A 72,089-nucleotide genomic window follows, 5' to 3' on the forward strand; every position below is an offset into this window, starting at 1 on the left:
ATCAGATCTATAAAAGCACAGCTATCCTCTATAGTGATAGTTCTCCTAGCCAAGGTTGAAACAGCTCATTCTACCTTAGGAACAGTTTGCCAAACCTCTAACTGAGTCAGCTATAGGAAACATCTTCTTGAAAATAGGAGAGAAAGGAATACCAGGTCTCTCCCATTCTCTATTAATAATTTCAGAGGCCTTCTTAGGAACTGGAAAACCATCTGTAAAGGAAAATACCTCACGAAATAAGTCTAATTTGCTAGACTTTGGGGGGACAACCATCACTGTGGAGTCACTATCATCTAGGGTAATTAAAACCTCTAAGTAAGAGACGAAGATGTTCCAGTTTAAACGTGAAAGATACCACTTGAGTCGGTCAAAGGCAACACCTCCTCCGAATCTGAGATTTCTCCTTTAGATGCCAGAGCAGGAACCTCTTCCTCAGATCTGTGAGAAGAGACTTCTGAGATAGCTACCACAGCATCAGAAACCTCGCTAACTGCAGAAATGGACTCTCTTGCGATGGCCCTGCAACATTGGAAAGGCAGACAGAGCATCATAGAAAGTAGTAGACATGAGAAGCTATGTCCTGTAGTAATTCCATAAGGAACTACAGCAAACGTGCAGGGCACTGCTGGTGAGGGCAATCATTTTTGGGACACTTGGGGAGAAAGTTGCTGCAGAAATTGACCCTCATTAAAGGACTCTTGGACAAAATCTGTCCGAGAGGAGATTGAATTTTAGGGATAAAATTTTTGCTGAGCCACAGTCCTTTCAATACATGTAGGACAGAAAGGGATTGGTGGTTCCACATTTGAATCAAGACATAAAGCACATGTAACAGCTTGAACCTCATCTTGGTTCATTGTTTTACATAAAATAGTTATTGAGCAGAAAGAAAAAAAAAATACTGGGAATAACAAAATAACTCCAGCCCCAGTGCCTGCACATAATCACTGCCCAAGTAAGACTTTTCTGAAACTGTCCCCACATAAGGAAGGTTTACCATTAACCCGTTATATACTGTAGCGCTAATGAAACAAAACACTGAGACTCCTAAGATCCCAGAAAAAGGCATCACTTACCTCAAACACTGCCTGGCAGTAGGGCAGTTCCCAAGCTTGAGAGGTCTTCTCCCTCACATTGGCCTGAGAGATAAGCAATGCTGAGTCAGTAATAATCTCAGGCTGAAGGATATGGGGCAGCTGAAAATGGGAGGCACAGTGAGAATTAGGTCACACAAGTTCCAATAGCTCTAAAGCCACCAGAGCTCTACTGTAGAGACTGATATGGACTAGGCTACACCCCAGAACAAAGTAGCACTCTCTGGCACTACTCATAAAACAAAAAAACTTGATTGAAGAATCTAAACACACCTCACTTTACCTGCTTCCTATCACTAACGTAGGCAAAGAGAATGACTGGGGTGGGAGGGAAGTGAGGAGCTATTTAACAGCTCTGCTGTGGTGCTCTTTGCCTCTTCTTGCTGATCAGGAAGTGAATATCCCATAAGTAATGAAGATGATCCGTGGACTCATTGTGTCTAAGAACAAACAACATTTATGCTTACCCAATTAATTTCCTTGACATGATGAGTCCACAGATCATCTAATTACTATTGGGAATATCACTCCTGCCCAGCAGGAGACATCAAGAGCACCACAGCAAGGTGCAGGTGTCTGAAGTTTATAACATAACCACAGCCTGTCTAAAGAACAGGGCGGGCCATAGACTCATTGTGTCAAGAAAAATATATCAGGTAAGCATAAATTATTTTCTTTCTAATGACACGAGTCCACGGACCATGTAATTACTAATGGGAATCAATACCCAAGCTAGAGTACACAGATAACGGATGGACAAGACAGGGAACCTAAGTGGAAGGCACCACTGCTTGAAGAACCTTTCTCCCAAAAGCAGCCTCAGCCGAGTCAAAAGTGTCAAATTTGTAGAATTTTGAAAAAGTGTGAAGAGGACCAAGTTGCAGCCTTGCAAATCTGGATCTACGTAAGCTTCATTTTTGAATGCCCATGAGGAAGAAACAGCCCTAGTGGAATGAGCCGTAACCCTCTCTGGAGGCTGCTGTCCAGCAGTTCCATAGGCAAAACATAATACTCTTCAGCCAAAAGGAAAGAAGTAGCCGTAGCTTTCTGTCCCTTACGTTTTCCCAAGAAAACCACAAACAAGGTGGGAGACTGACAAATAGTTAGTCGCCTGTAAGTAAAGTTTTAGGGCACGTACCACGTCTAAATTGTGCAGAAGTTGTTCTTTCTGAGAAGAAGTATTAGGACACAATGGAGGATCCCTGATTAATGTTCCGGTCAGAAACTACTTTAGGAAGAAAGCCTAACTTTGTATGTAAAACTACTTTATCCGAAAGAAAAAAAGGTAAGGCAACTCATACTGCAATGCTGAGAGCTCTGACACTCTACAAGCAGATGAAATAGCCACAAGAAACAAAACTTTCCAAGATAACTTAATATCTAAGGAATGCATGGGCTTAAACAAAGCCCCTTGAAGAACTTTAAGAACTAAATTAAGACTACAGGGAGGAGTAACTGGTTTGAACACAGGCCTGATCCTGACCAAATGATTGCACGTCTGGAACTTCTGCCAGACGTTTATGTAACAAAATAGACAAGGCAGATATTTGATCCTTTAAGGAACTAGAAAATAAGCCTTTCTCCAAACCTCCTTGGAGAAATGACAGAATTCTAGTAATCCTAACTCTACTCCAAGAGTAGCCCTTGGATTCACACCAATAGAAAGATTTAACACAATAATGGCGTAAATATCTATAGTCACAGGCTTACGAGCCTGAAACATGGTCTTAATTTTATCCAAGCGGTTATTTTCAGATTCGGTCATTAAGTGTTCAATCTCCACGCAGTCTGCTTCAGAGAAACTAGATTTGGATGAATGAAGGGCCCTTTAAGTAGAAGGTCCTTCCTCAACGGAAGTGTCCCAAGATTTAAGAGTTGAACTTTCCACCAGGTCTGCATACCAAATCCTGCAAGGCAAAGCTGGTGCAATGAGGATCACCAACGCCCTCTCCTGCTTGATCCGAGCAATGACCTAAGGAAGAAGAGCGAACAGGGTAAATAAGTATGCAAGACTGAAATTCTAAAAGGTACCGCCAGGGCGTCTATCAATATCGCCTGAGGGTCCCTTGACCTCAATCCGTACCTCAGAAGCTTGACATTCCGTAGAGATGCCATGAGATCCAACGCCAGAGATCCCAGAACCTTTGAGAAAATTCTGGGAGCTGTGGCTAGACCGAAAGGAAGAGCCGCAAATTGGAAGTGTATGTCTAGAAAAGCAAACCTTAGAAACTTGCGATGATCCCTGTGAATGGGAACATGCAGGTATGCGTCCTTTAAATACACCGTTGTCATAAATTGACCCTCTTGGACCAAAGGAAGAATAGAACGAATAGTTTCCATCTTGAAGGACAGTACTCTGAGGAATTTGTTTAGACTCTTGAGATCTAAAAATGGCCTGAAGGTTCCCTCCTTTTTGGGAACCACAGATTGGAATAAAAACCCAGACCCTGTTCCTGCATCGGAACAGGAACTATCACTCCAAGGTCGGAGAGGTCCCGTACACAGTGTAAGAACGCCTCTTTGTCTGGTCTACAGATAATCTTGAAAGCAGAAGCCTGCCTCTGGGACGAAAACTTTAACTCTAGTTTGTATCCCTGGGACAGTATGTCCACTGCCCAGGGATCCTGAACATATCGAACCCAAGCGTGAGCAAAGGAAAGCCTGACCCCTACAAGATTCGGTCCCAGATCGGGGGGCAGGCCCTTCATGCAGTCTTTGATTCAATATCAAGCTTCTTGGATTGTTTTCCCTTGTTCCAAGACTGATTGGGTCTCCAGGAAGATTTAGACTGTTCTTGCTTGGAAGAGGAAGAATTTCCCTTGAAATTTCAAAAGGAACGAGAATTACTCTGATGTCCCTTTTGCTCGTTTCTCTTATCCTGAGGGAGAAGATGAAAGTTTCCTCCCAAAATATCAGATTATTTCCGTCAGACCTGGTCCAAACAAGGTCATCCCTTTGTATAGAATCGCTAAAAGTTTAGACTTAGCCGACACATCCGCAGACCAAGGTTTTAAACCGTAAGGCTCTGCGGGATAGAACAGCAATCCCTGAAATCTTTGCCCCAGTTTGATAACCTGTAGGGAAGCATCAGTAATAAAGGAATTGGCCAACTTAAGGGCTTTTATCCTATCCTGGATCTCAAGGGGGGGGTCTCTGTCCTAAAAGCATCAGACAACGCATTAAACCAATATGCCAGTAGCAATGCACACAGCAGGTTGCCATTGTAAACCTTTGTGTACATACATCTTGAGTAACCCCTCTAAAGATCTTATGGACAAAAAAAATTAAGGCACCTCTCTATGGAAATAGTAGTTCTCTTGGCCAGAGTGGAAACAGCTCCTTCCACCTTGGGAACCGTTTGTCAAGCCTCCTTGATAGAGTCTGCTATGGGAAACATCTTTAAATATAGGAGATGGAGAAAAAGGGATACCCGGTCTCTACCACTCCTTAACAATGATCTCAGAAGCTCGGTCTGGTACAAGAAAAACCTCTACAGAGGAAGGCACCTCAAAATATTTGTTTAGCTTACTGGATTTCTTCAGATTAACTACGACCATAGTGTCGCTGTCATCCAATGTAGCTAAAACCTTAGACGGAAGTGTTCAAGCTTAAACCTGAATGATACAACTTCAGTATCAGCAGGAGGAATTATACTGTCTGAGCCAGATCTCACCCTCAGATGCTACCGAAAGATCTTCCTCCTCAGGCTTCTGGGAGGGGGCATCCAAAATAGCAACAACTGCGTCAGTAACCTCATACTGAATGTCTACTCTTTCTCTTGCGCTCTCCCTGCAGCAAGAGAAAGGCAGATAATGCATCAGAAACCACAGAGGACATGAGAAGCGATGTTCTGCAATGTAACTCCAGGAGGAGTTAAGAGGAAGTGCAGGGCACTCCATGTGTGGGCAATACAAGTTGGGACACTTGAGAAAGCTGCGGCATATATTGTACATTGTCATTAGACTCCTGAACAGCATCCTCGGAAAATGTTGGCTCAGAAAAGTCTATCCCTGTAATTTAAAGTTCTCTCAATACACGAGGAACAGAAAGGGATTGGTGGTTCCACATTAGCATTAAAACAAGTGACATCTTGCAAAGCATCTTGGTCCATCCCGATTCACAATGGATCAAATTATAACCTTGAATTTTTAATTAAATTAAAATAGCAAAAGTTACTGTCTCTCTAAATTTAAACTGTAACCTTTTTTACTTAGGCTGCAGAAGTGAAAAAGTATTTGAATGATAATAAAAACACCTCAACTTCTTTGCTGAGGTGCCTACCTGACCTGCTACACCGGAGCTTGATATCCTTCTAGGTAAATGATCCGGAACCCAGCAGCAGAAATTGGTTTTCCGGTCCTAGAAACACCCACTTTTAGTAAAATCAAGAGTTTCTAGCCGGACCCAGAAAATCTATTCCTCCACACCCGGAAGAGAAGTAAAAGTGGCATGCAACTCAGATTGCCGCCTCACGTAGCTCTGCCCATCTTAAACCAAAATCGTCATTTTAGCTTATAAAGTTTAACCGCCAGGAGAAGTGGAACCGTCGTAGCCTAAATTCTCCTTAGCCCCAGTGCCTGCTAAAAAGGCTCTCAATCCTCTCCAAAATAGGAGTGTTTAAGTGTCCCTTCCAGATAAAGTGCCTTTATTTAAATTGGCCCCTTTGTCATATTTGTGTTTGAAATGAAGTGCCCACTTTTTCTGAGTGTCTCCTTCCCAGAAATAATGAAGGCAACACACCAGGTTTGAGAGGTCCTCTCCCTCACATAACCATTTGTAAAGGAAAAAAGATGGAGTAATTTTACTCAGGCTTACAGTTAGGGCAGCATAAATGACATGGGAGGCGCAGTGAAAATTATCTCCCACAAGTTCCCATTGCTCTAAAGCCACCACTGCCTTACTGAAGAGACTGATGTGGACTACGGCTACACCCTAGTACAGAGTAGCATAATCTTGCACTACTTTGAAAAAGATTCTTCAAGCAAGATTTTATTACTTTTTAACACCTAACTTTGACTACGTTAGAGCAAGGAAGTGGTAAAGAGAATGAATGGGGTGGGAGAGAAGGCAGGTGAAATTTAACAGCTTTGCTGTGGTGCTCTTTGCCACCTCCTGCTGGGCAGGAGTGATAGTCTCAATAGTAATTAGATGATCTGTGGACTCATCGTGTCATTAGAAAGAAATTACACTCTGAATCAGGAAAGTTTTTTGGACTTGACTGTCCCTTTAATATTCTTAGTCATAACTTTACTCATTTACAACTTAGACATTTATAATTGATTTGATTGTGTCTGACAGTTGGGAAAGTCACATCTGATTAACTAACAATTCATATACTGTACTGGAGAACTGGTATGTTGAGGTTAATGGAAGTTGCTATAGATGCAGTTTCCCCTAAAGCAGATATCCTCCATTGTTTTTGGTATTACACCAAAATTGCTCCATTTTGTGGCTACATATTAAAGAATAGTGTCCCTTGAACAAATACCTATTTTCTCTAGAGCCTCAGCCCCAGTTAGAAAACGCTAGATTAATAATGCAATTTTAAATTGCATGTAACTTTTTTTTTTTAAATTAAAACACTTAAATTCATCAATGCTAGGAGAATATTTGGATTTTAAGGCACATTAATAGCCAAATTATCGAACATGAATTTCAGCCCTATATCAAAAAGAAATTTTTAAACTTTGTCTAAATGGTTTGAAGTCAATAAATCCCTGCCCAGTTTAAAAATTCAGAAGGCTAAAACTTTTCTAGATTTTTTTAACTATGCAGGATGCCAAGATAAATCCAGATTTTATTTTTAAAAATGGAGACTATAACTTTATTCACATTACTTTAGTATATTGTTTTAGCCATTAAAGGGACATTAGTCAATGTAAATGCATAGATAAATTATCTTGGAATACAACCATTAACAATATACATATTTTGGCAAAAATGCTGCTAGCAAAAGTAATAACTATTGTGTTATTAGTGCTGCATGCACAGTATAGCTCAATATACTCAGGGCAACAGCCTTTTAAATACTGCAGCTGCTCTGAGTACCAGTGGTCTTTTATTAGGTCAGCAAGGTCATTGCCAGATGGTACAAGCACCTTAGGCTCTGAGCACTGTTTAAAATACTTGCATATGGCGCATACTTTGATATACTTTTGAAACCGCTATAGCTCACTAGAAGCATTTTTTGCCAATACATGTATATTCCAAAATGCTTCTAAATACATTCCAGCCAAAATTAGAATCCAGATGATGCATTGCAGTTTGAATAGCAGTGTCTTGGTTTATACTGATATTTTTGGTACAGCGAATATGTTTAAGGTTGCTCTTAAACTTTGGATATAATCAGTTGCTTATGACTGTTTATGCTTTTAAAGGATGAGTCAATTTTACTATAGAAATAAAATTGAAATGTATCCAAACCACAAAGTTCCTTTTGAAGAAAAAAATAAATACTAAATTGCATTTTACTGAACTTTTAATCCCAGACACGTATATAAAGCAAATGTGCACGATACCATACAAAAAAAAAAAATGGCAACTAGTGTAAAGCATGAAAATTCCTGGCATTTAGACACATTTTATAACAAGTATAAACCAGGATAAAAATACATTAATTGCAGCAATGCATTTTAAGTTTGCAAAATATGAAAAGTGATCAAGGGGAAAAAAAAACAAAAAAACAGATGAAGTAGTAAATATTTTTATTTAACAAATTTTACAGTCAAATAGTCAAATTGGCAAACGGAGGACTACCACACAGTGGGGGGGGGGGGAGAGAACAAGGCTAACCTATTTTTTTTTTTTTAAATACATTTACAGAATAGGGCATCACAATGAAACTAAGCCTATATTGCACAATTGCTAATTTAGGGGCTGATCACAAACTTCAAGACGCTTATCTATTTGATCTATAAAAATCCAGATAAACTTTGTATCTAATCTGTTCTCTAGAAAATGTTGAAATTTTATGGGGAAACCCTTGTGCTAACTGGGAATGGAGGGGGGCACATCTTAGTTCTTAAACCATCCTACTGGCGTTTACTATTAGGATCTGTGTAGACAAAATATAGAAAATAGCGCAAGTTTTAGGTCCCGTCTCACTACTAACCTAAGTTAAAAATTTACGACTGCAGTTTTCCATTTCTCAGTTTAAGCAGGTACTTTTAAAAGACTAACAAATGGATAGATTGCTATATCTCCTTCCAAATGCTATCACTAGGGCATGTAATGAGAAAGTTGACTAAACACTGAAAAAAACTGACAAAAAAAAAAAAAATATATATAAAATAGATGTTCGCATTCTGCAGCTTTGTTAGTTGTAGAAAACAGCTGCCACTCATAGCCTTAGGCTCTTTTCAGAGTTTTATTCTGGTGAAAGTGCAACATACTAAGATCTGTGAAAAAACAGATCCTAGCGTGTAACTTTCACAAGAATAAATCTGGCTCCAAAAAGTGTAAGGCTGCGAGCAACTGCCACCTTCCACAGAAAACGAAGTTGCCAAATTGACATGTCTATCAAACAGTCCTAATCCTCTTGCTTTCTTTTCTTCAGACATTACTATTCTGCTGTATAATTGTATTTTCCCATGCTTTGTGATACAAGGCAATGAATATTCAATTTAGCATTGATTTTATTTAGCTTTATCCAGGAGTAATTAAGCAAAAATTTAGCTAAAAAAAAATTAAGTGATTTTAAGAATCATCCGGCAGGTTTTCCTAGCCATCAGCAAGCATGCAGCACTATTCTTATTGTCTGCTGTGGGGAGTACAACCAATTAGCTTACTAGACATGGCATTCATTTGCACTGTGCTAACTGCAGAGTTGGAGCTTGTGCACAGCCACATATCTACACGACACTGCAAATAAGCATTAATGTAGCAGTTTCAGCTATGTATAGAAATCCCACAAACCGGAAACTGGGCTACAAAATTGCACATGGTCTAACTAAAATTTTAAAGAAACAATTTGCAGCTGAAAATGGAGGTGATATGAGAAGGGACAATAAGATTTTTAACAGTACAAAGGATTATTTTAGGTTAGCGAGCAGCAAGTTAAAGGGTAATTTGTAGAAGCACCTTCCTGAAAGGGCAGTTCATGGAATAAGCACTGTGTGGACTTAAAGGGACAGTCAAGGCCAAAAAAAAAAAACCCTTAAATTTCTAATAGGACATGTAATTTTAAACAACTTTCCAATTTACTTTTATCAACAATTTTGCTTTGTTCTCTTGGTATTCTAGTTGAGAGCAAACCTAGGAAGGCTCATATGATAATTTCTAAGCCCTTGAAGGCCGCCTCTAATCACATGCTTTTGTATTTGCTTTTCACAACAGGGGAGAGTAGTTCAGGTAAACCATATAGATAACATTGTAATCATGCCTGTGGGTTGTGGCAGACACTGCACTAATTGGCTAAACTGCAAGCCAATAGATAATAACTAAAAGTCATGTGATTAGGGGCGGTCAGAAGGTGCTTAGATACAAGATAGTCACAACAGTAAAAAGTGTATTAATATAACAGTGTTGGTTATGCAAAACTGGGGAATGGGTAATAAAGGGATTATCTATCTTTTTTTAAAAAAAAAAAATTCTGGTGTTGACTGTCCCTTTAACTAATGCCAAACTAATCTTACAAATCTATAGAAAATAGGAGTTCACTTCAAGGTCCTATACGGTTCTTATCTACTGTCAAAAGGTAATTTTGCAACCTTTAAATATTAGTGGTAATGAAAAGTATAATCGCTGTGATTAGTATAGGTTGTTTGGTTAGGAGGGAAGCTTATTTTGAATTATTTTTTGCTTAAAAGGGATGTGTTTCCAATTACTTTTTTTTACCAGCTTCCGAGTATAAAATGAATGAGATTTGCTTTTTTTTTTTTTAAGGCTTAGTGTATATGAATTAGCTGATTGTGTTTTGAAGCCACAACCTAATAAAATGGGTTAAGCTTGTAGTTATAATCAGATCTCATTACTTTATCATATTGTGTACCTATACCTGCTTCTTTATCTTATATCTAGCCATAAACCAATCATCAATACTTGGGAGAGAACAATGAAAAAAAACCAATTACCTTATCTCTTCTGCTGGGTGTGTTTACACAGCTTAGCCTTGAGGCCAAAAACTCAGGATGGGTGGGGATACCACAGGCTAAATAAACTATTTCAAATGCCAATATAAGGGTAATGGAAATACTTGTAAATAATGTAATACACTCCAGCAGTAAAGTGGATCATTGGGACCAAATTAAAGGGGAGAACATTTGAGTAAAATGTCCCTTTAAGCTTTCACCACAGGAAGCTTACAAGGCCTTAATATCCTACAACCCTTACCTCATCTTCATTCTCTCTCATTTGATAAAACAAAAAACTTTTCTTAATCTTAAAGGGACTAGTGTGTTTAAAATAAAAAATAAGCAAAACTATATATATATTTTTTTAAATACCATTACTCCGATTTTCAGACTCTTAAACCCGGAATGTTTTAGGATAAAACATTTATACCTACTCCAGCTTGTTTGTGTAAAGAGAATTCTCATATGCAAAGGAAGGAGGGGGGGGGGGGAAGAGTATCTGCTTTTCCCCCACTTGCAGTGGGTGTTCCAGCTACATTTCCAACATAGCTAAACTGGGAGCTTAAGTTTCTAAGCTGCTTTATACTGGATTTTTAAATTAGTATATGTGCATACTCTTTATAGTAGAGTCTATTGCATGCAGTTATATGAAAATTGGTGTATACGGTCACTAACTACATAAAATATACAAGGTACTTACATTTTAATCTGTGCCCAATGACCACAGCCTAACCGTATTTCCAGGTACATGTTTTTTTCTTGTGCAGGCAAAAATGTTTAAAGCTATCATTTTGAAATTGCTGCCTGATCCCTCCTACATGTGACAACTATTTCCCTGGGTTTATGCAAGTGACTGGGGGCTGAGAGTCACATGCACATCATTGTGTATGCACAGTGCTCTAAGTGATTTTGCAGACATTAAAGGAAGGAAAGGACAAGTTAAAGAACGCCGAAAAGAGGGGAAGCAACAAGGAATCGATGTGCAGCATTTAAAGTATAACGTAGCTTTAAAAAAAAAAAAAAAATTCTTATACAATGCACACACAGTTTAACCTCAAAGAGTATGAGGTATATTAAAAGCATTTAAAAAAAAAAAAAAGCTAACCCAAGTCCGTTGTGGATAGCAATAGCGGGTACTGTCACACAGGGTAATGGAGTCAGAATCTGCTGCTACTTATCTTCTCGTCGCTGTCCGCTTTCTTGAGCTGCCGCCTCAGATAAGATACTGGACCGACACTAAGCCACACAAAGTCAGAGTCTGTAAAACCAGCAACTCCCACACCGGTTTACAGATATTCCGACTTTGTGTGGCTGACAATATCTTAACATTTCGGAGACGGCAGCTCCGAGAAGGAAAGTAGCAGCAGACTTAACTCCATTACATTGTGTGACTGTACCCGCTATTGCTATCCACAACGGACTCAGTTTACATTTATGCTTTTAATACTCTAATAGGTTAAACTGAGTTTCCTACTTTACAGTGTAGTGTGCATACCAGTGATTGCGATCTTTAGGGGAACAGCTGCAGAAAGAAATATTCACCTGCATTAGGGTGTGTTCAAACACTTATCCCACATTGAGGATTCAAACATTTTTAGATCCTTTTATTTGGTACGCTAACAGCACTTGACAATTTATCTATAGAGTATTACTACATTTAAACCTCCACTGAATATTTGTATAAAACTGCCTTCAGGTGTTAGAGCTCTATATTATACTTTTGTGACTCAATCTTTTGCATCACATTTAGAATATGCTCTTTTGAATTGACAAGTTAAAGACACTGACTTAATTTTATATTTTCTGAGAGTGGAAGTAGCTTCCTAGTTGTCTCAGAATGGCATTAATTGCAGACACGTTTCAACCTTGTAAGTTGTCTGATGTTACTAATAAGACCACAACCAAGTAGCTGCTGCCATTCAAAATATAAATTCAAAATACTTGGGAAGTATCCTTGCAAACCATAAGTTTTATAACTTTCTCCTTACTTGTAGTGACTCACAGCCCCCAGTCACACAAACCCAGGGAATTAATGGCATTAAATGTGGAAGGGATCAAAAAGTCATCTGGGAATACAGTTAGACTGTGGTCACTGGGCAATGACTCTATTAATCCTGGCTCAGAAGTGTCTCCTTTCAATATTGAAGTATATATGGATTCAACAATCTGCAATAAAAATTACCACCTGTGATGTTATACTTTCCTTTTTTTTTTTTTTTTTACAAAAAAAACTGGCTCCGAAATCCACAATCCAATTCGGACAGTAACCTATAAAAGAGAGGGTTGTTATTCACATTTGAGACAAATATTTAATGTAGTTTGTGTCAAGCTATCCCTGTACATTAGGAATCTAAACTGATAAAGCAAAACATTTAGCAGTTTGTTCAACCAAGGGAAGAGGAATTTTTCAATAGCTATATCCCACCCACTTATATGGAAGAGACCCTCTAGGCTCAAAGAGATCGTAAACTTTGCATTAAAATCATGTCTGGAACCAAGCATATTTTAGACTGACTAATAAAGATGCACTATAATATGGTTTTGAAGTGTGCAGCAGGAAGGTGGGGTATTATAATGGCACTATATTTAAAAAAAAAAAAAAAAAACAAACCTTAGAGCTTGTTCATTAGAAGGGATTAACAAATATGTAAAATATTGCTTAGATTTCAAACCTGGTTTTAAAAAATGCTATTTTAAAAAGCCCATAAGGAAAATTTATCAAATAGAAAAGCCTCAGTGTACCAATCTAAAAAAAAAATGTCAGAGAGCATGCCATTTTAAGCAATTTTCTAATTTACTCTATTTTTTTCTCTTGATATCTTAGAAACATAGATATTGACGGCAGATAAGAGCCATAGGCCCAGCAAGTCTGCCCCACCTTACCTAACAGTATAAACTTATCTAGTTCGTAGGATAGCCCTATGCTTGTCCCATGCATTTTTAAAGTCCCCCACAGTGTTTGTTGCTACTACCTCTTGAGGAAGTTTATTCCATAAATCAATCACTCTTTCTGTAAAAAAGTGCTTCCTCAAATTACTCCTGAATCTACTACCCTTTAGCTTGAGCTCATGACCCCTTGTTCTTGAATTTTCCATTTTATGTAAAATACCCACAGCCTCAGTTTTACTAAACCCTTTAATGTACTTGAAAGTTGCTATCATATCACCTCTTTCCCTTCTCTCCTCTAAGCTATACATATTTAGGTCATTGAGCCTATCCTGGTAAGTTTTATTTTTTAGACCATGTACCATTTTGGTAGCCCTCCTTTGCACAGATTCAAGTTTGTTAATATCCTTCTGAAGATATGGCCTCCAGAACTGCACACAATACTCAAGATGAGGCCTAACTAATGATCTATAAAGTGGCATAAGAACCTTACTATTTCTGCTGCAAATACCTCTACCAATACATCCAAGCATTCTGCTAGCCTTACTCGCTGCCTTACTACATTGTTTACTAAGTTTTAAATCATCTGAAATAATAATTCCCAAGTCCTGTTCCTCGTCTGTAACAGTCAGTAAAGTGTCATTGAGTCTGTAATTAACATTTGGATTTTTCTTCCCTAAATGCATTATTTTACACTTTGCTGTGTTAAACTTCAGATCCCAGTCGTTTGTCCAATCCTCCAATTGTTGTATATCACTTCTCATTTTGTCTACCCCCCCTGGAACATCCACTCTGTTGCAAATTTTTGTATCATCTGCAAAGAGACATACTTTCCCCTGTAGCCCTTTGCTGATATCGCAGATAAATATGTTAAACAAAACAGGCCCCAGAACTGACCCCTGAGGGCCTTTATTTGAAAAGCAAGAATGTAAGCTTAAAAAGCAAGGCAATTTTTAGTTCAGCACCTGGTAGTGCTTGATTGGTGGCCAAATGTAGCCACCAATCAAGCAAGCTCTATCCAGGGCGCTGAAACAAAAATTAGCCGGCTAGCTTAAATTCATACTTTTGCAAATTATAGTGAAAAGAAAAAAGTAAAATAGAAAGTTGCTTAAAATTGCATTCTTTATCTGAATCATGAAAGAAAAAAAAAAAATTTGATTTAGTATCCCAGTGATTAGTAGTCTAAATTTGAAAAGAACCCCCCCCCCAAAAAAAAGTTTAGGCGTCATATTAAACACTCCTTACCATGTGCTATGTTAGGCAGCACAGAATCGAAAAACAGCAATCCTAAGACTGTACAGGAGGAAACTTCAACCTGTAACAAAGATCAGTAATGAAAAAGTGCACACCATGCAAGGATGTGAATCTTGAGATTTGTTTTTCATTACAATAGTACTGGATTGGAAAGGAACATTGGGATGACTTATGGCATTTAGCTTCCATTGTACATTGTCATTTTTAGATTTGGTTATCTGAAGGTCTTCATTCTAATATTGAAGTTTGAGTTGATACATCACATGTGCGTGGCAACAAGCTGCTTTTTATAAAATAAAAAAATACTTATCACGTGCGCTTTGGTTTGCTACACCCCGAGTATCAAGGACACTATGCCATTAAATGCACATTTCACCTAACCATTGGTATCAAATTTCTGCTTTATCAATTGCAGATATCCACAACTTTCCAAAACTAACTGGTGGGATGTTTGTTTGTTTTTTTAAATCCAAGTATAATGTTTGTAGGGTATTTGTTATCCAGCAGTGCCTTTCCATGTTTTCAATAAATTCCACTATGCATAGCAATTCTGTACCATGAAGGACATAGCACAAGTGATTTAGACTGAAAAAATAAACTAGTTGTCTTTGCTTACCCTCATTGCAGTTTCTCAGGCATTTGATGTTTATAGTAGATTCACTTGTTTTAGGTTTTCATGGTCTTTGAGAACGAGGCATCTTAGAATTTGGTTCTTCAGCCTTTAGAATAATTCCTTTAAAAGTGACACTAAGATTTGCAAACACATTGAAACAGTAACATCAATTATGGTTGTCTTGTTAAAATGGGACTGAACCTTTAAGTGCAGGTGACTACAGGTGTTATTTTTTCATGGGATTGGGCAAAAGTTTGCTTTTGTTTCATTGCAATTGTAGATAACATTGTGAGCATGATCCATATTTTTCAGGTTTAGTGAACTTATGTTAGCATCCTTTACACACCATTTGAATAATTACATAATGATAATTCAGGTGTTTTCAGAAGTGTTGTAAATTGCACACCTATATCTTTAAATGATAGTTATATTGGGCTTCCTTTGTAACTCAGATGTAAAGATGGTTTGGTTAAACGCTATGAAATAAAAAGTTGAGTGGCGTTTCAGAGAAACTTTACTTTTGGAAAATACAATACACAGCTCATACTATACATTTAACATATCAAAGAAAATGCTAACAAAAGTTGAAGATTTAAGCATTAACTTCCTCATGAGCCTAAAATCATGGAGAATGAAAAACCAAAAAAATAATAAAACAACTTACAGTAAAAAATTAAAGAAATAAAAAACAAACTTCTTTTATAGTAGTCCGCTGGTGTCAAGGGCAGAACAAGCGCCTTTATATCCTTTGAATTGTTTGTGATAAGAAGTCTTTGGTCCACAATTAATATCTTAATATCTGCTTCTGCCACCTCCTCTATCAGATCTGCTTCCACCGCGGCCGCCTCCTCTAGGGGCACCACGGCTTGAACTGCTGTATGAATCACGTGGAGGAGCATAGCCCCTATCCATTGGAGGTGGGAGACGTTCTTGTCTGCCAACACGATCTCGCCCACTTGAGTAGATGTCATTTCTGCTGCTTGAGTAACTTTCTCGACCGCCATATCCATCCCGACCACTGTCGTAATCATCATATCGACTGCTTCCACCATATGATGGAGGGGGGCCTCTTGAAGGTGGAGCACTACGTGAGTTACCTGCAGGGTCAATGGTCAGGTAATAGGGCAATACTATAAATTACATATCACATTGAAATTTGATATTTGCAGCTTATTTACTTTTTCTTGCATTCAGTAGATTTTTGTAAGGTATGCCATGTCTGGCTAAATCTAGTAGAGGGGTTTGCATTTTACTACTACAAATTAATTTGTTGAAAGTAACTGAGGCACACTTGTTATTTCATTGGTAATGCGCTCCAGCAGCTTTTTATAGTAGACATTTTGCCACATATCCATTGAGTTGCATTTTGCTTCATTTGGGTATTTTGTTCTTGTTGTAGTGCAACATTTAAATTCCTTTTATAGGAGAACAAAAACTGCATGAACCCCATTTATATCTAGCAATGGTGCATTTTCCCTTTAACTGAGTGGAACATAGGTACCCTGAAAAAAAATAAAAAATGGACACGTTTTTTAAAAATAACACCTTACCGTAGCCGTCATATGAATCTCTATAAGAGCCTCCACTTGGATGATCTGAATAGTCCCTCTCTCGTCCACCATACCCATCACGATCACTGCAGAAGAAAAATGTATTATTCAATGTAATTATACAATCCGAATCCTACAAAATTAAGAAAAAACGAACAAAGTACCTGTAACTTTTGGAAACATAGTCATCACGTGAACTGGAGTGTCCATAGTCCCTAAAAGCGTAATCCCTTGGAGGAGGCGCATAATCTCTTGAATCTCTGGTACTTCCATAGTCTCGACTTGAGTAACTTAAGAACAAACGAAGGCTTATAGGCACTGTTTACACAACCAAAAACTACTAAATGCTTAAATTGCAGTATTTTCTTACCTGTCATACCTATCCCTTGAGCTATAGTCCTCTCTTGGCGACATGTATACATCTCTACGGGATGGCATAGGCTCTCTTCTGGGAGGCCCTCCATATCCATCTCTCTCCCGAGACATGGGAGCTGCAGAAAACAAAAACAAAAAACACAACAAACACTACATTAAAACCCCTAAACAGATTAATAGGCAGTTCATAGTTTATACTGAGGTTACTTAGAATTAGTATTTAAAAAAAATAAAGTGAAAACCTATGATTTGTCAAGTTACATTTCATGAACCTTTCAAAATTGAACTTATATCCATGAACAATCCTAAAGCTCTTGGCCAAGCAAGTCCGTGAAGTGTGAAAACAAAATGTATGCATACCTGATAAATTTATTTCTTAGACACAATGAGTCCACGGATCATCTAAATACTACTGGGAATTTTACTCCTGCCCAGCAGGAGGCAGCAAAGAGCACCACAGCAAAGCTTTTATATATCACCTCCCTTCCCTCCAACCCCAGTCATTCGACCGAAGCAAAGGAGAGAAAGGAAGCAACAAGGTGCAGAGGTGTCTGAAGTTAACATACCCACAAACAACTGTCTTAAGAAAAACAGGGCGGCCGTGGACTCAAGTGTCAGAAAAGAAATTTATCATCAGGTAAGCATAAATTTTGTTTTCTTTCTAATGACACGAGTCCACGGATCTAATTACTATTGGGATTCAATACCCAAATTGTAGAATGAGCCATAACTCTCAGGATGCTGCTGTCCAGCAGTTTCATAGGCAAAGCGAATGATACTCTTCAGTCACAAAGAGAAGTACCCGTAGCTTTTCTGCTCCTAACGCTTCTGAGAAAACCACAAAGAGCAGAAGACTGACGAAAATCTTTAGTCGCCTGTAAATAGAATTTCAATGCCAGCACTACGTCTAGATTGTGTAACAGACGTTCCTTCTGAGAAGGTTTAGGACACAAGGAGGGAACAACAATCTCCTGATTAATGTTCCGATCTGAAATCACTTTGGAGAAAAACCCTAACTTAGTACGCAAAACTACCTTATAAGCATGTAAAATAAGGTAAGGAGACTCATACTGTAATGCCAAGAGCACTTAAACTATTCGAGCAGATGAAATGGCAACAAGTAACAAAACATTCCAAGACAACTTAATATCTAAGGAATGCATCGGCTCAAACAGCCTGTTGAAGAACTTTAAGAACTAGGTTAAGACTCCAGGGAGGAGTAACCGGCTTAAAACACAGGCCTGATTCTGACCAAGGCCTGGCAAACTATTGCACGTCTGGGATATCCGCCAGACGTTTATGTAACAAAATAGACAAGGCAGATATTTGACCGTTTGAGGAACTTGCCGATAAACCCTTCTCCAAACCCTCTTGGAGAAAAGACAAAATTATAGGAATCCAAACTACTCCAAGAGTAGGCCTTGGATTCACACCAATACAGATGATATTTACGCCATCTCTTAAAACAGTCAGCTTCAGAGAAACCAGATTTGGATAAAGGGACCTTGAAGTAGAAAGTCCTCTCAACGGAAGTCTCCAAGGTAGAAGAGATGACATATCCACCAGGTCTGCATACCAAAGCCTGCAAGCCCAGCACACGCCGGTGCAATGATCACCGACGCCCTCTTCTTGATTCGAGCAATGACCCGAGATAGAAAAGCAAACGGGGCAAAAAAAAAAAAAAAAAAAAAAAAGTGTATGCGAGACTGAAATTCCAGGGTACCGCAAGAGCGTCTATCAGAACAGCCTGAGGGTCCCTTGACCTGTACCTCTGGAGTTTGGCATTCTGTCGAGATGCCATGAGGTCCAATTCCAGCTTTCCCCATTTGAGAATCAGGCTGGAAAACACTTCCGGGTGGAGTTCCCACTCCACCGGCTGAAAATGCCGTCTGCTCAGAAAATCCCCCTCCCAGGATGTGGATCGCCGAGAGGCAGCAGTTTTTGGTCTCCACCCACTGAATTATCTTGGCTACCTCTGCATGGCCAAGGAACTCAAGAGTTCCCCCCTAATGGTTGATATAAGCCACTGAAGTTATACTGGAACCTGATAAACCGAGCCAAGGCTGAGGCCAGGCTAGAAGAGCATTGAAGATTGCCGTCAGCTCCAAAATGTTTATGGGTAGAACAGACTCCGACTGAGACCATGTTGCCTGAGCCTTTAGAGAGCCCCAAGACTGCTCCCCATCCCAGTAGGCTGGCATCTGTTTTCACGATCACCCAAGAGGGTCTGCAGAAGCAGGTTCCCTGGGAGAGGTGATCCCGAGACGACCACCAAAGAGAATCCCTCGTCTCCTATTCCAGCTGTAATCGCAGAGACAGATCTGCATAATCTCCGTTCCACTGTCTGAGAAAGCTTAACTGCAGAGGTCTGAGGTAGAAACTGGATGATGCCCATTGCCGCTACCATCAGACCAATTACCTACATGCACTGAGCCACTGATGGCCGAGGAGAGGACTGAAGCACTAGGCAAGAATCGAAAATCTTTGATTTCCTGACTTCTGCCAGAAAAATTTTCATCGATAAGGAATCTATTATGGTTCCCAAGAAAACTACCCTTGTAGTTGGAATTAAGGAACTATTTTCCAAATTCACCTTCCATCCATAAAATTGCAGGAATGATAACATTTCCGTGTGGGAATTTTGCTTGTTGAAAGGATGTCGTCCAGATAAGGCGCCACTGCAACGCCCTGCAATCGGAGAACCGCCAACAGGGATCCTAATATCTATGAAAACATTCTGGGAGCTGTGGCTAGGCAGAATGGGAGACAAACTGGAAGTGTTTGTATAGAAATGCGAACCCCAGAAACTTGTGATGGTCCCTGTCGACGGGAACATGCAGGTACGCGTCCTTTAAATCTACCGTTCTCATAAATTGACCCTCTTGAACCAAGGGGAGAATGGAACGAATAGTTTCCATCTTGAAGGACGGTACTTTGAGGAATTTATTTAGACTTGAGATCCAAAAATGGTCTGAAGGTTACCTCTTTTTGGGAACCACAAACAGATTGGAGTAGAACCCCAGACCCTGTATGGGGACAGGAACTATCACTCCCAAGTCAGAAAGGTCCTGAACACAGCGTACAAACTCCTCTTTATCTGGTCTACACATAATCTTGAAAGCAGAAACCTGCCCCTGGGAGGAAAGGCTTTGAACTCTAGTTTGTATCCCTGGGACACTATTTCCACTGCCCAGGGATCCTGCACATCCCGTACCCAAGCTTGAGTGAAGAAAGAAAGTCTGCCCCCTACAAGATCCGGTCCCAGATCGGGGGCAGGCCCTTCATGCTGTTTTTATTCAATAGGCTTTTTGGATTGTCTTCACTTGTTCCAAGACTGGTTAGGCCTCCAGGAAGGCTTTGACTGTTCCTGCTTGGAAGAGGGAGCGGAAGGAAGGTTTTTCCCTTGAAATTTCGAAAGGAACAAAAATTACTCTGACGCCTTCTCTTATCCTGAGGGAGGAAATGGCCCTTCCCTCCCGTAATATCAGAAATAAATTTCCGTCAAACCGGGCCCAAATAAGTTCTTTCCCTTGTAAGGTATCACCTAAAGTTTATACTTAGATGACACATCCGCAGACAAAGACTTTAACCATAAATCTCTGTGGGCCAGAACGGCAAAACCAGAAATATTTGCTCTGTTTAATAACCTGTAGGGAAGCATATGTGATAAGAGTTGGTCAACTTAAGGGCCTTGATCCTAATCCTGGATTCCATTGAGGGAAGTGTGTCCAAATAGAATCGGACAACACATCAAACCAGAATGCTGCCGCACTAGTGACAGTAGTAATACAAACCGCAGGTTTCCATTGGAAACCCTGGTGTACATACATTTTCTTGAGTAACCCCTCAAACTTCTTATCCATAAGATCCTTAAAGGAACAACTATCTATGGGAATAGTTCTCTTGGCTAGCGTGGAAATTGTCCCTTCCACCTTGGGTACCGTCTGCCAAGACTCCTTGATAGAGTATGCTATAGGAAACATCTTAAATATAGGAGGATGGAGAAAAGGGGATGTTCCTTAGCAATCTCATAGCCCTATCTGGTACAGGAAATACCTCCACCACGAAAGGCACGTCAAAATACTTGTTTAGTTTACTAGACTTCTTAGGATTGACTACGACGATAGTGTCAGAGTCATCCAGGGTGGCTAAAACCTCCTTAAGCAACAAACGGAGGTGTTCGATCTTAAACCTGAAACAACTTCAGTATCAGCTAAAGATATTACACGGTCTGAGATTTCCCCCCCCCCAGATGCTACTGAAGTATCCTCTTCAGGTTTCTGTGAAGGAACATTCGGAATAGCCACTACTGTGTCAGCAACCTTATTCACTGATTGATTACATTTACTCTTGCGGTTTCCCTGCAGCATGGGAAAAGCAGACAACGGATCAGATACCGCTGATGACATTAGGGAAGCAATGTCTTGCAAGGTAACTCCAGTTGGAGTAAGAGAGGAAATGCAGGGCACTGGCTGTATGGACACTAAATTTTGAGACGCTTGAAGAGAAAGCTGCGGCATATCTTGAACATTGTCAGAAGACTCCTGAACAGCATTCACCTTCGACAATGTTGGCTCAGGAAAGTCTCTCAATACATGAGGAACAGAAAGGGATTGGTGGCTCTACATTAGCATCAAAACATGTAACATCTTGCAGGGTTTCTTGGTCCATCTTTATTCACCAACAGGAAAACTGATATTTTATTTCTCTTTAAATTTTAAACAAATATATATACTTCAATTTTCTGTTATTTAATAAAACAAAGTGGCCCCCTAAAAACTCCATACAACTCTACACCTCCACTTTTGCTTTGCCTACAGTGTACTACTACTAAAAAAAAAAAATGCACATTTAGATAATGGACGTGAAATTTAAAGTTGTGCTATATGTGAACTGAGTTTAAAAAGTATTACAGTAAACAAGCTACACAATTCATTCAAAGCAAAGATTAGCCTTAGAATATGTAGCTACATTTTTTACGGTTAGTTGAAATACTGATTATGTAAGTGTAAAAGTTTAGTTTATAAAGATTATGAAGTAATCAGTGCTGCCATGTTTGAAATAGTTTTCTATTTATCCATCTAAAAAATTAGGGAAAGATAAATAAACCAGGCAAAGTAGATTATGTGTAAAGAAGGCTGTGTGGAATCACCCCTTAATGGAAAATGGTTTTCACTTTATTTTCCAATAACTTGCTATGCCAGCAGCAGTAATATATACATACACACACAGTGAGTGTGTGTATACACACATACAAGTCTCAAAGATTAAACCATATCAGATGTATTTTCATAAGGGGTGTATGTTGTCAATGTTGCTTATTGTGAATCTGCATAGAACTAGAGTAAACTGTAACACTACCTCTTCCTCCCATTCCACTGCTGCGAATAGGACCTGATGGAGCAGATCTTTTTGGAGGAGGACCACCACTCCGTGGCGGGGGGCCTCGTTTCAAAGGCATTTGCCCTCTTGAAGAACCTCCTAGAAGTAACAAAAGACATGTAATTATGATCTTGATCATATAGCAGTTGCAATATCTATATTTGATACTGAGCACAATTAACCATCAGTTGTGTTTCTACACTAGCATTACCTAGATCATATATGGTTTTTACCCATTACCAAAATAATCTAGTCTGCATCCGACAGGAAACCTTAGTGGACCAGGATTTTTGCAAATTTTCCAAGCAAGCTAATGCACAATTAAGAAATACTTTACAATAAACTATCTGAAACCCAAAAAATTCTCATGATTCAGACAGAACACAATTTTAAACAACTTTCCAATTTAATTTGCATCCTTCTCTTGTTATCCTTTGCTGAAAGGTTTAGCTAGGTAAGCTCAAGGAGCAGCAAAGTACCTAGGTTCTAGCTGCTGGTTGGTGAAGATACATACCCACCAATTGTGACTGGCTCACCCTTGTTTTAAGTTAGAAACTAGTAGTGCATTGCTGCTCCTCCAACAAATGAAACAAATTTAATAAGTAAACTGGAAAGTGGTTTCAAATGGAATGTTCTACCTAAATCTTTTTTTTATTTTCATGTCCCTATAAGGATTTAAGTTAACTGCTACAACATGACCTATAATTACTGGAAATTTACAGTACAACCAAATTGTAGACATGCAGGACTGCTTTTTAGAAAGGAAAATACCTCTGGATCCTCTGAGACCTCTTGGAGCACCACGACTTCTGGGGGGAGGAGGAGGCCCACGTCTACTTGCAGGTTTTGTTGCCTGTTCAACTTTTATTTGCTTACCATCCAAAGCCTGAAAGGGGGAGGGGGTAAAAGAATAAGTCACATGACCTAACATACAGAATTTCAAATAATCATAACCCAAGTGGTTATAAAATTGGCACAAGATGCAAACATGAACTAAAACCATTCTTAACTCATTAGTTAGAGCATGTAATTTTCCAACTAATATGGGCCTTTAAGACGAGCTATATGGATTTAACAATTAAGCACAGGCTAAAAAAAATATCTGCATTTAAATATATTGGAATATCCTTCAGAGATAAACAAGCCCTCATTTAGAGGGTTTGCCCAATCTACTTAATGAAGTCCTAGTATTCTATGGGGAGGGTCCAACTAACCCACTACCTCAAGTACATCTGAAACATGCCACATAATTGTTAAACTCAAACCCAATGTGTGGTTTAAACTGTATCAAAAATTAAACCATACCTTTCCATTTAACTCTCTAACTGCATCTTTCGCATCCGCTGGACTTTCAAAGGTGACAAATGCAAATCCTCTGGATTTGTTGGTGTCTCGATCTTTCATCAGAAGAACTAGATATAAGAGTTGCATTAAAATCATATTCAAGCTTCCACACTGCTAATATAAATAAGCAAAAACATTCAACCAGGAAACAGTTATGGGGAAAAAGCTCAGAACTTCTTAGAGGACGTGTAGGCTTTATCAGTTCAAGACATGATCAACGCCATATGTTCATCACTGCTTTTATAAATTTAGATATAAACATACCTTCTACTATATGGCCATATTTACAGAAGACTGCCTCCAATGCCTTCTCATTTGTCTCTGTGTTCAGTCCACCAATAAATAGTTTGCCAGGACGATCTGCTTCCACCATTTTGCAGTTTCTTAAAAAAAAAAAAATTAAAAAAAAAGTGTAATCCTTGCAGACATTAAAGTGAATGTCAATTTTGATGCTAAAGTGCCCGGTTTTTAAAAATTTGATTAAAAACAGGGGGACTTTAATTCATCAAAATTTACATTTCACTCCTGTTGAGAGAGAAAAAAAAAAAAAAACAAAAAAAAAAAAACTTCTTAACTTTTAATCTTCACAGCAGCTCCAGCTTCCTCCGGTCGTTGCAAGCCATTTCCAACGTCAGAAATTGATATGTCATCCTCCAATCACGGCTTCCCCCGGGATGGGGGTGGGGAAACCGTTGTCCGATTTAACGGCGTGATTGGAGGAAGCCAGATTTCTCATTTTAGACCCAGGAAGAGGCTTTGCAACGGGTGGAGGAAGCTGGAGATGCTGTCAAGATTAAAAGTTAAAGGGACAGTGTAGTATAAATTAAACTTTCATTATTCAGATAGGACTTAAGTTTAATCAACTTTCCAATTTACTTTTATCAAATTTGCTTTTTTCTATTGGTATTTATTCTTAGTTAAACTAAACATAGGTAGGCTCATATGCTAATTCCTAAGCCTTTGAGGGCTGCCTCTTATCACATGCTTTTTAAATCTATTTTCAACACAAAGAGACAGAAAGTACACGTAAGCCATATAGATAATACTGTTCAGGCACAGGGGGTTATTTAAGATTTAGCACAAAACAATGCTAAATTTAAGACAATAGATAATTAACACAGTCATGTGATCAGGGGGCTGGAAGAAGGTTCCTAGATACAAGGTAATCACAGAGGTAAAAAGTATATTAATATAACTAACTGTTGGTTATGCAAAACTGGGGAATGGGTAATAATGGGATTATCTATATTTTAAAACAACAACAATTCTATGGTAGACTGTCCTTTTAAGTTTTTTTTCTCAACGGGAGTAAAATGTAAATTTTGATGATTTAAAGTGCCCCTGTTTTTAATCGAATTTTTTAAAAACCAGGCACTTTAGCATCAAAATTGACATTCACTTTAATAAAAAATAAATAGTGATATATATATAAAAATCTTTATAATCTGGCATAATGCGATCATATTTAAAATACAAAAATATTAAAACCATTAACAGCTACATACCTATTAAAGGGACAGTATACACTCATTTTCATTTAACTGCATGTAATAGACACTACTATAAAGAATATGCAGATATTGAAATAAAAATCCAGTATGAACCCGTTCAAAAACTTAAATAGATGCTTCCAGTTTAGCTCTGTTTAAAAGGTTACTAGAACATCCACTGCAAGAAGGAAATAGCAACAAAAAAAAGCAGACACCTCCCCTCCATATGAAAAGACTATACACAAACAGGAGCAAGCTGGAATAGGTATACGTCGGTATTCTAAAACTTAAAAAAGCATAACTATTCTTTTATAAAACGAAAAGCTGTATAGGCTACATAAATGGGTCTACACAACTGTGTATAATGTCCCTTTAAACACAAATATTAGGGGATAATGACGACAATTGTGCACATAGTGCTGTATCGTTAAGTGTTCAAACTCTAATGCGATGGTTAATCTTATTACACTGTCTAACATTGGTTAAAAAAAACAGAACTGTAGAATGGAGGATGAATATATCTGCTAAACACTCTTAAGCGGTCAAATACTAAACCACCAAGGCAACGCTATCACAAAATGGCGGCGATCAACTGCAAGCTCCGAGCCTTGCTTGCTAAATTCATGCAATGGCGGCGGACTCCATGACTAAACAACTACCACACAAAATACATATATATATATATATATATATATATATATATTTTTTTTTAATTATATCTCTCAACCAACATACTATTGTATCAATGTGCAGCACAACACGTGCGCAAAGCAAAACCTTTAAAAATCACACTTTGAAGTTCGGTTTTTGGAACTGAAAGCATATCACTTTTTTGGAACATAACTCATAAGAGCGACTACGAAACGTTTGAAAGTAATTAATTCACGTACACCAATATCGAGAGACTCCTAAAATGGCGACTGTTGTAATGATTTGTATGAGCCCAAGACTTCGACGCACACACGTTAAATATTCTCGATTAACTAGGTCTATAAACCGCCACGATTGCAAATCACTTTCATACAGATCTAGTCATAAAAGGACGCTCGCGCACAAATAGTTACGACTTACCTAAGACCGCTCACAAACGAGAAACGCAATCTAAAATGACCGAAGACAAAGAAGGCGAGGGTGTTATATAGCGTCTACGTCACAGTACCAAGTCGAGGCTGCTGGCCCGGATGTTGGGCCTGGAGAATGACGCTGGGTTACGTCGTGATGATGACCTCCCCCGCCCCCAGCAATAATCTAAAAAATATAATTTCGTATACTATGGGACTACGGATTTACAATATAAAAATTGTGGATGTTGTATCCAAGACAATTTACCAGCACAATATTTTGCTCTACAACATTTTATGCATACGTAACGTTTCAGAAGATTTATGAGACTGCATAATTAAATGATCACCAACAAAAAGATACCATAACCCTGGCAATTGTGTTTTGATTTTTTTATTTAGACCCTGGTTGAGAATTGTACGTCTCCTGACATTTTAAAATGGTCAAATAGTATCCCACAGCCCAAAAATAAATATTTGCTAGTGTTCTCTAAAATGGCTGCTAATTGATAGTTGATTCATACGTACATGTGCAGCAATCTTCAAACTAAGGCCTCTCCTGACCCGATCCCATAATTGAAAGCTCGCAATCGCATGCACGATTGTGAGATTTAATATTGTTTACATTGGAACGCTCCAATGTAGACAAATGTAACCCGGCACGAAAGGGTTAAAGTGATGGTAATATCTCCCCTTTATAAAAACAGATCCGGAATGTTAGTGATATTTTAGATTAAGTTTAATTCATCATTTGTAATGAAGATGTGCTATAACTTACTTTTTATTTTTCGGTGAGCTAACAGTTCTCCAATTAGCGCTCTAGTTACAACAAAAGTGCCTTAAGGGGATAGTGCTGATTGGAGTAGGGTGACAAGACATCCCCGATTTTAGGGGACAGTCCCCGGATTGAGGAGATTGTCCTGTGAAATGTCCCGGCTCCTGTTGTACTGCAGCCAAGCGCTGGGTGGAAGTGATCGTCCTGATAACTTCACTTCGTCCCAGCGTATGGCAGGCAGCGCACAAGTCAGGAGGGAAGAGCTTGTGTATGTGTGTATATGTATGCTTGTGTATGTGTATATGTGAATGTGTGTATATTTTTGCATGTGTGTATATATGTATGTTTGTATGTGCATGTGTGTATATATATATATATATATATATGTGTGTGTGTGTGTGTGTATGTGCATGTATGCATGTAGGCTTGTGTTTGTATATGTATGCTTGTGTGTGTATGTGTGCATATTTATGCTTGTGTGTGTTTATGTATGCTTGTGTGTGTGTGTATGTGTATATATGTATGCTTGTACGTCTGTGTATGTGCATGTGTGTATATGTATGCTTGTATGTGTCTATATGTATACGTGTGTGTGTATATGCTTGTATGTGTGTATATGTATGCTTATGTGTGTGTATGTATGTTTGTGTATATATATATGTATGCTTGTGTGTGTGTATATGTATGCTTGTGTGTATATGTATGCTTGTGTATGTGTATATGTGAATGTGTGTATATTTATGCTTGTGTGTATGTGCATATGTGTACAGTATTTATGTATGTTTGTATGTGCATGTGTGTATATTTATGCGTGTATGTGCATATGTGTACAGTATTTATGTGCATGTGTGTATATTTATGCGTGTATGTGCATGTGTGTATATGTATGCGTGTATGTGTGTATATATATATATATGTGTGTGTGTGTGTATGTGCATGTATGTATGTAGGCTTGTGTGTGTATATGTATGTGTGTATATGTATGTGTGTGTATATGTATGCTTGTGTGTGTATGTGTGCATATGTATGCTTGTGTGTGTTTATGTATGCTTGTGTGTGTGTGTGTATCTGTATATATGTATGCTTGTATGTCTGTATGTTCATGTGTGTATATGTATGCTTGTATGTGTGTATATGTATACTTGTGTGTGTGTATGCTTGTATGTGTGTATATGTATGTGTGTATATGTATGCTTGTGTGTGTGTGTGTATGTATGTTTGTGTATAAATATATATATATATATGCTTGTATGTGTGTGTATGTGCATGTGTGTATATGTATGCTTGAGTGTGTGTGTGTATATGTATGCTTGTGTGTGTGTATGCTTGTGTGTATATATATATGTATGCTTGTATGTGTGTGTATGTGCATGTGTGTATATGTATGCGTGTGTATGTGTGTATATGTATGCTTGTGTGTGTATGTGTATATGTATGCTTGTATGTGTGTATATCTATGCTTGTGTGTATGTGTATATATATGTATGCTTGTATGTGTGTGTATATGTATGCATGTGTATGTGTGTATATGTTTGTTTGTGTATATGTATGCTTGTATGTGTGTATATCTATGCTTGTGTGTTTGTGTATATATATATATATATATATATATATATATATGTATGCTTGTATGTGTGTGTATATGTATACATGTGTATGTGTGTATATGTATGTTTGTGTATATGTATGCTTGTGTGTGTATGTGCATGCATGTATATGTATGCTTGTGTGTGTGCATGCATGTATATGTATGTGTGTGTATATGTATGCTTGTGTATGTGTATATATGTATGCTTGTGTGTAAATGTATGCTTGTGTATATGCATGTGTGTATATGTATGCGTGTGTGTGAGAAATTGTGAGAAATAACGTGTGTGTATATATATATATATCATACAATCACTATATACAGATAAGTCCTGAGACAGCGCTCATTTAGCCAGACACAAACATAAAATGTCAAAAGCCTACAATGGGGGTATCACAGTATAAACATCCTGAATGCTGATGTAACACAGTACCTTGGGGGCTCCAATACAATCACTCCATAAACCCATACCAAATACACTGCATATATAATTTGAGGAAAAATTGCTAATAAAATAGTTTTTTTCCCATTTGTCAATAAATAAAAAATGTCCCCGGATTTTGAATATCTGGTCACCTTAGATTGGAGAACAGTTCAAACCTTTAGTTTACAGAAATTTTTTTACTTTTGAAGTGGGCGGCGGAGCACAGGGTATTTGAATTTCATATCTATATTAACCCCTTCCCTATGGGGACTTTCAAAGAAGAGGTTGCCCAAATTAACGGAATTTCTTTTAGCATTTTTACTATTACTCTATTTAAACAGAAATAGAGCATTGCTTTTTTTTTATTTACCTGTCGAAACTATTTCTTTTAAGTAGAAAAACCAAGGTATTGATCTAGGCCCATTTTGGTATATTGCATGCCACCATTAATGATCATCAAATGCAATCATAAAAAATTGTTAACTTTTTCGCAAACTTTGGGTTTCTCATTGAAATTATTTACATACCGCTTGTGCAATCATGGCACAAATTATTGTAAAAGCTTCTCTGGGATCCTCTTTGTTCAGAAATAGCAGACATACATGGCTTTGCCATTGCTTTTTGGTAATTAGAATGCTGTTAATGGCAGCTGCCAAACACACTTCTATTATTCCACAGAGTGAAGGGATTAATCAGGTATTTTAGAAAGTTAATTTTAGCTTTAGTGTAGATAGAGATTACCCTCCCACCACCTGATTCCTCCCAAACAGCTCTCTTCCCTCCCCCATCCCCCACTGGTCACCACCATCTTTGGTACTGGCAGACAGTTTGCCAGTATGCAGTTTAGTATTTTGTTTATCTTTTTATGCAGTGTGGTTGGTTTACATTTTAAATATAAGTATTTTTGCAATATATTTCCATGAGTAACAAGGATTCTAGTAAAAGTTACTGTTAAGCGGTATATACATAAATGATGTTCGTGCCCCATGCACCAACATTCAAACACCACACTGCTAACCCTCTGAACAGGCATGGTGTTTGAATCTTGATCCTCTAGTCACACACAGCATATGAGCATATATTACTTTTACTAGAAGCATTTTTGCTAATAGAAGTATATTGCAAAATAATGCTTTTATTTAAAACTGAAATGTATTCATGCACATTTCAATTTTGACCTTTATATCCATTTAAGAAAAGTAATCTTTATAGGCAATTTTATTTAAAATCTGTGATATCATATATGTAAATTGCTGCACTCCATGAAATACTTCTCAGAATTTCATAAGTCTGACAATTTCTAAGAATTTTATAAAGGATATTGAAAATGTTATTTTACAGAAAAATTATCTAAAAAAAAAAAGACACCAGAATTAGTTAAAAATCATGTAATTTCATACATTTTCCATAAAATGTTTAAATGGGATATGGTACGTAAACATTTTCTATTTAAGTCAAAGTAAGGTCATTTTTAGTACCTTAAAAATTGAGAAACTGGAGTGGATTGTGATAAAAGTCCATTGACTGCAAAACAATGCACATTTTGCTAAGGACATTTTTAAATGTATTTAACAATTTTGTGTAGATCTTTTGCAGTGCTTATTTGCATATATATAGAAGGTGTAAATATGTGTGTGTGTGTGTGTATATATATATATATATATATATATATATATACTTAGATACAAATGAAACCTGCTCAACGGAGCGCCCCTGGGGTATGTAAAAACAAATCCTGAGAATATGATAGGCACTAATAGAGTGAGGGTATATGTGAAAAAATATATAAATGATATCCTAGGCGGCAAGCAAATATTCCCAGTGCGTCTGCACATGCACAAAATAGCAACAGTCCATCCAATGTAGGGAAAAATAAGCGCTCCAAGCCCACAGATATATAAAAGTTCAATTTTATTCCAAACTTGTTAAAATCATACAAGATAGATTAAAAAGTGGTAAGCACAGTAGTGCAAAAACAGGTTGTAGAACAGGTGCAAAAAACAGCACGAAACGTTTGCTGTTTTTTGCACCTGTTCTACAACCTGTTTTTGCACTACTGTGCTTACCACTTTTTAATCTATATTGTATGATTTTAACAAGTTTGGAATAAAATTGAACTTTTATATATCTGTGGGCTTGGAGCGCTTATTTTTCCCTACATTGGATGGACTATATATATACTTAACATTCTTTTAAAACTGAATCATTGTCACATCTTGAGCTAAGGGTTGTGACACCATGGTGAACATAGATCCTGGTTGACAATGACTATAGACAGTCACACCCAAAATAGTAAATAATAGTAAACATGTTATCTATTTACCAAGATAACAACAACACAATCATTGATAGTTTCAGTCTTGCAAACTGCCTTTCATTTTTAATTTTACATTTCTGAGCAGGGGATTTAAAACATTAAAGGAACAGTTTTCCCCAAAACTTCCTCTCCTTTAATTTGTTCCCAATGATCCATTTTACCTGGTGGAGTGTATTAAATTGTTTAAAAATAGTTTCTTAGCCTTTATATAGGCATTTTAAATAGCTGATTTAGCCTGTGCTATCCCTGTAATGAATATATCATAATGGTTTGTTCCAATTGTTGCTGTTTATATTTGTGGCAGTTCATATATTCTAACACTAGGGACAAGCATGAGGTATAACAGTGAAATGGGTGTGTTATCTTCAGTTAATAAAAAAGTTCTTGAAGTTGAACAATGGTGCCTTCATGAGTTCTGTGCATTCTATAACAGAAGATCTTTACATGGTGTCAGAAGTAAACAGATTTATTTAAGTTTGATTGTCATGGCTGCAAGCAGACAGCAAGTGCCTCCTATGGACTTTGATAAAGGCAATGTATGTAAGCACTGGACAAGATGGAGAGAGCTCATGGAATTATTATTTGCTGGCCCCAGGGCCGGCCTTTGGGCAAGGCGGTCAAGGCGACCGCCTCGGGCCCCACAGTCAGAGGGGCCCCGCAAAGGTTAATTAAAATTATTATTTAAAAAAAAAAATTGCCCCCTTTTTTTTGGCGCCTTTTTTATTTTTGCGCGCAATTTTTTTGCAGGCAGGGGTGAGAGGCCAGTCCACGCTCAGCAGCACACATGGCACAGGCTGAAAACAAAAGGTAAAAGGCGGAAGCAAACAAGACAAACGAGATATAGTACCGGTAGCTTTCTATTGCTATGGTAGCAACAAACTGACAGGCTGTGTACTTGAAACATGTCTCTACACTACCCGCGTGTGGAATGGATTCGGGACCGGGTGTACAGCGCATTTGGGCTCACGGACCTATCCTATTTTGAGGACCTGCTGAATCGTAACAACGGGGAGCATGACTCGAGGAAAAGCTCCTGAGGTTTCTGAATGACATCTCTACCGAGGAGGGGGCCTCAACTTTGCTGGTATGGTATTCAAGAGAATGGTAGAGGAGGAGGTGGAGGTAGAGGTTGGTAAGTGATCATGCAATATGTGCAGTTTATAAATATGTATGTTTAGCCATATAGATAGGGAGCTCATAGCCATAGGTGCTTGATCACTGTGTACAAACAAATAACCAACAGAGCGGTATTTGTATAGCTACAGGTGAGGCTTCACAAACACTATGATTAAGTCTCTTTCAATTGAAGAGCTTATAGCATAAGTTGGGACATACTAATTTTATTGCAGGGGGGGCTGGCTGGGGGCATAATTTTATTGCAGGGGGGCTGGTTGGGGGCATCATTTTATTGCAGGGGGGCTGGCTGGGGGCATCATTTTATTGCAGGTGGGCTGGCTGGGGGCATCATTTTATTGCAGGGGGTATCATTTTATTGCAGGGGGGCTGGCTGTGGGCATCATTTTATTGCAGGGGGGCTGGCTGGGGGCATCATTTATTGCAGGGGGCTGGCTGAGGGCATCATTTTATTGCAGGGGGGGCTGGCTGGGGGCATCATTTTATTGCAGGGGGGGCTGGCTGGGGGCATCATTTTATTGCAGGGGGGCTGGCTGGGGCATTATTTTATTGCAGGGGGGGCTGGCTGGAGGCATACTTTTATTCATTTTATTGCAGGGGGCTGAGGAAATCATTTTATTGCAGGGGTTGGTCTGGGAGCTTAATTTTATTGCTATGGGCATCATTTATTGCAGGGGGGCTCAGGGCATTATTTTATTGCTGGGGGCATCATTTTATTGCTGGGGTATCATTTTATTGCAGGGGGCTGGGAGCATCATTTTATTGCAGGGGGGGCTGGGAGCATAATTTATTGCAGAGGCATAATTTATTACAGAGGGGTGCTGGGAGCATCGTTTTATTGCAGGGGTGCTGGGAGCATCATTTTATTGCAGGGGTGCTGGGAGCATCATTTTATTGCAGGGGGGCTGGGAGCATCATTTTATTGCTAGGGCATAATTTATTACAGAGGGGGGCTGGGAGCATCATTTTATTGCAGGGGTGCTGGGAGCATAATTTTATTGCAGGGCTGCTGGGAGCATAATTTTATTGCAGGGGGGCTGGGAGCATAATTTTATTGCAGGGGTGCTGGAAGCATCATTTTATTGCAGGGGGGCTGGGAGCATCATTTTATTGCTGGGGCATAATTTATTACAGAGGGGGGCTGGGAGCATTATTTTATTGCAGGGGTGCTGGGGGCATCATTTTATTGCAGGGGTGCTGGCAGCTTCATTTTATTGCAGGGGGGGCTGGCTGGGGGCATCATTTTATTGCAGGGGGGCTGACTGGGGGCATAATTTTATTGCAGGAGGGCTGGCTGGGGGGCATAATTTTATTGCATGGGGGCTGGCTGGGGGCATCATTTTATTGCAGGGGGGGGCTGGCTGGGGGCATCATTTTATTGCAGGGGGGCTGGCTGGGGGCATCATTTTATTGCAGGGGGGGCTGGCTGGGGGCATCATTTTATTGCAGGGGGGGCTGGCTGGGGGCATCATTTTATTGCAGGGGGGGCTGGCTGGGGGCATCATTTATTGCTGGAGGGATAATTTTATTGCTGGGGGTACCATTTTATTGCAGGGGTGCTGGGAGCATTATTTTATTGCAGGGGGGCTGGGAGCATCATTTTATTGCAGGGGTGCTGGGAGCATCATTTTATTGCAGGGGGGCTGGGAGCATCATTTTATTGCAGGGGTGCTGGGAGCATCATTTTATTGCAGGGGGGCTGGGAGCATCATTTTATTGCCGGGGCATAATTTATTACAGAAGGGGGCTGGGAGCATCATTTTATTGCAGGCCGGTGCTGGGAGCATCTTTTTATTGCAGGGGGGCTGGGAGCATCATTTTATTGCAGGGGTGCTGGGAGCATCATTTTATTGCAGGCCGGTGCTGGGATCATTTTATTGCTGGGGCATAATTTATTACAGAGGGGGGCTGGGAGCATCATTTTATTGCAGGGGTGCTGGGAGCATCATTTTATTGCAGGCCAGTGCTGGGAACATCATTTTATTGCCGGGGGCCTCATTTTATTGCAGGGTGCTGGGGGCATCATTTTATTGCTGGGAGCATCATTTTATTGCAGGGTGCTGGGGGCATCATTTTATTGCTGGGAGCATCATTTTATTGCAGGGTGCTGGGTTATAATTTTATTGCTGGGAGCATAATTTTATTGCAGTGGGCTGGGAGCATAATTTTATTGCAGGGGGCCTGGGAGCATCATTTTAGTGCTGGGGCATAATTTATTATAGAGGGGGGCTGGGAGCATAATTTTATTGCAGGTGTGCTGGGGGCATCATTTTATTGCTGGGGGCATCATTTTTTTGCTGGGAGCATCATTTTATTGCAGGGGGGCTGGGAGCATACTTTTATTGATAGGGCATAATTTATTTCAGAGGGGGGCTGGGAGCATCATTTTATTGCAGGGGTGCTGGGAGCATCATTTTATTGCAGGGGGGCTGGGAGCATCATTTTATTGCAGGGGGGCTGGGAGCATCAGTTTATTGCTGGGGCATAATTTATTACAGAGGGGGGCTGGGAGCATAATTTTATTGCAGGGGTGCTGGGGGGAATCTTTATTGCTGGGGGCATCATTTTATTGCAGGGTGCTGGGGGCATCATTTTATTGCTGGGAGCATCATTTTATTGCAGGGTGCTGGGGCGTAATTTTATTGCTGGGAGCATCATTTTATTGCAGGGGGGCTGGGAGCATCATTTTATTGCTGGGGCATAATTTATTACAGAGGGGGGTTGGGAGCATAATTTTATTGCAGGGGGGCTGGGGGCATCAGTTTATTGCTGGGAGCATCATTTTATTGCAGGGTGGTGGGGGCATCATTTAATTGCTGGGAGCATCATTTTATTGCAGGGTGCTGGGGGCATCATTTTTTTGCAGGCCGGTGCTGGGAGCATCATTTTATTGCAGGGGGGCTGGGAGCATCATTTTATTGCTGGGGCATAATTTATTACAGAGGGGGGCTGGGAGCATCATTTTATTGCAGGGGTGCTGGGAGCATCATTTTATTGCAGGGGGGGCTGGGAGCATCATTTTGTTGCCGGGGCATAATTTATTACAGAGGGGGGCTGGGAGCATCATTTTATTGCAGGGGTGCTGGGAGCATCATTTTATTGCAGGCCGGTGCTGGAAGCATCATTTTATTGCAGGGGGGCTGGGAGCATCATTTTATTGCTGGGGCATAATTTATTACAGAGGGGGGCTGGGAGCATAATTTTATTGCAGGGGTGCTGGGAGCATCATTTTATTGCAGGGGGCATAATTTATTACAGAGGGGGGCTGGGAGCATAATTTTATTGCAGGGGTGCTGGGAGCATCATTTTATTGCTGGGGGGGCCGGGAGCATCATTTTATTGCAGGGGGGCTGGGAGCATCATTTTATTGCTGGGGCATAATTTATTACAGAAGGGGGCTGGGAGCATAATTTTATTGCAGGGGTGCTGGGAACATCATTTTATTGCTGGGGGCATCATTTTATTGCAGGTGCTGGGGGCATCATTTTATTGCTGGGAGCATCATTTTATTGCAGGGTGCTGGGGGCATCATTTTATTGCTGGGAGCATCATTTTATTGCAGGGTGCTGGGGCATAATTTTATTGCTGGGAGCATAATTTTATTGCAGGGGGCTGGGAGCATCATTTTATTGCAGGGGGCCTGGGAGCATCATTTTAGTGCTGGGGCATAATTTATTATAGAGGGGGGGCTGGGAGCATAATTTTATTGCAGGTGTGCTGGGGGCATCATTTTATTGCTGGGAGCATCATTTTATTGCAGGGTGCTGGGGGCATAATTTTTTTGCTGGGAACATCATTTTATTGCAGGGTGCTGGGGGCATCATTTTTTTGTTGGGAGCATCATTTTATTGCAGGGGGGCTGGGAGCATCATTTTATTGCAGGGGGGCTGGGAGCATACTTTTATTGCTAGGGCATAATTTATTTCAGAGGGGGGCTGGGAGCATCATTTTATTGCAGGGGTGCTGGGAGCATCATTTTCTTGTAGGGGTGCTGGGAGCATCATTTTATTGCAGGGGGGCTGGGAGCATCATTTTATTGCAGGGGGGCTGGGAGCATCATTTTATTGCTGGGGCATAATTTATTACAGAGGGAGGCAGGGAGCATCATTTTATTGCAGGGGTGCTGGGGGGGGGATCATTTATTGCTGGGAGCACCATTTTATTGCAGGGGGGACTGGGAGCACAATTTTATTGCAGGGGGGACTGGGAGCACCATTTTATTGCTGGGGCATAATTTATTACAGAGGGGGGCTGGGAGCATAATTTTATTGCAGGGGTGCTGGGGGAATCTTTATTGCTGGGGGCATCATTTTATTGCAGGGTGCTGGGGGCATCATTTTATTGCTGGGAGCATCATTTTATTGCAGGGTGCTGGGGCATAATTTTATTGCTGGGAGCATCATTTTATTGCAGGGGGGGCCGGGAGCATCATTTTATTGCAGGGGGGCTGGGAGCATCATTTTATTGCTGGGGCATAATTTATTACAGAGGGGGCTGGGAGCATAATTTTTATTGCAGGTGTACTGGGGGCATCAGTTTATTGCTGGGAGCATCATTTTATTGCAGGGTGCTGGGGGCATCATTTTATTGCTGGGAGCATCATTTTATTGCAGGGTGCTGGGGGCATCATTTTTTTGCTGGGAGCATCATTTTATTGCAGGGTGCTGGGGGCATCATTTTATTGCTGGGGGCATCATTTTATTGCAGTGGGGCTGGGATATCCTTTATGATTTGACCGCTCATTCCTATTGGTGTGGTGCATGTTACGTGAGTTGTCACTAATAAAAGCTCAATAAAAAGCTTGGCATACCATCATGTGTCACAATACCTCAATATAAGGATTTAAAATTGTATAAAGTAAATACACAACTGTAATTTGCAGCTAACCAGCTTGACTTAGTTACAGTAAGTACCTGTCTGCAACTAAGCTTAAGCAATTTACACCATTTCGGTTGCTTCCCATTTCTATACATTTTTGCTTTGGGTTTTCATGGTATTAACATCTGTAAGATTATGTGGATATTGGACATCAATGTCTAATGTCTACATCAAAGAATGTAACTGCAAAGTTAAACTTTACTTTCATTGTAACTTGGTGTAACTAAGGTACTTTTTGTTTAAATGTAATGCCAGATTTGTTTACATTTGCATATAAAATGCACAATGTACACTACCTAACTGCTTTCTATAATGGTTGGGGATATGATTCAAACCTTATTACAACAGGTAGCTGCCATACCTTGGTATTCTAAATAAAGCATTAACATCTTAAAAAAAAATAAAAAAATGTTTACAAGTATTTCTATTACCCTTTAGTGTGTGTGTGTGGTTGGTTGGTGTGTTTGCGTGTGTGTGTGTGTGTGTGTGGTTGGTGTGTGTGTGTGTGTGTGTGTGGGGTTGGTTGGTGTGTGGTTGGTGGGGGGGGGGTCTGTGTGTGTGTGTGGTTGCCCCATTTCTTTAAGTATTTATTGTTCTGGGTAGAGGCCACTGCGCTGTCATTCTGCCTATGGACCTTCACTTGCTAGGGCCGGCCCTGGAGTCTCTGTAATGTTCCTGTTATCATAAGAAAATGCAAAATAAGGCCCAGTTCAACTCAACTGTCCCTAATTGTCAGCATAATTCTTCATTATATACATAAACAGTTGTTCCAATAGTACAAATGGTTTATTGCAGTATATACAATGCTATAGTGCTCCACATTAGTGGATTTGTTTTGTTTAGTTTTTTTAAAATGTTGTGCATTACCTTTTAAATTATTTTTCTCCCATTTTTTTTAATTAATTTTAAAAACTGGGGGCAGGGTTGGGGGGGTGGAGACTGATCGGGTTGGGCCGGAGACTGGGCGGGGTTGGGGTGGAGACTGGGCGGGGTTGGAGGCAGAGACAAATGGGGGCCCCATTTTGTCATCCTGCCTTGGGCCCCGGCCCGCAATGGCTAGGGCCGGCCCTGGCTGGCCCTGATGCTGACAAGTGGACACAGGAGCAGAAGGCTGCACAGTTTCTCATTTGCATTGGAGAGAAAGGCAGAGATATTTGCAGATCATGGAGTGCAAGTGGAGCTATATCTGCTGAAGGTAAAAAGGATCCCAATGTGTTATTTGAGAAATTTGAGGCATACTGTAATCCTCAGAAAAACATAACTGTACAGAGAAAAGTGTTTTATGAAAGACATCAGGGTAAAACAGAATCTATAGATGAGTGGGTCACACAGATACATCTCATAGCTAAAGACTGTGCCTTTCAGGACTGTGATGATATGATAAAAGATAGAATTGTGATGGGATCAAATTCTAGAGAAGTACAGGAAAAATTACTGCTAGAAGAGGATCTAACCATAAACTCTGCAGTAAAAATAGCTAGAGCATATGAAACATCCAGAGCTCACATGCAGTTAATTCATAGTGACACAGAAGTCTTACACATGGTGCAAAGGAAAAGTGAAAGTAATCTGATTCATAGCAGAAAAGCAAATAACCTGCAGGATTGTGCAGAGCAAACTCTTTGCAGAAGCTGTACTAAATGTGGCACAAAACACACTAAGAATACACAGTGTCCAGCACAGGAAAAAATATGCTACAAATGTCAGAAAAACAACCATTTTGCCAGGGTGTGCAGAAACAACACTATAAAGTATAGGAAGTCAGTGAATCAAGTGGAGCAAGATGAAAATGAAACTGATAGTGACATTGATCAAAGTACAATATTTCTAGCTATGGTGGATAAAACAAATGTAGAACAAGATGAAGTATATGTTGAGATTCTTGTGAGCACACAAAACATACCAATTAAATTCAAGATTGATACAGGTGCAAAAGTAAATTGCATTCCTGCTAGCACATATTATGACAAACTGGCAAACATATGTGAGCTTGAAAAGTCTGGTCTGTCAAAACTTGTTGGTTATGGAGGACACCGGCTACATGTACTGGGATAGTGTCATATCAATGCATGTTACAAAAAAAAAAACTTAATTTGGAATTTTATGTTATAGACACCCCAGCAAAGCCTGTTTTAGGGTTAAGTGCCTGCAAACAGCTAAATCTTATAAAAAATAGTCATGACTGTTGATCAGTATAACAAAGGTTTATCTAAGCAACAAGTTGAGGAACTATTTTCAGATGTGTTTCAAGGGCTAGGTTGTTTGCCTGGTGAATGCAGCATTAAACTAAAACCAGATGCACATCCAGTAATTCATTCACCAAGAAGGATTCCAATTGCCATGAAAGACAAACTCAAAGAGGAACTGGATCGCATGGTAAATTTAGGAGTGCTGAAAAAAGTAGATGAGCCCACTGAGTGGGTGAGTTCAATGGTTGCAGTAGAAAAGAAAAATTCAGGTGCTTTAAGAATATGCATTGATCCAAGAGATTTAAACAGAGAAATCATGCGAGAACACTACAGTTTACCAACTCTAGATGACATCACACACAAGTTAGCACATGCAAAAATGTTCAGTGTATTAGATGCTCAGTCAGGATATTGGCAGCTCAAATTAGATGAACAGAGCAGCAGGCTCACCACTTTTAATTCACCATTTGGAAGATGGTGCTTTACTAGAGTTCCCTTTGGTATTGCCTCAGCACAAGAAATATTTCAGAAAAAAGCACATGAAACCATTGAAGGCCTTCATGGTGTAGATGTAATCATAGATGATCTTCTGGTATATGGATCGACACAGAAAGAACATGATCAAAATTTGTGTGCACTATTGGAACGGTGTCGAGAGAGAAACATGAAGTTAAACCCAGGTAAAATGCAAATCGGTGTTACCCAAGTTAAATATTTGTGTCATATTCTGTCACAAGATGGGCTAAAAGCAGACCCAGAGAAAATAGCAGCAATACAACCTCTGGATCCTCCTACCTCTAAGAAGAAATTAGAAACCATTCTGGGTATGTTTAATTATCTGTCAATGTTTGTTCCTGGACTAGCAGAAGCTACAGCTCCACTAAGAGAACTACTCCAAAAGGATGCACTATGGAGCTGGAATGACTCAATAAATAATGATTTTGAAGATGTCAAAGGTCTTATTGTGCGTTCATCAGAAACTGGATTACAATATTTTGACCCAATACAGGTTGATGCCTCTCAGTTCGGTTTAGGAGCAGTCCTAATGCAGGAAGGCAGGCCTGTTGCATATGCTTCCAGATCAATGACTCCTACGCAACACAACTATGCCCAAATAAAAAAAGAAATGTTGGCCATTGTAATTGGTTGTGAAAAGTTTCATCAATACATCTATGGACAGAAAGTCACAGTTGAGACTGATCATAAACGACTTATGAGCATCATGGAAAAACCACTTGTGTCCGCTCCACCAAGGCTGCAAAGAATGATCCTAAGAATACAAAAATATGATATGCATGTAGTATATGTACCTGGCAATAAAATTCCAGTAGCTGATATGCTTTCAAGGACATTTAAGCCTGGACAAGACGAAAGAGAGGAAAGGGACTTGGATGAGCATGTGCACTCTGTACTTTCACAATTACCTGCTACTGATGAGAAACTTAAAGAAATACAGCTAGCAACAGAAAGGGATGCAACTATGGCCAATTTGATTACAATAATAAGGCAAGGATGGCCAAACTCAAAAACCAAAGTGAATGTTGACTTAAAACCTTACTGGAATGTAAGAAAAGAACTGTCAATAATTGATGGGATTGTTTTTAAAGGGGAGAGAATTGTGGTTCCCCCGGAGCTCAGGAAAGAAATAATAAGAAAACTGCATATAGGGCATTTTGTAATAGCCTTGTGTAAAAGACGTGCTAGGGATCTCTTATATTGGCCTGGAATGAATTCACAGATTGAAGACATGGTCAATAATTGTGCAACATGTCAAGAAAATCAAAGAGCAAACCAAAAGGAGCCAATGGTAACAAGAGTACAGCCAGAGAGAGCTTGGCAAAGAATTGCATCAGACCTATTTACATGGAACCATAACAACTATCTTATAATGGTAGACTACTACAGTCGTTACTTTGAAATAGTTCAACTAAGAGACACTAAGTCTAGTGCAGTGATAAATGTCATTAAATCTATCTTGGCAAGACATGGCATATGTAATGAGTTAATATCAGATAATGGTCCTCAGTACTCCTCAATGGAATTCGCAAACTTTGTAAAATAATGGGGTTTCAAACACACATTGTCCAGCCCACATTACCCACAGTCAAATGGCTTAGCTGAAAAATATGTACAAATTGCAAAGAACATTTTGGAAAAAGCAGCCCAAACTAATCAAGATCCATACCTGTGTATTCTAAACTACCGTAACACCCCAATAGATGGAATTGCATCACCTTCACAATTACTAATGAGTAGACGTTTGAAATCAGTTTTGCCTTCAACACCTACACAACTTGCCTCCAAGTACAGAATCCTGAAATGGTTAAACAGCGAGTGGAATCATTAAAAAACAGGCAGAAACAGTACTATGATCGTGGGTCTAAATTTCTAAAACCTTGTGAGCTTGTCGAAAGGGTAAGGATGCAAAATTTAGAAGGAACGTGGAAACCTGCAGTGGTAACCAAAGTAACAAGTGCACCACGCTCATACATTGTCCGCACCGAGAATGGCAAAGATTACCGGCACAACAGAGTACATCTGCGTCATAACAGAGGTACAAATACAGGAGTTACAAATATTCCAGATGCAGTGCTTCATGTACCACCAAGGATGTCACATAGTGATATAAATGAGACTCTAAGCTCAACTGATGCTTCACATGTGGACATACAGGAGGGACATTTACTGAGTACAACACCAACCGCACAACTCTCTGATCACAGCTCCAATGTGATTCTTCCTAGCACAACAGAAACAGCACAAGTTGAGCCACCCAGTAGATTCTCAAGATATGGACGGAGAATCAAGCCAAAGTATTGGGAAGATTATGACACTACATAACTGTGTGCTTTGTTTGTTTGTTTGTTTTTTGTGCTTGTTTTTTAAAAAAAAAATGTATATTCCTTTATATCTAATATATATTGTTTTATTTTTTTATTTATTTTTAAGAAGGGAGATGTAATTAATATATCATAATGGTTTGTTCCAGTTGTTGCTGTTTATATTTGTTGCAGTTCATATATTCTAACACTAGGGACAAGCATGAGGTATAACAGTGAAATGGGTGTGTTATCTTCAGTTACTAAAAAGCTCTTGAAGTTGAACAATGGTGCCTTCATGAGTTCTGTGCATTCTATAACAGGAGATCTTTACAATCCCTACCTATCCTGAAAGTTTCTATACCTAGGTATAGGCTATTGAGAAACTATGTTAACACAGCCAGCAGAAGAAATTAAACTCACAGTGGGAGGTTTTATAGATAAAGCTCTAAAACAGGGATGGGGAACCTTGGCCTTCCATGTGTTTCAGAACTACATTACCTATGATGCTTAGGCACTATGAAGTCTAGTTGAGCATCATGGGAAATGTAGTTCTGAAACATCTGGAGGGCCAAGGTTCCCCATGCCTGCTCTAAAATGTTCATTTTCAATTGTAGTATTGTACAAATACAAAGATAAGAAAGGGAAGCATTTGAGTGATAAGATAATGATGTCTGATCTGTCAGCAAGCCAAGCCTATTTTGATGGGCTGTGTTTCAATGAGCAAATCCAGCTGTTTCTTTTGCAAAAAGAAGCATAAATTAGCAATTTTTCATACATTTTATACGCTGCAGCTGGTAAAACAAGTCATGGGGAACACATTCAGGGAAAAACTATTTTACAGTGAATTGTCTCTTTATAGGAACGGTAAAGTCAAAATTAAACTTTTACGATTCAGATAGAGCATGCGGTTTTAATTTAGGGGACATGAAACCCAAAAATGTTCTTTCATGATTTAGGTAGAACATACAATTTTAAACAACTTTCCGGTTTACTACTATTATCAAATTTGCTTCATTCTCTTGGTATCATTTGTTGAAGGAGCAGCAATGCACTACTGATTTCTAATTGAACACATGGGTCAGCCAATGACAAACGGTATATATATGCAGCCACCCATTAGCACCTAGAACCTAGGTTCTTTGCTGTTCTTGAGCTTACCTAGTTAAACCTTTCAGCAAAGGATAACAAGAGAAGGAAGCAAATTAAATAATAGAAATTGGAAAGTTGTTTAAAATTGTTTGCTCTGTCTGAATTATGAACGCCTAATTATGACTTCACTGTCCTTTTAAACAACTAACGACCCTGTATTTGAAACAACTTTTTATTTGCAGTTTATTGCTTTACATATTTTTGCAGTTATATTTATAAATTAAAGCAGTATGCACTCAACGCTTAGACTTTTCTGCCCTTCTTGCTCCTCCATCTTCACAAGATCGAAAGTGGTCAGCTGTGATTAACATCAGTGAGCTGGGCATTGTGAATGCAGCCTGTTCTGTTAGCACTATAAAGAAATACCTAACAAATTATGGCCTAGATTTAGAGTTTGGCGGTAGCCGTCAAAACCAGCGTTAGAGGCTCCTAACGCTTGTTTTTTACGGACTCCGGTATTTAGAGTTTAGTTACCGACACTCAAAAATATCCCAACGCACCAATCTCTACCGACAGCTCAGACCCAGTAGTTAACATCTACCGACAAAATAAACATTTACGAATCACAAAACAAATATTACACAAAGTACACTTACACTCATACAAACACTACACTATCTTTATTTTTCAGATTTAATAATTTTTCATCAAAATACAAAGGATCAAAGTTGCGAGATCTCGGGTGTTAGGAAAAAAAAAACAACACAAATCCATTTTGCCATTGACTTACATTGACACACGGGAAAAGACCCTCATATACCTACATCTAACTAATAAGATTATCACAAACATACACTCATCGATGCATACAAACAATATACACCACATTACATACACAAAAAATTTATTTATTACAAAATGAACACGATTTAGTTACTTTTTTACACAAGCTCATGACGTCACTCACTTTACGAGGAAAACCAGTCTTTGAAAAAAAAATTACCAAAATTTGGAGCCTCCATTGACTTCTATGGGGAAGACGTGCTCGTGCACGCGACAGACAGATTTCCCTAACGCACGCAAATAGCGTAGACAAAAAAACTCCAAATACCAGCGCTAGAAATAGGAAAAAAATACATGCTTTTCTGCGTTAGACCCAGCTATGACAAATAGATCAAGAAATGCCTATTTCCCTATGGTGGACTTATGGATTTTACTTATTGAATATTCACAACAGCATTAAATTGTTTCATACTTTTACATTACATCAACTACAAATCAACATCACTAGTAACAAACATTTTTACAAATAAAATCACATTTAAACGGACATTAAAATAATTACAACATTTCAGGATTCACAAACACTACACAATGGGAAACACCTCTCATATACCTTTATTATTGCATTTCATTTATTCAACTCATATGCTTGCAGCAACAGCATATGTACATAGGCTTAACACATGATCAGTCATGGATGCACATACATTACTTTTAGCATTCACTCATACATGTGCATTCAAATGATGGGGGAAAAACACATTACATTCTCTCTAGGAATCACAAAACAGAACATATGGATTTTACTGTACTTTTAACATCATGATTCCATCACAATAAACCATTATGAATTACGTACAAGAAGAACATCATTACACCAGATTACAGATGTCACTTTATGGGAAGGAACAACAATGCCAGACCGCTATATAGAAGTCAGCATATGTGGGACACAATCACAATATATACGTACATGTACATAACACGCATCACCCATCACGCAACCACAAAGCACACATTTATATTTTATTCAGCACACAATAACAATGTAGTCAAATACAACAACACAATGAGGATTTCAGAACTACATAGGCAGGTTAATAATATGATGACGTCATTAGAAGATTCAACCATACACATTACAGATTCACGACTGTACCGCCCCTTTCAGAAATTTAACACTCAATACTACAATACAACATATACGTAAACAACAGTTTGGAACAGCATTATTAGGGCGATTTGAATGGGACAATTAAGAAATATTGTCAGATCGCAAATCACTTATATATATAATACTACAGATGACAGCAGGAAGTTATTCAGTATTAGTGCCATTTTAATGGGACGCATACAATATTGACAGCTCGGCAATCACTTATATATACAATACTACAGATGACATCCGGAAGTTATTCAGTATTATTGAGATTTGAATGGGACGCATACAATATTGACAGCTCGGCAATCACTTATATATACAATACTACAGATGACAGCCGGAAGTTATTCAGTATTAGTGCGATTTAAATGGGACGCATACAATATTGACATCTCGGCAATCACTTATATATACAATACTACAGATGGCAGACGGGAAGTTCTGAATTATTATTGCGATTTTAAAGGGACGCATACAATATTGACAGCTCGGCAATCACTTATATATACAATACTACAGATGGCAGACGGGAAGTTCTGAATTATTATTGCAATTTTAAAGGGACGCATACAATATTGACAGCTCGGCAATCACTTATATATACAATACTACAGATGGCAGACGGGAAGTTCTGAATTCTTATTGCGATTTTAAAGGGACGCATACAATATTGACAGCTCGGCAATCACTTATATATACAATACTACAGATGGCAGCTGTTACTTTATCGTTTCCAAACAATATTGCAGCAACATTGATCGATCATATTCTATGCACATTATACACAACTATGCACTTTCATTCATGTTAGCCTGGATGTGTGCTTGTTACTATAAGATCGCGTTTAATAAATATTGATTATGCATATGATCAAACATTACAAGCATGCACTGTATGTGTGATATTTGACACTTTCACATTGAGATTCATTGGGGGAAAACAACATTTCAGCAAACAACAAAAAACGCCCACTGTGAAAGCATTCGCGCCGCTCACATACAAACAAGTGAATACAATTAGCAATCATTACAAACTCACTACCATTGGACTAATTGTACTATAAATCCCACAAACAACATGGCCAATGCATCACTTGTGATCCACATCAGATCAAGTGCATACCTTGTTACGCTGTTTTGAAAGATGGATGACGATGACATGGTAGACGCTGCTGGTGCTGCTATTGGCGAACTAGCTGTTGATCGAATCAGGCAGCCTCGGTGGCTCAGACTGAGACGAAGGGGTCGTCTGGTTCGAGGTCCTCGTGTCTACAGGGTGAGACCCACCTTGGAAAACATGAGCGACTTTGAGGTTTATGATAAGTATCGTCTCAATCGCGAACAGCTCATTGGCCTTTACAATCTTCTTAAACCTCATTTGGAGCCACGTATAAGAATAAGGACTGCTGTTACCGCCATAAGTAAGATGCTAAGTTGTCTATACGTCCTGGCCTCCGGGAGTTTTCAATCCGGAGAAATGTACATGCATGGCCTGTCTCAAGGTACATTCTCTGTGGTGTTTGATAACTTTCTGGAGGCCATGGTACGTATCAGTAAGCAATACATAGGATTCCCACAGAATGATGGTGATTGGAGGCGCCTGAAGCGGGAATTCTTTGATATTGCTCAATTGCCCAATGTCTTGGGAGCCATAGATTGTACCCACATTGCGCTGCATGCTCCAATTGATGACTTGCCCTTCAGAAATTGCAAACATTTTCATAGCCTCAACGTGCAGTATGTTTGTGATGCACTGTTATGTTCCTGTCCCTTTAAATCAGGATGTTCAGGTATTGACATCCCTATTTAAGGCCCCTCCTCCTGTCTACCTATGCTTGGTAATTTGTAATCACTTAGCTATATGCTGAGCAACAACGAAGACACCTTGCTGATATTCCTATCCAAGGAATTTTCCTCCTAATAACTACATCTGCTGTGTGCCTTCCAACTTTGGATCGTCATATACCAGGTCTCCCTGTTTTGTCCGGAATCTCTAAAGTAATTCTTACCTGTTAATTCAGTTTCATCCGGCTTCCACATTGAAGCCGTGAATCGGCGTCTGACGTCACCGCAAGCCTCCGGATCCTTGCTCACTCTGGGTGCTAACAACAACTCCTGTGCTTAACGGCAACTCACCTTGAAGCTGCGGTAACCGTTACTATTCCTTACTCTCTGAAGTTGGTAACGTATTATACCTTAATTCACTTGCTACTTTGAAGGACTATCCTGCTTGTTTTAAAGTGTGACGCATATGCAAATACCGCTACCGTTTACTATCTGATTGCCTGTAAGATCTAACGATTCAGCTTGATGAACTGTGCTTACTTATTCTATGTGCATTATCAAATAATCATACTATTGTCTATGAAAAGACTGTCTGCTGTTTATATGAATACTAACAACGTTATAGACTAACTAAGGACTGCCTGTTGCCTAAATCATCACTAACTGTTATAGAGCTCTCCTGCTTACTATATTATAGAAACACTTCCTGGTTGCAACCTGTGTTTCTTGAGGCTGACATTTACCTACTCATTCTTAATCTTGTTTTATCTAATTCTTGCTATCTATCTGCTATCTCTGTAATTATCTGCATATTGCAACCTGGTATTGCAATCGGGATAATATACCTTTGTTTCTTATTTCTTTCACTCTGCATCCATGCAGCAGTGACCCTCAGATCTATGAGCAAAAACTAGGTTCTTGATTACATCTAATGAACCTAAGGTTTGGTGTGAGACTGAGTGGTCCTGTAGTTAAGGATATAAATAATTCTTACACATAACATATTACCAAGCCACATATACATCCTACAGCATGGATATCACTGAACTTACAAATCGTGTGGGTTCCCTTGCACAAAGTATGGACCATATGCTACAGGGCCTCAGAGAAATTAAAATGGAAAATGATCACATTAGGAAGTTCATTAATGAGCACTTATCTAACAAATCTGCTCCTATCGAATTAACACCTGAACCAACTGTATCCCCACCTGAAAAATTCTTCGGTGACAGGGCTCAGTTTAGAGAATTTAAAAACTCCTGCACTCTGTACTTTTCTTTAAAACCCCGAACCTATTCATCTGATCGGGTCAAAGTTCTAACGGTCATTTCATACCTCAGAGGAGAGGCTAAATCCTGGGCAAACGCCTTCTATGAGAACAATGACCCCATATTAGACTCCCTAGATGCCTTTTTCTCTGCCATGTCTCTATTATATGAAGACCATCATAAGCAGAATACTGCTGAGACTGCCCTTAGGAGCCTACGACAAGGTAAAAGAGCAGTAGAAGAATATATTACGGACTTTAAAAGATGGGCACCAGACACCCAATGGAATGAACCTGCTCTCAGAAATCAGTTCAGAACAGGTCTTTCTGAAACATTAAAAGATGAATTAGCCCGTGGTGCAGTTCCTGTGGATTTGGAGAATCTCATGAGCTTATGTATCACTATTGATAGAAGGATAAGAGAACGCAGATCTGAAAGGGCAGTATCGGATCCTATTGTCAAGAAAATCCCGGTATACCATCCTGTGGTTCCTGCGCCATCCAAATCAAGTGACAAACCTATGGAAGTTGCTGTTATGAGGGGTCCTCTAAAACCAGAGGAAAAAGCCAGAAGGAAGCTACATAACTTGTGTTTATATTGCGCAGCAAAGGACCATGGCGTTAGAGACTGTCCTGCTCTTATCAGACAGAAGAGGGGTAAGAATCTTCAGCACCAAAATTGCCTTAACAAATTGTCTGCTCTTACCACTCATTTACCAATTTCTGTTTTTTTGCAGTGGCGTCTTCAGAAGACAAAGACCCAGGCCGTTATTGACTCTGGGGCATCTGGGAATTTCATTGACCAAGCATTTGTTACAAAACATAAAATACCCACAATAAAAAAAAGATAGTGCACAAGCCATAAGATTGGTTGATGGATTTTTTATGAATACAGGGCCTATCACGCATCACACTATCCCCTTGCAAATTACCACACAGACAGGCCATACTGAGACATGTACATTTGACGTTTTGCCTTCTAGTTTATACCCGTTAATTTTTGGTATCAATTGGTTGATAAAGCATGATCCTGATATATCTTGGAAGCAAGGTGTTGTGAGTTTTAATTCTACTTACTGTAAGGAAGTCTGTTTCCCCAATGCTTCTGTGTGTTGTATGACTGATCATGTCTTACCTGAATGTTATCAAGAATATTCCGATGTGTTTGACAAAGTAGAAGCTCAGAACCTACCCCCCCATAGGTCTTATGACTGTCCGATAGACTTACTACCGGGCAGTTCTATTCCTTTTGGTCATATATACCCTATGTCACAACCTGAATTGGTTCACTTGAAACAGTATATAGAGGATAACCTTAAGAAGGGATTTATAAGACCTTCCACCTCTCCAGCGGGTGCTGCAATGTTTTTTGTTAAAAACAAGGACGGATCACTTCGCCCTATTATCGACTACAGACAACTTAACAAATGTACCAAGAAAAACAGGTACCCACTCCCACTCATCCCTGAACTTATAGAACGGTTGCAAGGAGCTAAAATTTACACCAAATTAGATCTTAGAGGAGCCTACAATTTGATAAGAATGAGGAAGGGGGATGAGTGGCTAACAGCTTTTCGCACACGTTATGGACTGTATGAATATACAGTAATGCCTTTTGGTCTGTGCAACGCTCCTGCAACGTTCCAGTGTTTTATAAATGACGTATTTCATGACTTACTTGATGTCTGTATGGTCATTTATTTAGATGACATTCTGATCTATTCTGACAATATAACAAACCATCACACCCATGTCAAGCTTGTTTTGTCCCGACTCCGTACGCACCATCTCTATGCTAAGTTAGAGAAATGCATTTTTAATTCCACTACTATTTCCTTTTTAGGATACCATGTTTCCCCTTCTGGTATCGCCATGGAAGCAAACAAAGTGGAAGCTATTACTAACTGGAGCACCCCCAGTACAAAAAAAGATGTCCAGAGATTCCTTGGGTTTGCAAACTTTTACAGAAAGTTTATCAAGGGCTTTTCTGAGATTGCTAGACCCTTGACTAAATTAACTCAGAAAACACCTGGTTTCTCTTGGAATATTCATGCTGAGAACGCCTTTAAAGTTTTAAAGGAGAGGTTTGTAACAGCACCGATACTCAAATTCCCAGATCCCAGTTTGCAGTACACGCTTGAGGTCGATGCTTCTGAATACGCTCTTGGAGCCGTACTCTCACAAAGAGTTTCACCCAAGGAAGCACTACATCCAATATCATATTACTCTAGGGTAATGAGCTCAGCCGAGCTAAATTATGCTATTGGTGAAAAAGAGCTTCTCGCAATAAAAACAGCACTAGAGTTTTGGAGACACCTCCTTGAGGGTACTAAACATACTATTCTTATACTTACGGATCATAGAAACCTTGAGTATTTAAAAACCAGCAAAACGTTAACTTCCAGACAAGTTAGATGGAGCCTCTTCTTTTCAAGATTTGACTTTACCATCACTTACCGCCCGGGTTCCAAAAATACAAAAGCAGATGCTCTTTCAAGGAAAGATCCTAAACCTCAACATTATATACCTCCAGATTCTATCATTCCACAAAATAAATTCATTGGATTAACTTCAATTACTGAAACCTCTATAAAAGAATATCAGGGAGCGGATCCAACACTCCCATTAGCAGATCTACAAAAACACCGTAGCAATCTGTATTACCATGGAAACCAGATATACATACCAGAACCTCTACGTAATAAATTGATGCAATGTGCACATGATTCTCTTTTATCAGGACATCCAGGACTTCATAAAACACTACGCATACTTCAAAGAGACTATTGGTGGCCCAACATGAAAAGTTCTGTTTTGTCTTATATCCGGTCCTGCTCTGTCTGTGCTACTTGTAAACATACTAGAACTCGCCCTTATGGTCTCCTTCTCTCTTTACCAGTTCCCGATAGACCCTGGAAGGACATAGCAATGGACTATATAGTGGAACTACCCCCATCCTCTAACCATAATACAATCCTAGTCATTGTTGATCTGTTTTCTAAAATGGCTCATTTTATTCCACATATCGGTTTGCCAACTGCCTCCGAAACTGCCTTGCTATTTCTAAATCATGTTGTAAAGTTACATGGACTACCCGACTCTATCACGTCTGATAGAGGATCTCAATTCACCTCTAAGTTCTGGACTCAGTTATGTTCTATCCTCAGGATTACTAGGAGATTAAGTACTGCTTATCATCCCCAGACTAATGGTCAATGCGAAAGGACTAACCAGTCCCTTGAACAGTATTTGAGATGCTATTGTACCAACCAACAGGATAACTGGTTCGCTCTGCTGCCTACTGCAGAATTCGCACATAATAACATGACCAACGCATCCACAAAGACTTCGCCATTCTATATCAATTATGGTTTTCACCCTTCATATCATCTTTTCCACAGAACTGATTCCTTGCTTCCTACTGTTGATCAGACTGTTAATACTATTGCTGAGGGCTTCTCTGTTCTCAAAACAACCTTACAAGAAGCTCAAGCTTCACAGAAACACCAATATGATTTGAGGCGCTCAAAACCCCCTTTATATAAACCTGGGGATAAGGTTTGGCTCAGTACTAGACACCTGAAACTTTGTATTCCAAGTAAAAAGCTTGGAAGTCTTTTCATAGGTCCTTATGACATAGTTAAGGTTGTCAATCCAAATGCTGTGACTCTTCAGCTGCCTCCTTCTCTCAGGATACATCCTACATTCCATGTGTCCCTCCTGAAACCTTTCTCTCCAACAAGGGAACCCCCTCATCCTTCGTTGATTAACCCTCCAATTGTGGATGATGTTGAGTATGAGGTGGATTCTATTTTGGACTCTCGCTTATATTGTAATCAGCTCCAGTACCTGGTACGATGGAAAGGTTTTGGGGCTGATGAGGACTCCTGGGAATCGTATTCTAATTTGTCGGCACCTCGTCTTCTTTCAATTTTTCATCGGAGACATCCGGACAGACCCAAGCCTTGATCCGCGGAGCGGCTCTTTTTGGGGGGGCGTCCTGTTATGTTCCTGTCCCTTTAAATCAGGATGTTCAGGTATTGACATCCCTATTTAAGGCCCCTCCTCCTGTCTACCTATGCTTGGTAATTTGTACTCACTTAGCTATATGCTGAGCAACAACGAAGACACCTTGCTGATATTCCTATCCAAGGAATTTTCCTCCTAATAACTACATCTGCTGTGTGCCTTCCAACTTTGGATCGTCATATACCAGGTCTCCCTGTTTTGTCCGGAATCTCTAAAGTAATTCTTACCTGTTAATTCAGTTTCATCCGGCTTCCACATTGAAGCCGTGAATCGGCGTCTGACGTCACCGCAAGCCTCCGGATCCTCGCTCACTCTGGGTGCTAACAAACAACTCCTGTGCTTAACGGCAACTCACCTTGAAGCTGCGGTAACCGTTACTATTCCTTACTCTCTGAAGTTGGTAACGTATTATACCTTAATTCCCTTGCTACTTTGAAGGACTATCCTGCTTGTTTTAAAGTGTGACGCATATGCAAATACCGCTACCGTTTACTATCTGATTGCCTGTAAGATCTAACGATTCAGCTTGATGAACTGTGCTTACTTATTCTATGTGCATTATCAAATAATCATACTATTGTCTATGAAAAGACTGTCTGCTGTTTATATGAATACTAACAACGTTATAGACTAACTAAAGACTGCCTGTTGCCTAAATCATCACTAATTGTTATAGAGCACTCCTGCTTACTATATTATAGAAACACTTCCTGGTTGCAACCTGTGTTTCTTGAGGCTGACATTTACCTACTCATTCTTAATCTTGTTTTATCTAATTCATGCTATCTATCTGCTATCTCTGTAATTATCTGCATATTGCAACCTGGTATTGCAATCGGGATAATATACCTTTGTTTCTTATTTCTTTCACTCTGCATCCATGCAGCAGTGACCCTCAGATCTATGAGCAAAAACTAGGTTCTTGATTACATCTAATGAACCTAAGGTTTGGTGTGAGACTGAGTGGTCCTGCAGTTAAGGATATAAATAATTCTTACACATAACACGCACAGATGAGGATTATGCATGTGTGTGCGAATTTTGGAGGAGCTTGTCATGATGCCCGCATCCTCGCTCAGTCGTCCCTGTGGAGACCGTTTGAGGAAAGACAAATGCCCCCTGGTTATCTCGTTGGTGAGTATTTGTGCACAACATGGTTAATCAGTTTGACAATTGCCACTGTAGTTTTAAAATGTTAGCGTAATGTTCAGCTATAGGATGCAATTTAGCCATTTATTTTTATTTCCGCAAATGTCTAGTTTTAGTTCAATGCAGATATGTAGCATGTCTTACCATAAATGCTCAGATAGAGAACGCAATGTAACTATTTAGTTGCCATTTTACACAAGGTCTGGTTGAGGAGAAATATGCATATGTAGCATGTCTTAGCTGAAATGGGAAGATATTAGCTAATGCAATTTAACCATGTCATTGTCTCTTTCCGCAAATGTCTAGTTTTAGTTCAATGCAGATATGTAGCATGTCTTACCATAAATGCTCAGATCGAAAAAGCTATTTAACCTTTTAGTTTGTATTTTACACAAGGTCTGGTTTAGGCCAAATACGCATATGTAGCATGTGTTAGCTGAAATGGGAAGATAGCAAACTCAATTTAACCATGTCATTGTTTCTTTCCGCAAATGTCTAGTTTTAGTTCAATGCAGATATGTAGCATGTCTTACCATAAATGCTCAGATCGAAAAAGCTATTTAACCTTTTAGTTTATATTTTACACAAGGTCTGGTTTAGGCCAAATGCGCATATGTAGCATGTCTTAGCTGAAATGGGAAGATAGCAAGCTCAATTTAACCATGTCATTGTCTCTTTCCGCAAATGTCTAGTTTTAGTTCAATGCAGATATGTAGCATGTCTTACCATAAATGCTCAGATAGAGAATGCAATGTAACCATTTAGTTGCCATTTTACACAAGGTCTGGTTTAGGAGAAATACGCATATGTAGCATGTCTTAGCTGAAATGGGAAGATATTAGCTAATGCAATTTAACCATGTCATTGTCTCTTTCCGCAAATGTCTAGTTTTAGTTCAATGCAGATATGTAGCATGTCTTACCATAAATGCTCAGATCGAAAAAGCTATTTAATTAACCTTTTAGTTTGTATTTTACACAAGGTCTGGTTTAGGCCAAATACGCATATGTAGCATGTGTTAGCTGAAATGGGAAGATAGCAAACTCAATTTAACCATGTCATTGTCTCTTTCCGCAAATGTCTAGTTTAGTTCAATGCAGATATGTAGCATGTCTTACCATAAATGCTCAGATCGAAAAAGCTATTTAACCTTTTAGTTTATATTTTACACAAGGTCTGGTTTAGGCCAAATGCGCATATGTAGCATGTCTTAGCTGAAATGGGAAGATAGCAAACTCAATTTAACCATGTCATTGTCTCTTTCCGCAAATGTCTAGTTTTAGTTCAATGCAGATATGTAGCATGTCTTACCATAAATGCTCAGATAGAGAATGCAATGTAACCATTTAGTTGCCATTTTACACAAGGTCTGGTTTAGGAGAAATACGCATATGTAGCATGTCTTAGCTGAAATGGGAAGATATTAGCTAATGCAATTTAACCATGTCATTGTCTCTTTCCGCAAATGTCTAGTTTTAGTTCAATGCAGATATGTAGCATGTCTTACCATAAATGCTCAGATAGAGAATGCAATGTAACCATTTAGTTGCCATTTTACACAAGGTCTGGTTTAGGTGAAATACGCATATGTAGCATGTCTTAGCTGAAATGGGAAGATATTAGCTAATGCAATTTAACCATGTCATTGTCTCTTTCCGCTAATGTCTAGTTTTAGTTCAATGCAGATATGTAGCATGTCTTACCATAAATGCTCAGATAGAGAATGCAATGTAACCATTTAGTTGCCATTTTACACAAGGTCTGGTTTAGGAGAAATACGCATATGTAGCATGTCTTAGCTGAAATGGGAAGATATTAGCTAATGTAATTTAACCATGTCATTGTCTCTTTCCGCTAATGTCTAGTTTTATTTCAATGCAGATATGTAGCATGTCTTACCATAAATGCTCAGATAGAGAATGCAATGTAACCATTTAGTTGCCATTTTACACAAGGTCTGGTTTAGGAGAAATACGCATATGTAGCATGTCTTAGCTGAAATGGGAAGATATTAGCTAATGCAATTTAACCATGTCATTGTCTCTTTCCGCTAATGTCTAGTTTTAGTTCAATGCAGATATGTAGCATGTCTTAGCTGAAATGGGAAGATAGAGAATAATATTGAACTAGATTATTCTTTTAAAAAATAAACATTTGTTAGTGGATTATCGTTTACCAAAACTTTTATTGGACTCCAAATACTATTTTGAGGATTCAGTTTGAATTATGTTCTGTTCATAATTTATAGGTGATTCTGGGTACATGAGCCGGCCTTGGCTTATTACCCCCTTGCGTAGCCCGACTGATGTGTCTGAGGAGCGCTACAATAGGGCTCATAAGAGAACCAGGGCGGTGGTTGAACGAATGTTCGGGCTCCTGAAGATGAGGTTCAGGTGCCTTGACAGGTCGGGAGGAGCCCTCCAGTACAACCCAAAGAAGGTGGCTAAGATCGTTATAGCCTGTAGTGTCCTGCATAATATTGCACAGCGGGCTGGGATGCTGCAGGGCGTCCAGGTGCACCGAAACCTCCTCAGAGATGAGGAGGATTATCCTGTTCTAGAGGGGCCATTCTGGGACGAAGGGCTCAATGTCAGAGCAGACATCATCAACTGCCACTTTAGACGGTAAATCATAGAAGTTAGACTGGAGTATTGTCAATAGATGTGAACTCTAGGGAAATGACAAGTAGAGAATTGTGCAAACATGTTATGATTGTTCATCAAATGCTAAAAATGTGTTTCATTTATTAATATAGGTGATGCTCTGGTCATTGGGTCCTGTAGCGAGTCTTTGCCACCTGGTTTTTAAAGAGGACATCAGCTGGTAAGTATAAATGTATGGACTGTTGCTGGCATGAATTGTACACAAATACATCATATGGCATACATTTTCTAAACTAGTATTTAGTTTACACATTACTTAAAATGTTAATACTCAGAAAGGGATCCTCTAGCATGACTATGGTTCAATGTCACACATTAGAGGTTCGTTCTGCTCAATATGACTCATCTTCACACTTGATAGAACATAACACAAGATGCTACACATGCTTAGTAACCTAGTGACAGAAATTGATTCAGAAATGGGGGGTGGGAGAGGGGTACAGAACTGATTCACACACTTGTAGTAGTAATTTTAAAAAACAATTTTATGCCATTAGGGAGATGACTTCATGTAAAGACTGAAAGGGAAGAATTCGAAGAATGACAGTAAAGAATTCCCAGACTGACAGTGGAAAAAGACAAGATTGAAATTGAAGAATACCAATGGGATCATGTCTGGCATTATCTTTCAAATCTGCTGACCTTGAAAACCATACAAAGACATGTTAACATGGTAAGTGCCAACTATTTGATAGAATAAGGCTGTGGAGGCATCCTATTGGAGACACTTAGATTATTTTCTAATTTTTAGATGGTATTTCACAGTCCTCTATTTTTGAAATGATGAATAAGACACCTATTGAAGATCAACTGTTTACCCCTGAATTGACTTTCAAAGACCATGCATTATCCAGGTTGGTTTACCAATGCATGCTAGTTAAGAATCACAGCGAGAATGTCGAATATTAGTAGCTTACATACATTAGTCATACTTTGTTCCTAATTAGATATTTAGGGATCACAATCAGACACTTAGATTATTTTCTAATTTTTAGATGGTATTTCACAGTCCTCTATTTTTGAAATGATGAATAAGACACCTATTGAAGATCAACTGTTTACCCCTGAATTGACTTTCAAAGACCATGCATTATCCAGGTTGGTTTACCAATGCATGCTAGTTAAGAATCACAGCAAGAATGTCGAATATTAGTAGCTTACATACATTAGTCATACTTTGTTCCTAATTAGATATTTAGGGATCACAATCAGACACTTTGATTATTTTCTAATTTTTAGATGGTATTTCACAGTCTTCTATTTTTGAAATGATGAATAAGACACCTATTGAAGATCAACTGTTTACCCCTGAATTGACTTTCAAAGACCATGCATTATCCAGGTTGGTTTACCAATGCATGCTAGTTAAGAATCACAGCAAGAATGTTGAATATTAGTAGCTTACATACATTAGTCATACTTAGTTCATAATTAGATATTTAGGGATCACAATCAGAAAAAGGAATACATATTATAGTTGATATAGAGGTATTTGAATGGACATGAAATATTAAATTTATGTTCAGCATACATATATATTTATTATTGAAATGTGATATACATTATTATGTATAATTAGAAATTCTGATATTTAAAGTTACTTTTTATTACACAATATAATGGTGTGTGTTTTTTTTGGTTTTTAATCAAAGAATTTAATTCAGATATGTAGCATGTCTTACCATAAATGCTCAGATAGAGAATGCAATGTAACCATTTAGTTGCCATTTTACACAAGGTCTGGTTTAGGAGAAATACGCATATGTAGCATGTCTTAGCTGAAATGGGAAGATATTAGCTAATGCAATTTAACCATGTCATTGTCTCTTTCCGCTAATGTCTAGTTTTAGTTCAATGCAGATATGTAGCATGTCTTACCATAAATGATCAGATAGAGAATGCAATGTAACCATTTAGTTGCCATTTTACACAAGGTCTGGTTTAGGAGAAATACGCATATGTAGCATGTCTTAGCTGAAATGGGAAGATATTAGCTAATGCAATTTAACCATGTCATTGTCTCTTTCCGCTAATGTCTAGTTTTAGTTCAATGCAGATATGTAGCATGTCTTACCTTAAATGCTCAGAGAATGCAATGTAACCATTTAGTTGCCATTTTACACAAGGTCTGGTTTAGGAGAAATACGCATATGTAGCATGTCTTAGCTGAAATGGGAAGATAGAGAATAATATTGAACTAGATTATTCTTTTAAAAAATAAACATTTCTTAGTGGATTATCATTTACCAAAACTTTTATTGGACTCCAAATACTATTTTGAGGATTCATTATGAATTATGTTCTGTTCATAATTTATAGGTGATTCTGGGTACATGAGCCGGCCTTGGCTTATTACCCCCTTGCGTAGCCCGACTGATGTGTCTGAGGAGCGCTACAATAGGGCTCATAAGAGAACCAGGGCGGTGGTTGAACGAATGTTCGGGCTCCTGAAGATGAGGTTCAGGTGCCTTGACAGGTCGGGAGGAGCCCTCCAGTACAACCCAAAGAAGGTGGCTAAGATTGTTATAGCCTGTAGTGTCCTGCATAATATTGCACAGCGGGCTGGGATGCTGCAGGGCGTCCAGGCGCACCGAAACCTCCTCAGAGATGAGGAGGATGATCCTGTTCTAGAGGGGCCATTCCGGGACGAGGGGCTCAATGTCAGAGCAGACATCATCAACCGCCACTTTAGACGGTAAATCATAGAAGTTAGACTGGAGTATTGTCAATAGATGTGAACTCTAGGGAAATGACAAGTAGAGAATTGTGCAAACATGTTATGATTGTTCATCAAATGCTAAAAATGTGTTTCATTTATTAATATAGGTGATGCTCTGGTCATTGGGTCCTGTAGCGAGTCTTTGCCATCTGGTTTTTAAAGAGGACATCAGCTGGTAAGTATAAATGTATGGACTGTTGCTGGCATGAATTGTACACAAATACATCATATGGCATACATTTTCTAAACTAGTATTTAGTTTACACATTACTTAAAATGTTAATACTCAGAAAGGGATCCTCTAGCATAGCTATCCTCTAGCATGACTATGGTTCAATGTCACACATTAGAGGTTTGTTCTGCTCAATATGACTCATCTTCACACTTGATAGAACATAACACAAGATGCTACACACGCTTAGTAACCTAGTGACAGAAATTGATTCAGAAATGGGGGGTGGGAGAGGGGTACAGAACTGATTCACACACTTGTAGTAGTAATTTTAAAAAACAATTTTATGCCATTAGGGAAATGACTTCATGTAAAGACTGAAAGGGAAGAATTCGAAGAATGACAGTGAAGAATTCCCAGACTGACAGTGGAAAAAGACAAGATTGAAATTGAAGAATACCAATGGGATCATGTCTGGCATTATCTTTCAAATCTGCTGACCTTGAAAACCATACAAAGACATGTTAACATGGTAAGTGCCAACTATTTGATAGAATAAGGCTGTGGAGGCATCCTATTGGAGACACTTAGATTATTTTCTAATTTTTAGATGGTATTTCACAGTCCTCTATTTTTGAAATGATGAATAAGACACCTATTGAAGATCAACTGTTTACCCCTGAATTGACTTTCAAAGACCATGCATTATCCAGGTTGGTTTACCAATGCATGCTAGTTAAGAATCACAGCGAGAATGTCGAATATTAGTAGCTTACATACATTAGTCATACTTTGTTCCTAATTAGATATTTAGGGATCACAATCAGACACTTAGATTATTTTCTAATTTTTAGATGGTATTTCACAGTCCTCTATTTTTGAAATGATGAATAAGACACCTATTGAAGATCAACTGTTTACCCCTGAATTGACTTTCAAAGACCATGCATTATCCAGGTTGGTTTACCAATGCATGCTAGTTAAGAATCACAGCAAGAATGTCGAATATTAGTAGCTTACATACATTAGTCATACTTTGTTCCTAATTAGATATTTAGGGATCACAATCAGACACTTTGATTATTTTCTAATTTTTAGATGGTATTTCACAGTCCTCTATTTTTGAAATGATGAATAAGACACCTATTGAAGATCAACTGTTTACCCCTGAATTGACTTTCAAAGACCATGCATTATCCAGGTTGGTTTACCAATGCATGCTAGTTAAGAATCACAGCAAGAATGTTGAATATTAGTAGCTTACATACATTAGTCATACTTAGTTCATAATTAGATATTTAGGGATCACAATCAGAAAAAGGAATACATATTATAGTTGATATAGAGGTATTTGAATGGACATGAAATATTAAATTTATGTTCAGCATACATATATATTTATTATTGAAATGTGATATACATTATTATGTATAATTAGAAATTCTGATATTTAAAGTTACTTTTTATTACACAATATAATGGTGTATGGTTTTTTGGGTTTTTAATCAAAGAATTTAATTAATTAATTTCTTGATAAAATTATGCACAAAGTTAGAGCATAGACACAAGATGATTGTGTGTATTAACTTTGTAAAAAAAAATTTTTTTATTTCAGATTGTCATCTGATGACTTCCAGGAATATTTTTTTGTTTTTCTTTCAGAAACTTTTAATTTTTAAATGTTAATAATAAACATTTTAGTATTAAATACACTCTTTTGAACAGATTATAATAAATATCCAGATAATCTGTCAATAAAAAACAATTTGACTCCCATGACTGGTAGTTGGCTATTTGACAAGCACATGCATACGATCAAATAATGCATTAATTTTAGAAAATCCAATGATTCAGAGAATATTACATTAAACTATATTTTTTAAAATTAATTGCGGAGTGATATCCATCGATGCTTTTCTTTTGAAATTCTTAGATGTTAAAATAATTTCGGATATGTAGTCAAAATTTGACATAAATTAGTTTTTTTCACTTTTAAGAAGGGGAAGTGGTTCAATTACATTAAAGTGACAGTGTTGTTGAATGTAAAATTAATTTTATAAGATCTTGTATCTTCCTTAGGTATCTCAAAACATTATTTTCTACATTCTTTGAATTTTTACATTTATAAATGTTAGGTCATTTAACTTGATATTTTTCACAAGCTAGTTATTGGATGCCAGGTTAATCGATTTAATTTTCTAGTGGAGTCATTTAACTATAGTTATTAATATTATGTATTTTTTTACAATCTTACCTCTTGGGTTAGACATCACATATCTATATATAATTTTCATTCCCCTTTAGTTTCTTTTGACAATGTAAAATCAACATTCAAAATGTTTTGGTCCTTAAAGGGACATTCACAAAGTATATTGTGTATTGATTTTTCAATAATTCATAAAAGAATTTAAACATATTTATAAAGTACTATAGAATTACATTCAGTCTTTAAATATACTTTTAAAAAGATACATCAATGCACATATCTTAGTCAATTACATAAGGCATCTATGTGCAACCAACAATCAGCATCAAAATAGCCGATGTAGATATGTATTTAATCCAAGAATATATAATTACAATCTAATGATTGAATACAAAAACATATTAAGTTGTTCAAATATTATAATCTTATCCAAAATGCATACATAACATATAGCTTAATGTCCCTCTAAGCTGAAGACTCCGAAATACCTCCTTTACAATATATCTTTCACTCAGTGTGTAAAACAAGCCAGAAGTTAATCTAAATTAGCTTTACTCATATGTTATACTAATTTAGCAAAAGGAAGGTGCTTAGGTTTCTGATTTTTCAAGCATTATTGTGAAATGTTTCTTTAAAGGGACATGAACTCAAAATATACTTAAAGGGAGACAGTTAAAAAATTAATGATTTATACATTCTGAATGAGTATGTAATTGTCTCATATTATGAATGCTCCTTGTGATGTTGCTATCATTACTTTAAAAATAAGGCAGTAAATAGATAATTTATTTGCTTCAGTACTCTGGACAGAACTTGTTTTTTTTGGTTGGATTAATTTATCCAACAATCATCAAGGACAACCCAGGTTTTTGGAAACAATTGTCCGTAATCTAAAATATCATTATTGATTTGCTAAGAAAGATAAAAATATAATTCTTAACATTTGAGAATCGGATTAAATTATAAAGTTGCTTAACATTTCATGCTCAATCTGAATCACGAACGCTAAATTTGTTTGGACAGTGTCCCTTTAAGAGATTTAAAGAGTGTATTTACTTCTCTTCTTATCTTGACATACTTTGCTTGAAAAGCATATCGAGATAGGCTCAGTAGATGAAGATTGGTGGATGCACAGAGATGCCTTATGTGATTGGCTCAACCATGTGCATTTAAATTTCTTCTGTTGAGGATATCTAAATAATAAGATAAATTTATTTACATTTTAAAGTCTAAACAATTTTCTATCTCTACAGATCATTTGATACAATTGTTTGTTTGTAATGTCTATTTAAAAATAAAGACGCCATTGCACAATAACATATATGAGCACTTCAGACAAATACAAGCTCGAGGTTTATTTACTAATAACAAACAAACCTGTAGTTTAACATTTATAAACAGATTATCCAAGTTACTGACATTATAACCTGATTTTGAACATTCAGAAATATTGCGTGGGAAACGCATCTTGAAACACCAGATTAGCATCTTTAAACATTAGAGTCTAATGTCACGCAATAGCACACAATCAATGTGCATTATAAATACATTTAATAGAGCAATATCAATACTTCACAATAAGTCAAGAAATGGATTTTATGAACAATAAAGACATACAATATTAAATGTGTATTTGTATTAAAGAAACAGACCGTTATTAAACCGATAAATGTCTACAACATTTAATAATGTGACAGTATTAGATTTTAAAGAGGATTTAATCATTAATATTTAACGGATCACGGATATTAAATCTGCGTCACACATATCCGCATGACAGGCCCATGAGTTACAAACAAGTCTACATGAAAAATGAAGTTACAGCACCACCAGGAGGTATGTGTATGGAAGTTGCTAAGATATGAAACATTAAGGAACGGCCAATCAGAGTTCATCACACAAACACAACTTGAGTCAGGATGGTCTCACAGACATTCTAACAATATTTCAAACTTTTATCCAATCAGATATACAGATAACTTGTCCCATGGTGCATCTCATGTTTACTTTACCATATAAAAGTCCATTACACGTTGCCATCTTTGTCAGTTCTCTAATGCCTGCAGGCAGTTTATATTATTATTATTATAATTATTATTATACAACCCAGCAGGCATGAAACCTCCCAGGTTCACCAAGCAGGAGAGCGCTGCACTGGTCCACGCCGTCAAGGACTTTTATCCCCAGCTGTTTGGGAACAAGAGGAGTTCGACAGATGCGCCTGTTAAGAAGGCCCTCTGGGAGTCTATCACCAATGCAGTTAGATTGGTGTGTGGCGTCCAGAGGACCCAGGATCAGATCATGAGGAGATTCGGAGATATGAGGTTGCGCTTAACAAAAAAAGTCAACCTCATAAGGGACTGGGTACAAGCCCGTAAAAGAGGGGGCCAAAGAAAGGCCCCGCGGAAACTCTACCTACTCCCTTATGAGGTGACTTTATGCGAGCTCCTCAATCTCCGGGTCCCCAAAAGATTTAGATCCTCGCCATCCTCGGCCTCCTCTTCTTCCCTCCCAGCTGCGGGATCTGAAATTCCTGATGCGGGGGCCAGGGCAGCTGCTTCTCCGTCCGGTGGCCTGGGAGGAGAAGAAAGAGAATCTGAACCAGGTAACTATCCAACTTCATATAATATCTTAATATTTGATTTATTTGTAAAAAATGTGTATATAGTCAGATACTAAACCTATACAGATCTCACAACATACACTACATATGATGTTTAGATATCTGATTTTAGATTAGTGACACATGAAATAGGAATGATGTTTCTTGCGCTCTACAGAATATGCGTCCCAGAGCCAAAATGGAATTGCGCATACACGTTAACATGGGTTAGCTGTAAGTGGCATTGCTTTATACATGTTGGTCAAATGACGGATGCGTAATTCCGCTTGGAATCATTGCGCAATGATCGCGAAAATGGAATTGCGCATACACGTTAACATGGGTTTGCTGTAAGTGGCATTGCTTTATACATGTTGGTCAAATGATGGATGCGTAATTCCGCTTGGAATCATTGCGCAATGATCGCGAAAATGGAATTGCGCATACACGTTAACATGGGTTTGCTGTAAGTGGCATTGCTTTATACATGTTGGTCAAATGACGGATGCGTAATTCCGCTTGGAATCATTGCGCAATGATCGCGAAAATGGAATTGCGCATACACGTTAACATGGGTTTGCTGTAAGTGGCATTGCTTTATACATGTTGGTCAAATGAAGGATGCGTAATTCCGCTTGGAATCATTGCGCAATGATCGCGAAAATGGAATTGCGCATACACGTTAACATGGGTTTGCTGTAAGTGGCATTGCTTTATACATGTTGGTCAAATGACGGATGCGTAATTCCGCTTGGAATCATTGCGCAATGATCGTGAAAATGGAATTGCGCATACACGTTAACATGGGTTAGCTGTAAGTGGCATTGCTTTATACATGTTGGTCAAATGACGGATGCGTAATTCCGCTTGGAATCATTGCGCAATGATCGCGAAAATGGAATTGCGCATACACGTTAACATGGGTTTGCTGTAAGTGGCATTGCTTTATACATGTTGGTCAAATGATGGATGCGTAATTCCGCTTGGAATCATTGCGCAATGATCGCGAAAATGGAATTGCGCATACACATTAACATGGGTTAGCTGTAAGTGGCATTGCTTTATACATGTTGGTCAAAATGAAATGTGAATTATTATATATGTGAAGAATACAGTTTTTTTATTTTCAATATTAAACATAATAAAAAAAGAAGAATCCAAATAAATTATAACATATGCCCATCAATTGATGAGAATGAAATAACACAAAAAAATAATTTAAGCTACAGTAAACAACACAACTGATTGAAAATAAGAGTACAGGATATATTTATCATGAATAGAATTGAGGAAAAAATTAACTCATGGGACTACCAAAGGATTAATATTTTTGAATTGATTTGCTAATAATGTAAATATTTTAAACATGGCATGATTTGTATTAATGATATCCAATCCTCATTTAATATATTACAGATCTGGATGTTGGTGCTGGATCCTCAAGGCAGGGCTTGTCACAGTATGGTATGTCTCATTTTAATTGACATTTGTCTTAGAAACATGGACAGAACATTACATACTAAATCCACATTGTTCAATATTTATATGTATCTTCAAAATGGATTTTAAAACTTTTTGCAAATAAGAATAAATAAAACAAAAAAATAGGATTACATTGTAAGACTACTCTGATTTGGTTTGGAATTTAAGATATCCCATCTATTCTGGATGTCTTAATTTTAATGTAAGATTCTTTGAATGTCCAATTTATATTCTTCCCTTGTGTATTGCTTAATCTTATTTGTATACATTTTCTAAAAATACACACAATTTTGCATATGTTTTGATTTTAAAAATATAGATTCCATTTTTGAAATTGATCACGTCATTTAAGGGACATGACAACTAAATTTTACATTGAATTTTTTTAAAACGTGATTTTATTGTTTTGTTTAAACATTTTATGAGCTACATTGGTTCAGTCTATTGTTTTAGTTTTTAGAACAATTAATGGATTTTGGTTTATGTTAAACAATGCATTACTGGTATTATCCGGCAGTTTTTCTATTTATAAATTGGCATATTTACAAAAGTTAAAATCATGTGTTCAGATAACAGTAGTACATAGTTTAAAAATGTATACAATTACACATTTAGAGCTTCATGTCCCTTTAATAGATGAAAATTAAATAATTCTTAGGATATCCTTAAATAACATATTAGATTGGAATTGCATGCTCAATCCCATTCATTACATCAACATATGGAGTAGAGAATTCATTAACACCAACATTGTCAAATCAATATAATTTTATATTAAAGGGATACTGAGCTAAAATTATTAATGTTGTCATTCAGATAGAGCATGCAATATTAATCAACATTTAAATATAATACTATAATCATATGTGAAATATTCTATTTCTAAATGTATTTTAAAATCAAGAATGTACGTTTATCTTCAGCTCAATTTTGGTTGACCAACCTGGGTTTTGATTGATGATTGGTGGATACCTTCAACAAACAATATTTATTGAATCCAATATTGCTTATCTGCCTTTAAGATTAAAATGTAGCAACATTCAAATTATAATAGGAGTAAATGTTAAATCATTTTGAACAGTTTGAACAGTGAAATAAATGATTGAAATAAATCATGTCAGTGTCCCTTTAATAAACAATAGATTCATTCATCTTTACATTCTTTGGATTAGACAATCTTGATATATAATTCACATATTCACTGTTGGAGTTACTTTATAGATATCAGCATACTCTAACAGCACCATGATTACATATTTGTACTAATCCATTTGGTTTTGTATTGTGATCAATATGTGTTGTGTCAGTTACTACTTCCGGCGGAAGCGGTCAGGAGAGCAGGCAGCATGGTGCATGGCGGCTAATGGAAGAAGCGACTACGCAACTAAGCTTCTGAAGGTGTCTCTCTAGGCGGTTCTACAAGCACGCCGAAACCTAACCTTAAGGAGCGGAACCCGGAGACAAGCCAGGCGGCCGAAGAAGGGTGGTACAAGGAGTACAAGCTAACACTGTTAGCAAATATCATCACGCCTGGGTAAGATCAACCCCTAACGCAGTAAAAGAGGGGACTTCGGAGATCCACTTGGTTAATGCGAGTCACCTGACCACACTCAGACGACCCAGAGGGATTCCTGTCATCTGGGGTCAGAGGAAAACCGCCGTCAAGGGAAAAGAGTCACTCGGAACAGCAGTGCAGGTACATTGCTGCAGGGCTACAAGGAGGAACAGACTTGGACGCAGAAACACAAGAACGACCACAAAGAAGACAAGATAAGTACCACGCTTTACCTTTTTTGATTGTGTATAATAAAAGGGCGATAGGTACCGACGTGGGATGACCAATTACTTAAAGTTTAATCTGCTAAACAAACCGGGAGACCTGGGTGTATAATCCTTAGGCTTGGGAAAGAACAGGGATTTCCTGCTATATGTAGGGCCCAGGATTTATGGTGTAACGAAAAGGGATTAAAGATATCATATACCCTCAGTGAAAAATGTGGGCGCTTTTTTAAGCCAGACTTTCTGAACTGCTACTTAGCATCTTTCAGCTACTAGACCAGAGAGACACAAGTGGGTAAAATATATACATCAAATAACGGAATATCTGGAATAACTTACTAATCAGCTCTGGCTGCTGGAGAAAAGTTGTATTAGAGTGGACTAGAGACTGCTCCAGTAACATGAACAAAGTGATTTAATAAAGGAAGACTAAGACTCTTGAACAAAAGTGGCTGAGTTAGGAGTTCAACAAAAGCTACAACAGATCTAACATCAGCAGAGTGACTTTTATAAGATATGGTGTTTGCCACAGTAGGGGCAAATGAATAAGAGAACAGCTTTAGAGTTAAAGGAAAAATAGATGTACTAGTAAGAAGTGCCTAGAGAAAACAGCAATTGCTAAGAGGGAAATTCTCTTTCTTGTTTTTTTTTTTTTTATATATATGTAATACCTTTCTTTGTGTTATATGATCTGGTTTGCCTATAATAGTGTATACGTGGGTAAAGGGAATCTCACATGCAGGGCTTTTTATATTTTGAATGGCCTAAATGCTCTTTTTCCTTTTTTTGCTTTTGTAAAATCATACCCAGGGATTGAATAAGCAGTAAGAGATTGTTATAGTAATAAGATAGGGATCTGCTGAGAGGCGTGAAATTTTATTCCTTACACTTAAAGGGTCATAATGTCCTAAATTGCCAGGGTGAAATCTTTTTCTAATATATCTTTGCTAGTATATGGATATATGCACGGGCAATGTAGCCTCTACATCTTAAAGAAAAGTCAATTGAGTAGAAGGGGAGATTAATCTTCCCCCGAGTGGTTCTTTATTATTTGCTACTGAGTCAGCTACAGGTTCAGAGGACAGATAAGAGTATAGGAAGATTACTGGTATTAATATATAATTACAGCTAAACATAGAGGTTTCAACATTAATGAAAATACAAAGTTTGAAAAGCTGTAAATATTTTTACTGTTAGGATTGAATGCTTCCTTACTATATTTGGTTTTAAATGTATGTTTGTATATGGGTATATGAATAGGCTGTATAATACCTATAAGTAAGCATATGTAAAAGAAGGATAACAGAGCAGCCTATAAGGGGGCACTATTTGATGATAGAAAAGACCATATAGTTTAAAGGGAAACTAGCTGAGTAGAAGGGGAGATTAACCTTTAACTACTGGTGAACCAGGTTCTAGGTTCAGAGCACAGACAGGAAAATAGGACGAATAGTGGCATTAATACATAACTATATTAAAACACAGAGTGCCCTACATGAGTGGAAATTGTATTGTGATAAAGTAATACATATAAGTGGGTAAAGAGGTATTATTAAGCTGGAAGAAACTACATCAAAAAATAATCTAACAGAGTCAAAGAACACAGGGACACTAACGGAAAGTTTGAAATATAACACATTTTTAAGATTAATTCACTTTTTTTTTTTTTTTTTTTCTTCCCATCACACAATAGGGGAACACACTTATTGGAATAAATAGTAATTCACTTACTGGCACAAAACATATGCACATTCACACACATATATATATATATATATATATATGGATAAATATATTTCAAAAAATAAGTTTAAATCACCTACCATGTCAGCTAGAAATAAGAATCAAGACAAAAAAAGTAACAAATCCACTATAGAAGTTTTTGAAGGAGTGGATGAAAATATTACACAGAGCATGAATAATGAAGAATTAGTTAGACAATTAAATGCACTTTTTTTCCCCAAAATTTGACTTAATACAAAGCAGCATAAGTGAACTTTCCAATGAAGTTAAATACTTCGCAACTAGAATCACCCACGTGGAACAAAGGGTATCAGATATCGAAGATAGGGAAATACAAAGGGATCAAATGACTCAAAATATGTCTACCCAGCTAGAAGCAATAAAGGCGAAATTGGAAGATTTGGAAAACCGTACTAGACGGAATAATGTAAGGTTAATAGGTCTGACTGAAGGAATTACAGAAAAAGAGCTGAAAGAGTTCGCGGAAGGTGAACTTCTACAATTACTTAAAATTGACAAAACAGGCCCTAAAATCGCGGTGGAAAGAATTCATAGAATAGGCCCCCCAAAGAAGACAGTAAAAGGAGAATATATTAACAGAGCAGTAATTATGAAGGTCTTAAATTTTCATGATAAAATTAGGATGTTTAGCGCTTATAGGAAACTAAATAATGAACTAACCTACGAAGGGAAAAAATTATTACTATTCAATGACTACTCAATTGAAACGTCTAATAAAAGACGAATTATGGCACCATACTGCACAAAACTTATACAAGCAGGCTGGAAAGCTAGACTATTATACCCGGCAAAAATAAATATACAAACTAAGGAAGGTAATAAATTATTTACAGAGGAAACAGAAGTGAAACGTTTTATGGAAAGCAACCATGAAGGAGACAAAATATAAAGAGAGGTTGGAAAGTAATCGGGAAGAAAGGAAGGAGGAGCTAAGTAGTTATCAGGCCCGTTCTCCTAATTTGTATAATAAGATGTTTTTATATTATATGATTAAATGTTTTCATTTTAACAAAGGGGGTAAGAAGGTAAGAATGATAGAGAAAATATATATGACTCGCCACACTGTGATGCAGCTAAGCAGAACAAAATGGCTTTTAAAATTATATCATGGAATATAGGGGGAATTACATCCCCCATTAAAAGGAAAGCCATATTAAAATGTGCAAGGAAATTAAATGCGGAGATAATCTTCCTCCAAGAAACTCACTTAAAAAGTGAAGAAGCAATTAAATTAAAAGGGGGGTGGATAAAGGAAGTGATTTTTACCCCATGCAGTAGAAGAAAAAAAGGAGTAGCAATCTTATTTAGTAAAACACTGGATTACAACATAAGTAATATAATATTAGATCAAGATGAGAGATTTATTATCTTATCAATAAAAATTAAAGATAAGGATTATATTCTATGCAACCTATATGGCCCTAATATAGAAGATCAAGGTTTCTGGAGGGATATTAGAGACCAACTAATTATACATGCAGATAAACCACTTATAATTGGAGGAGATTTTAACCTCACACCAAATTTACTTTTAGACAGACGGAAGGAAGTAGGGGACCCCAATACTAGGAACACAGGAATTAAAAGTAATACAGGGGCTAAAAGGAAAAGGGAAAGTATAATAATTAAAAAATTGAAAAAAGGGGACGGAGCCAGCTATCAACGGAGCAAGTCGCACTTTTTCAGAGCTCCTGATATTTCATCGATCTTAATGGTTTAAATGCCTATATTACCCAACTTTTAAAAACCTTCTCAGCTACTTTTATATAGAACTCTATCTGCCTACTATTTATGGGGAAACTATACTATACTGAATAGCCCTATAGCCCCAATCCTCTAATTCCCACTGGTAGGCAGAGCGTGTGGAAACATGGCCGCGCTCCTTCTAACCCAGATAAAGGAACTGCTCACTCTGCATAACGCAGCTCTCCTAAATGCTGTGGACACAGCTTTCAAGCCTTCCGCTGCTCACTTTATCTTGCCTGATGCCCAAATCGCTTGTATGGAGCACCGGTCACCAGACATAGGTGTCCCCTACCAGCCGCCATCTTTAAAATCAGCCTCGGAGCAGTTTCCTCCACACCGCCTCACGCAAGAGCAAGCTGAGCTGAGCAACAGTGCAGCTCTTGGAACCTCTACTGAGCGGTATGGCTTGGGTGCAAACAAGCTTGATACCGGATTTGGAAAACCACCATTGAATGAAGCACCACAATGCAATAGAGGGCAATTAAAAGTAGAAATCCCGCACATCAGCTTAGCCCTGCAACCGCTCCTCTGGAACTCATACGGGACACTTGGTTTTTGCAGCGGTGACAACCCAGAGCTGTGCACTTTGAGGGGAGACATGTCGCAGCAGTGTGGGGCCTCTCAGGACTCACCTTCAGTCCCGGTCTGGCGGCCATTACTAAGATTAGAAGCACTAGTGGCTACGCAGAATACAGTCTCCACATCCACGCAGGGTTTGCTGACAGATAGTAAGTTAGCGATCCTTGTAGTCCGCGAATTTGCTCTGTTGGCAAGACAAGCTGATATCAAGCTGGGTATCGGTTAGCCGATTCCCTGCATACACCCTGAGGACATTTTCTCTCTGGACATTTCCTTGGTTGGATCCCTACGGTAGTATGACCCTGGACATGGCTATTATATTTCTATTAGAGGCACAAAGTTATGCTTTACACGTTAGTTCTATATAACAGTTTTGTGTGCTGCACATGCTATTTTAAAATCATTGCTTATTCAACACTTTTGTTATAGTTTGGTGTGCTGTACATGTTATGCTAAAGTCACTGTTTATTTAACATTTTTTGACATGAGAGACCTAACAACCTGGACATGAGGCTTCTAGCCTACCATAAGGTGTCTGTTAATCACTCTATTTAACCCCTTATTGGTGTTTGGTCCTGCATGTATTTTACTATATCTGCTCCCTATCAGAAGCTTTCTGTACTTGGTTATTGCAGCTCTCAAGATGGACATCAGTTAATGGAGGCCTACATCCCTCTGTTTATCTCACAAGTTGGACTCTTGCATTACAGACTTGGGACTACTCATATTAGTGTGATATGGCTATACCTTTTGATCCCAACGTGACTAGGCATCCTTATCAAAGTTTCTCTCTAACTAGCTTAGTTATATTGTTTATATATTACCTAGATTGTTTGTGGGATGCTGGCAATGTTTCTATACTGTATT

At 38.3% G+C, this 72,089-nt stretch overlaps 1 protein-coding gene and 1 non-coding gene across 2 annotated transcripts; both read right to left on the bottom strand.

The window, feature by feature from the left end:
• Nucleotides 1-15,414: 15,414 nt before the first annotated feature.
• RBMX (RNA binding motif protein X-linked) lies at nucleotides 15,415-26,243 on the bottom strand. The gene is made up of 9 exons (XM_053699231.1): nucleotides 26,131-26,243; nucleotides 23,834-23,952; nucleotides 23,531-23,637; nucleotides 22,997-23,111; nucleotides 22,205-22,324; nucleotides 16,839-16,959; nucleotides 16,633-16,758; nucleotides 16,469-16,554; nucleotides 15,415-16,015 (listed from the first exon to the last, which is right to left on the bottom strand). Exons 2-9 carry the CDS (start codon nucleotides 23,940-23,942, stop codon nucleotides 15,711-15,713), a joined length of 1,089 nt encoding a protein of 362 aa, XP_053555206.1. The 5' UTR covers nucleotides 23,943-23,952; nucleotides 26,131-26,243; the 3' UTR covers nucleotides 15,415-15,710.
• Nucleotides 23,733-23,807, bottom strand: LOC128646416 (small nucleolar RNA SNORD61). The gene has a single exon (XR_008400338.1). It is a non-coding gene; the product is annotated as a small nucleolar RNA SNORD61 (small nucleolar RNA).
• Nucleotides 26,244-72,089: the final 45,846 nt, after the last annotated feature.

Source organism: Bombina bombina, chromosome 1 (assembly GCF_027579735.1).
Source record: "Bombina bombina isolate aBomBom1 chromosome 1, aBomBom1.pri, whole genome shotgun sequence".
Lineage (NCBI taxonomy): Eukaryota > Metazoa > Chordata > Amphibia > Anura > Bombinatoridae > Bombina > Bombina bombina.

Coding starts and splice junctions, on each gene's coding strand:
- RBMX (XM_053699231.1), bottom strand. CDS start 23,942: ATGGTGGAAGCAGATCGTCCTGGCAAACTATTTATTGGTGGACTGAAC. Junction 23,638..23,833: donor ATATGGCCATATAGTAGAAG/GTATGTTTATAT, acceptor TCTTATATCTAG/TTCTTCTGATGAAAGATCGA. Junction 23,112..23,530: donor TTAGAGAGTTAAATGGAAAG/GTATGGTTTAAT, acceptor TCCCCCTTTCAG/GCTTTGGATGGTAAGCAAAT.